This window comes from Spinacia oleracea, chromosome 4 (assembly GCF_020520425.1).
Source record: "Spinacia oleracea cultivar Varoflay chromosome 4, BTI_SOV_V1, whole genome shotgun sequence".
Lineage (NCBI taxonomy): Eukaryota > Viridiplantae > Streptophyta > Magnoliopsida > Caryophyllales > Amaranthaceae > Spinacia > Spinacia oleracea.
This window is the reverse complement of record NC_079490.1, coordinates 47,671,882-47,743,970: the sequence shown is the minus strand read 5'-3', so window position 1 is coordinate 47,743,970 and position 72,089 is coordinate 47,671,882. Positions and strand designations below refer to the sequence as shown.

General features: G+C 38.3%; 1 protein-coding gene and 1 pseudogene across 1 annotated transcript; both read left to right on the top strand.

The window, feature by feature from the left end:
- The first annotated feature begins 14,586 nt into the window (after positions 1 to 14,586).
- LOC130471513 (uncharacterized) lies at positions 14,587 to 15,273 on the top strand. Its single transcript, XM_056841694.1, has 2 exons — positions 14,587 to 14,751; positions 14,842 to 15,273. Exons 1-2 carry the CDS (start codon positions 14,587 to 14,589, stop codon positions 15,271 to 15,273), a joined length of 597 nt encoding a protein of 198 aa, XP_056697672.1.
- A 19,141-nt stretch (positions 15,274 to 34,414) lies between these two features.
- Positions 34,415 to 45,375, top strand: LOC110802516 (caltractin-like; annotated as a pseudogene).
- The last annotated feature ends 26,714 nt before the right edge of the window (positions 45,376 to 72,089 follow it).

The window sequence follows — 72,089 nt, the reverse complement described above, 5'->3', positions numbered from 1 at the left end:
TGCAATAAAAAGGATTGTTCTACGGCATCGCCCCATCGTTCCTTCGAACTCAGGGCACCCGTTCATGGTAATTCAAATGCTTGCTAATCCCCTTTGAAAAAAATATCAGACATTGTCAATAAGACTTGGCACTTAACCAAGGCTCACCCTACTCAGACATATGACACGGGCATCTAAAATCGAAATCTGAAAGCATCATTAATGGGAAGACATAACAGCAACTGGGAGCTAAAAAATTGAAATGAAAGAGCTAGGAAAAGAACTAAGTATACCTTGACCTTTTGTGCAGACATACACCAAGTAAATATAAGTCAATTTGAAAACGGTTTATATTCCCGCAATTCTGGAAAAGATGGCCTTAAAAGCCTAAAGCATATGCCAAACGGGCACAAGTATATCTTGACGCCTGCACCCTGGCTTCCAGCAAATCCTTAGACAGCATTCCAAAAATCTTAACAGTATTTTTGATTCACTCGTGTAATCATGTACAAACCCTTCTATAAGTCAACTTACTTAGGACACCTCGGATTGTACACAGTAGGATTCGGATTTTAAATAATTTTCAAATAATTTTCAAAGACTTTTTCGAGCATAATAAAGTGTCGTTGGTTTAATCTAAGTATGCGTTCATCCCGATGTTGCAAGTGAGTCAAAAAGATTTCTAAATATGATTATGGGTAAAGAAAGGCACCTAGCTTTTGGCCAAGGCATACTACAACAGGTGACTACCTTGACCATGGCAATGTCGCACAATACGACATTTACAAGAGAAGTAGCAAAATCACTACTCGAACATACCTCGCACTAAACGAGTCTGGTTCAAACTATTCATGATCCGTGTCACCATGAATGCACAAAAACGTATGCAAGGCATTATAACACCAAGCCAATCCCGTAGCTACAATTGGGGGCTTGAGAAAAACACTCTAAAAATGCTCGAAATGACGATTTTATTGCAAATTCTCGACGCTAATGCTATACATACATCATAGGGGCACAATCCTAAGCTTTAATCGCGTAAAACGAACATTAGAATGGCTTCAACCCCTCCCAAATTCTAAGCGCTACTTAGAATATATAAAGTCACCCCACTAACAAGGGTAACTGAAAATCGCAAGTCACCAAAACTCCGATCAAACTACTGCACATAACGCTCGCCCTACAAGCGCCCGTTACACAGTCTACCTCGTTCCAAAGCAAAAGCGAAAGAAAAAATCAAGGATAAGAACTGTCAAAATATACTCAAAAATGATTTTCAACGCCCAGAGCTGGGCGTCGATATCTTTAACGCCCCAGCCTGGGCGCCGAATCTTTCTGCTAGCCAAGTTTTGCCCAGATAAAAAAATATAGAGGAAGAAACACCTATGAATCCTCGCATCGAACAAAGTAATAAGCCGTGCAAACCCACGCAGAAGGTGCTACACTTGTTCGAGCACCTGAACGATTCAGCGCGATGAAGTACTCCAATGCAAAAAATAATAATGATATCCCAACACTTGGAGGAATGTTCTAAGACACGCCGTTAGGCCACACAAGCCTACGTTGCACCATAAGTTCAACCATCCCACAGTACAAGTCTAAAAAAAAGTAAGGCACATTGCACTAATGCAAGCACGACCAAGAGTAAGAGGAAAAGACTACTTATCGCCCAAATGCAAGCCACACGACTTCTACATTAAGGATTAAAGGTAGCAAGACATTACCTACCACGGAAGGGATAGCTTGCACCTACACGAGCGGAACCTACAAAAATCGTACGCCAAAAGGAAGCATCCCAACATGCATACTTAGGGGGCTCCAAGCTACGAAACAACCATAGCAAAATAAAAAAAAATCGAAGCAAATGTTTGAACAGTCGAAAGGGTACGATGTTTGAGCCCACTTCATGAATGGGCTTGAACCCTATCAAGCTTCTAAGAAAACTATTCAAAGTCAGTCATTGCTAAAAAAAAATGATTCAAGCAAACTGATTAATGGACCGCACACAACGGCAATTCTGTGAACGCTCATTCGCACATTCATATCATCATTCTAAGTATCGAACATTTACGAACGCGTTCAAAAGAAGAAAAAAAAGATAGAGAAAAACGAACGAACAAGAGGCCAACTGTGTCATCAAGAAACCTCGCCAGAATTCATTTTTCAGCGCCCTGCGCCGGGCGCCGAAATCTTTAACGCCCCGGCACGGGCGCCGAAAATGAACCCAGGCTCAAAAAAGGCCCTAATTTCTAATGGGCCCTGCCGCATCCATTCGACTCAAATATTGCCGATTTCCTTACTGAAAGTCGCACCTCACGGCTTTGTTAAGAGTAGCACACCACTACAAAGGTCGCTCGCACTTACGAGCACAATCCCAAACACGATCAAGGACATTACATAATGCGTATCCTCAAGGAACCTCTTTGACAAGAAATGACCGTCAAGCATGAGCGCTTAGTGGCTCGAAAGAAAATATATATTATGCAAAGTTAAAACAATATTCCCAGACTACGCTGTACGAAGTCCCGTGTTTGGATGTCTCAAAAAAATAAAATCGGTTTACGACCTCAAGACAAAGGTCCCCATTGACACTTATACATAGTCCCTTAATCAAGGACCCAAGTAGTGGCAAAATTGAGCCGTAAAAACTAGCTCAAAACCATAAAAGATGATGACCACAAGACAATGGTCCGTCTAAGCACGTTGTCAGCCCACATTCAGGTTGTAACTAAATCCGAGCATCCCTCATAAGAATTCGCTCCTGCGAGAATGAATAAGAAAAGAAATTCTCAAAAGAAATCACGATGAACAAAAGAAATAGGAACTTGCCCATCTTCAGCGGGCAAGATCGCATCACGAACCACGCGAGTTCCAAATTGAAAAAACGAATTCAGGGACGTCCACCTTCAGCGGGCGGGGCCTGCGTCACTAGCCGCGCAGGTCCTCAGTTTTCGAAAATGAAAATAATATAAACTCTTCAAAACAAAAACAGGCTCGCCATCTTCAGCCGGCGGGGTCTACGTCACAAACCACGTAGGTCCTTATTTTCAAAAAAAGCAAACAAACTTCAAAACAGATTCGTCCACTTCTATCGGACGGGGTGTCCACCCTTAGCGGACAGGTTCGCCATCTTCAGCTGGCGGGGTCTACGTCACAAACCGCGTAGGTCCTTATTTTCAAATTTCAAAAACAGATTCGTCCACTTCTATCGGACGGGGTGTCCACCCTTAGCGGACAGGCTCGCCATCTTTAGCCGGCGGGGTCTGCGTCACTAACCGCGCAGGTCCTTAGTCGCTACAGCGATAACCTTTATCGGTTTTCCCTTTTTCCAAAAATTAAAGGATCGGTTTTCCCTTTTTCCAAAAATTAAAGGATTGGTTTTCCGTTTTTTCAAAAAAGAACGATGTGATTGGTTTTCCCTTTTTTCCAAAAATTAAAGGATTGGTTTTCCGTTTTTCCAAAAAAGAACGATGTGATTGGTTTTCCCTTTTTTCCAAAAATTAAAGGATTGGTTTTCCGTTTTTCCAAAAAAGAACGATGTGCTGGATTTTCCTTCGTTTTACGTCCCATAAAAACAAGGGGGTTTTCTCGTTTAACTAGCCTTGAAAATGAGAATCTTTAAAAATATTTTTACCTCGTGGTTGGGCTTGGCCAGGCCCAATTACACTTTATAGCTTTGATTTCGAAAACATCTGTAGCTACTCCCAATGACAAAGTGAGGGAGTTTCTACACTTCTTTAGATCCTTCCGATGACAAAGTGAGGAAGTTTCTATACTATCCGTTGACAAATCCCAATGACACGTGAGGGATATGTCGACACACCAAGTGATGACCCTTAAGTCAAATATTATCGCTCGGGGGCTCGTGAGACCCTCGCAAAAACAGGTCACCATGGCTTGTGTGGCGCACTCCGTCTAGTACATTGACCATCGTCTTATTCCAAGACTCAGTCAAAGTGGGGGCTAACTGTAGACACCTACTTTTGTCCCCATTCCCGAAAGGGAAGGTTCGATGATGAAAACGTAAATCTCCACTTGACAACGCATCTCCTATAAAATAACGAATCTCATACCCCTTTTCATTTCACCCGAAACCTGTTATTTATAGAAACCTGCTATTTATGGAAACCTGCTAAAAATAGTAACTGTCGTAATGGGTAGTTGTTAAAAGTGGCAAGTCATAAAAGATAGAAACCTGTCAGAATTAGGTGTTGCACTCCAACATAAATCCTAAATGAGATAGAAATTGCGAGAGAATCCTATTCTTAATATGATTCGAAAGTAAGAGTCATGTAATAATTAAAATCCTAACGAGCCTAGAGTTCGTAACGGGCCCAGACGCATCCCGTCACAAGGTTAGTACGCACTAAAGGACTCAATTAAATCTCAAATACTCCGGATTCTAGGAATCCGAATCTGACTAAGAAAAACAGCCCAGACCCTATTTTCAACGCCTGGCTCTGGGCGCCGAAATCTTCGGCGCCCAGGCCTGGGCGCCGAAAATACCTAGTACGTGTTTTTTCCTAATTCCTCGTGGATTAGAGTTCTGCAATTCTATCTTTCCACGAACTCTTTTCTATAAATAGGGCCTTAAGTTCGACGTGAAAAGGGACACACGACACACAATTATATTCTGAGTATTGACTCTAAACCCCTAAGCCTAAGCCTCACGCTGCAAAACTGATCACGCGTTATGTCGCAATCGATCCATAAATCGAACAGAAAATATCCCGTCCCATAATTTGAGATTCTTAATTAAAAGGAGAAATAGCAAAGTCAAAGTGGTTAGTTTTCTGAGAACCGTGACGCACCTCTCAAGGGTGCGTCGTAATGTGTCCCTCTTCCATGGTTTAATTGCTTTCCTCGCCCTTTTATGAACTGTTAAACTAACTAAAATCTGATTGTTCGATCACGCTTAATAAATATGATATTTTTGGGAAATTGGATTATCATGCTAGGTCCCTTAAAACAATTTAAATCAGATAATCGCGTTCGATCTAGTACTATATGTTGCATATTGATAAAATCAACTCAGATTAGTTTAATAGTTAACGCATGTCCCTTCAATTATTTATGGTGAGCTAGTAAGGATATCCTGCCTCTGGAGTTATCGAAGAGCGAGTACTCCTCTCGGTAGTTACAGTCCCCCGAACCCTCAATCTCTACCCTGCGGGTGTACGTTGAGCAATCCCCACCACCAGGGATCACAAGGGAACCTACGGCCGTTGTGGTCAAACATAATTGCACTCCCTTTATGTCACGATAACCGGGTTTTGTCAGTTTTTCTCATTGTCGTTAAAAATTGAATGGCGACTCCTATATTACTAGTCAATTGGGTGTAAACTCATAGGAAATCCAATTACACTTGATTTGACAAAAAGAAGCGTCACACCCACGAGGGACGAGGTCACACATTAGCCTCGTGCTTTTTCGACCCCCTCACAACTTATTCTACCGTTTCAAATAATATGTTTCCACCTCAGAACATACTTGCTTAAAATCGGCATTCTAAGAAACCATTTTCTAGGCTAAGAACTACGCAAGACCTGATTCCAAATTAAATCTATTTAAGGCAGATACGTAGGCAATCCATGATTCGGTCCAACCAATTTGCAAAAATATTAAAGCCTATAGAATAACAAGAATAAAGAATAGAGTCCTTTATTGAAATTTAATTACTTGCAATCCAAGCCGATAGGAAAATTTAAGGAAGAATCCAAGTCATCAAGATGCCAAAACGAGCACACATCGAAAAATAATAAGGGCACGTACCCTTGCCAGAAGGAGCACTCACACTCCTAGGCACTTAGCCAAGACTCAAAAGATCGCTTTGCCTCAATTGAATGGGGGCTAGCGCGAGCGTCCATGACCTCTAAAGTACTCGACTGGACCCTCCCTAAAGCGAACTAACTCACTTAAAGACCTTCTTTCACCACTAGACACAGTCATGATCGCGAACAAGTAGTAAAGGCAGTAAGCTTGCAATGAAGAAGATTGTTCTACGACATCGCCCCATCGTTCCTTCGAACTCAGGGCACCCGTTCATGGTAATTCAAAAGCTTGCTAATCCCCTTTAAAAAAATCAGACATTGTCAATAGGACTTGGCACTTAACCAAGGCTCACCCTACTCAGACATGCAGCACGGGCATCTAAAATCGAAATCTAAAAGCATCATTAATGGGAAGGCATAATAGCAACTGGGGGCTAAAAAATTGAAGTGAAAGAGCTAGGGAAAGAACTAAGTATACCTTGACCTTTTGTACGGACATACACCAAGTAAATCTAAGTCAATTTGAAAACGGTTTATATTCCCCCAATTCTGGAAAAGATGGCCCTAAAAGACTAAAGCATATGACAAACGGGCACAAGTATATCTTGACGCCTGCACCCTGGCTTCCAGCAAATCCTTAGACAGCATTCCTAAAATCGTAACAGTATTTTGATTCACTCATGTAATCCTGTACGAACCCTTCTATAAGTCAACCTACTTGGGACACCACGGATTGTACACAGTAGGACTCGGATTTCAAATTTTTTTTTAAAAAAAGAATTCTTCGAACATAATAAAGTGTCGTTGGTTTAAGCTAAGTATGCGTTTATCTCGATGTTGCAAGTGAGTCAAAAGATTTCTAAATATGATTATGGGTAAAGAAGGGCACCTAGCTTTTGGTCAAGGCACACTTCAACATGTGACTACCTTGACCATGGCGATGTCGCATAATACGACATTTACAAGAGAAGTAGCAAATCACTACTCGAACGTACCTCGCACTAAACGAGTCTGGTTCAAACTATTCATGATCCATGTCACCATGAATGCATAAAAACGTATGCCCAGCATTATAGCACCAAGCCAATCCCGTAGCTACAATTGGGGGCTTGAGAAAAACACTCTAAAAATGCTCGAAATGACTATTTTATCGCAAATTCTCGACGCTAATGCTATACACACGTCATAGGGGCACAATCCTAAAGTCAATCGTGTAAAACGAACCTTATAATGGCTACAACCCCTCCCAAATTCTAAAGCACTACTTAGAATAAATAAAGTCACCCCACTAACAAGGGTAACTGAAAATCGCGAGTCACCAAAACTCCGATCAAACTACTGCACATAACGCTCGCCCTACAAGCGCCCGTTACACAGTCTACGTCGTTCCAAAGCAAAAGCGAAAGAAAAAAATCAAGGATAAGAACTGTCAAAATATACCCAGAAATCATTTTCAACGCCCAGAGCTGGGCGCCGATATCTTTAACGCCCCAGCCTGGGCGCTGAATCTTTCTGCTAGCCATGTTTTTCCCAGATATAAAAATAAGAAAGAAACACCTATGAATCCTCGCATCGAACGAAGTAATAAGCCGTGCAAACCCACGCGGAAGGTGCTACACTTGTTCGAGCACCTGAACGAGGCGTGACGAAGTACCCCAATGAAAAAAATAATAATGATATCCCAACACCTGGAGAAATGTTCTAATACATGTTGTTAGGCCACACAAGCCTACATCGCACCATAAGTTCAACCATCCCACGGTACAAGTCTAAAAAAAAAGAGTAAGGCATATCGCACTAATGCGGGCACGACCAAGAGCATGTGTAAAAGAGGCAAAGACTACGTATCGCCCAAATTCAAAATGCAAGCCACACGACTTCTACATTAAGGATTAAAGGTAGCAAAATATTACCTACCACGAAAGGGATAGCTCGCACCTACACGAGCAGAACCCCAGGGCATCTTTCTCGAAAGAACCTACAAAAATCGTACGCCAAAAGGAAGCATCCCAACATGCATACTTGGGGGCTCCAAGCTACGAAACAACCATAGCAAAATAAAAAATCTCGAAGCAAATGTTTGAACAATCAAAAGGGCACGATGCTTGAGCCCACTTCATGAATGGACCTGAACCCTATCAAACTTCTAAGCAAACTATTCAAAATCAGTCATTGCTAAAAAAAAAAATGATTCAAACAAACTGATTAATGGACCGCACACAACGGCCATTCTATGAACGCTCGTTCGCACATACATATCATCTTTTCTAAGTATCGAACATTTACGAACGCGTTCAAAAGAAAAAAAAAAGAAAACAAACGAACAAGAGGCCAACTGTGTCATCAAGAAACCTCGCCAGAAATTATTTTCAGCGCCCAGCGCTGGGCGCCGAAATCTTTAACGCCCAGGCATGGGCGCCGAAAATGATCCTAGACCCAAAAAACAGCTCTGACTTCTATAGGGCCCTGCCATATTCATTCCACTTGAAAATTGCCGATTTCTTTACGAAAAGTCGCATCTCACGGCTTTGTTAAGAGTAGCACACCACTACAAAGATCGCTCGCACTTACGAGCACAATCCCAAACACGATCAAGGACATTACAGAATGCGTATCCCCAAGGAACCTCTTTGACAAGAAATGACAGTCAAGCACGAATGCTTGGGGGCTCGAAAGAAAATATATATTTCAAAAGAGAGTATGCAAAGTTAAAACAATATTCCCAGACTACGTTGTACGAAGTCCCGTGTTTGGATAACCTCAAAAGATAAAACCGGATTACGACCTCAAGACAAAGGTCGCCGTTGATACTTATACATAGTCCCCTAATCAAGGACCCAAGTAGTGGCAAAATTGAGCCGTAAAGACTAGCTCAAAACCATAAAAGATGATGACCACTAGACAATGGTCCGTCTAAGCAAGTTGTCAACCCACATTCAGGTTGCAACTAAATCCGAGCATCCCTCGAAAGAAAATAAATTCTTCAAAAAACAAAAACAGGCTCGCCCACCTTCAGCGGGCGGGGTCTGCGTCACTAACCGCGCAGGTTCTCAGTTTTCGAAAAATAGAATCTTCAAAAAACGAAATGAAACAGGCTCGCCATCTTCAGCCGGCGGGGTCTACGGCGCAAACCACGTAGGTCCTTAATTTCAAAAAATAAAAATAAATTTCCAAAACAGATTCGTCCACTTCTATCGGACGGGGTGTCCACCATTAGCGGACAGGCTCGCCATCTTTAGCCGGCGGGGTCTGCGTCACTAACCGCGCAGGTCCTTAGTCGCGGCAGCGATAACTTTTTCTGGTTTTCCATTTTTCCAAAAAAGAACGATGTGAGTAGCTTTCCCTTTTTCCGAAGATTGGTTTTCCGTTTTTCCAAAAAGAACGATGTGAGTAGCTTTCCCTTTCTCCAAAATTTAAAAGAATGGTTTTCCGTCTTTCCAAAAAAGAACGATGTGCTGGATTTTCCTTCGTTTTACGTCCCATAAAAACAAGGGGGTTTTCTCGTTTAGCTAACCCTGAAAATGAGAATCTTTAAAAACATTTTTACCTCGTGATTGGGCTTGGCCAGGCCCAATTACACTTTATAGCTTTGATTTCGAAAAACATATGTAGCTACTCCCAATGAAAAAGTAAGGGAGTTCCTACGCCTCTTTAGATACTTCCAATGACAAAGTGAGGGAGTATTCTATACTATCCGTTGACAAATCCCAATGACACGTGAGGGATATGTCGACACTTCAAGTGATGACCCTTAAGTTAAATGTTATCCCTCGGGGGGTTCGTGAGACCCTCGCAAAAGCAGGTCACCATGGCTTGTGCGACGCACTCCGTCTAATACTTTGACCATCGTCTTACTCCAAGACTCAGTCAAAGTGGGGGCTAACTGTAGACACCTACTTTTGTCCCCATTCCCGAAAGGGAAGGTTCGATGATGAAAGCGTAAATCTCCACTTGACAACGCATCTCCTATAAAGTAATGAATCTCATTACCCCTTTTCATTTCACCCGAAACCTGCCATTTATAGAAACCTGCTATTTATGGAAACCTGCTAAAAATAGTAACTGCCGTAATGGGTAGTTGTTAAAAGTGGCAAGTCATAAAAGATAGAAACCTGTCAGAATTAGGTGTTGCACTCCAACATAAATCCTAAATGAGATAGAGATTACGAGAGAATCCTATTCCTAATATAATTCGAAAATAAGAGTCACGTATTAATTAAAATCCTAACGAGCCTAGAGTTCGTAACGGGCCCAAACGCATCCTGTCACAAGGTTAGTACGCACTAAAGGACTCAATTAAATCTCAAATACTCCGGATTCTAGGAATCCGAATCTGACTAAGAAAAACAGCCCAGACCCTATTTTCAACGCCTGGCTCTGGGCGCCGAAATCTTCGGCGCCCAGGCCTGGGCGCCGAAAATACCTGGTACGTATTCTTTCCTAATTCCTCGTGGATTAGAGTTCTACAATTCTATCTTTTCACGAACTCTTTTCTATAAATAGGGCCCAAGTTCGACGTGAAAAAAGGACACACAACACACAATTATTATTCTGAGTATTGACTCTAAACCCCTAAGCCTAAGCCTCACGCTGCAAAACTGATCACGCGTTCTGTCGCAATCGATCCAAAAATCGAACAGAACGTATCCCGTCCCATAATTTAAGTTTCGTTAAATAAAAGGAGAAATAGCAAAGTGAAAGTGGTTAGTTTTCTAAGAACCGTGACGCACCTCTCAAGGGTGCGTCGTAATGTGTCCCTTTTCCACGGTTTAATTGCTTTCCTCGCCCTTTTATGAACTGTTAAACTAATTAAATCTGATTGTTCTATCACGCCTAATAAAGATAATATGTTGGGAAATTGGATTATCATGCTTGGTCCCTTAATACAATCTAAATCAGATAATCGCGATCGATCTAGTATTATATGTTGCATATTGTTAAAATCGACTCATATTAGTTTAATAGTTAACGCATGTCCCTTCAATTATTTATGCTGAGCTAGTAAGGATATCCTGCCTTTGGAGTTATCGAAGAGCGAGTACTCCTCTCGGTAGTCACAGTCCCCCGAACCCTCAATCTCTACCTTGCGGGTGTATGTTGAGAGATTCCCACACCAGGGATCACAAGGGAACCTACGGCCGTCGTGGTCAAACATAATTGCACTCCCTTTATGTCACGATAACCGGGTTTTGTTAGTTCTTCTCATTGTCGTTAAAAACTGAATGGCAACTCCTATATTACTAGTCAATTTGGGTGTAAACTCACAGGAAATCCAATTACACTTGATTTGACAAAAAGAAACGTCACAACCACGAGGGACAAGGTCACGCATTAGCCTCGTGCTTTTTCGACCCCCTCACACCTATCCCTCTCGCCCAACGCACCTCGCGTGTCCTCTCCCTCTCGCCCAACGCACCTCGCGTGCCCCTCTCGCCCAGCGCCCAACGCTCGTCGCCCTTGCCCACTCGCCCACACACGCAGCACTGCCGCTGTTGTGTGCGCGCTGCGCGTGCGGGTGCCATGTGCTGTTGTTGTTATTGTTGTTGCCTACGTCGCTCCCACAGACACAACACATCAATTGTTGTGTGTGTTGTTGTTGATTATTGATAACCAAATTGTATACTTTCAAACTTTTTAATTTTTCAGTTTTAAATTGTATTAATTATTCAATTGTGATTATTTAATTATTTGGATTATTTAAATTGATTGGAACGGTTTTGAAAACCGTGTTTTAATATTTAGTATTCAAATTTATGTGATTAGTTTTGATTCAAAAGAAGTATAATTTTCAGATTTAAGGGTTAATTAAAGTGTCAATTTTTAAGGTCAAAACATGATTTTATTAATGATCTATTAGTAGGATTTTAATTCCGATTGATCGATCGATTTATTCACATAATTTAAGGACGATTTAAATTATGGGAATCAACTTAAATTTTCAGATTTATTATTGAGCTTTAAAGGGTTGATTTTAATGATTTTTAAAGCTAAAAAGTCAATGTTTTATGCTAGGACTTGAGTTGACTATTTGAGACTATTAAATTGACGAATAAATATAATTTCTAATTAAACCAAGGGTTTTACTTTCTTAAATAGTTGCTGGAAATTTAGTAAACATGATTAATAATTAAGTTTCTCCTTTATGTTTATAGGAGTTGATTTCTAGTGAGTCGTGATTCGCACAGTGGCCCCCGTACATAGGTATTTCAGGTACGTACAAGACTAGGGTGACCACCCATCCCTCGAGGACTTTATGAAGTATATTGGATACGAATCATGTGAACTTATGTGTTGGGAATTCATGTTTGATGTGTAGACAAGCATGTGAGAATTGTTATTGAATCTATGTGAACGAGCATGTTATGAATTGATTTATGCTTTATAGATTCTGTTGAACTATCATGTTATGGACTTTTATAATCGTTGAATTATGTCAAGCATGTTGTTCAAGTTGGTATTCATGTATGAGTGTTGCGCATGCAAGTTATTATTATTACGCTATAGTACGGGATGTCTAGCATACAGTGAGCCTATTGAATATTGCCGCATTGCATTGTTTATTCTACCGCAAGTGTATAATACGTTTAGATAGTCTATGTGAATTGAACTAAGGACTATTCGTGCTAAGGGCACACCCCGCTTGTTAATAGGCAATGTCGGGTTATATCAAACAGTGTTTGAGAAGGAACAATGGGAGTAATTTCACTTGAGTCTTATGTTTGATCACAAGTCCTAAAGGATTAAAATAAATTGTCATGGTTGTATAATATGTTGGTGTACTTGTTGAATTAATTGTGAGTTGTGTCTTTGGGTTGTATCTTGAACATAACATACTAATTAACGTAAAGTGCAACCCGAATGAGCTTTAAAACTCTTGGAACGTATATACTCGAGTATGAACAATGGGGGAGTCTTGCCGGAAAACTTGTACTTCTTGAATGATACAAGACGTTGTTTCATTCTTCTTGTTATGCTATTATGCATTGGAATTCCGTCGGTATGGCTCGACTGTCGGCAGGAGTCTGACTGTTGGTAGGAGTCCGACTTATTATTATTTGGTGTATGGTTGGCTCCCATCACCCATTTATTTCCTTTTGAGGATACTTTATTTTACCCGTTCGAAGCTAATTCTTTATTAAACTGTGAGTCAAGAGTTGTGTCAAGTGTTGAGTCTTGCCTCCATTTTACTTGTCTATTAATTTGCTTTTGCATGTGGATTACTAATTCGTTGAGTGAAGCATGTTAGGATAGAATGTTATTCTAGCTTGTTCGTACTCAGCTTTTGCTGACTTCGTGCTTCATGTCTTTTGGTCATGGCCTTCGCCTTAATGACCCTATGATAATCCATCATTGCATTTGGGTTGTTGGGGAGTAGATTTTAATAAAGCATGTTTGTAGAGATAACTTGCGGGAGAAGTTATCATGGGAATCGTGTTTGAGAGTTTATTTCTCTTCCATACTTTATAAACTCTACTTTTATTTTCTAGTTATGACTACTTAATTTATTTAGACTATAGTTAATGGATTTTAAACTATTTAATACTTTGGTTTTTGGGCCTTAGTGGTTCCAGGTTGTTAATTGACCATTAACTATTTTAATATGTTTTGAAAGTTAGTTATTTCCGCTGCGTAATTCTGGTAAATAGCCTTAACCGTTATCACGGTGGCGGTAATATCTTGGTAATTCCTTTGTTTTAAGTTGGAAAATATTTTATAAAATGCAAGGAATTATTAGGGTGTTACAGTGGTCTTGGGACATTTGATATCTGATAAGGGCATTCAGGTGGATCGAGCTAAGGTCCAAGTGATTGAACAATTGCCCCCTCCAGTTAATGTGAAAGGGCTTAGATTTTTTCTTGTTCATGCGGGATTTTATCGCCCCTTATCAAGGACTTTTCTAAAATTGTTAAACCACTGATCCAACTCCTCCTCAAGGATGCCCCATTTTTATTTACTGATGCTTGTCTTGAGCCTTTTGACATGATAAAACAGGCATTGATTTCGGCTCCTATCATCCGTTCTCCCGAGTGGGATCTCATGTTCGAGATAATGTGTGATGCAAGTGACTATGTAGTTGGGGAAGTTTTGGGTCAGAGAAAGGAAAATGTCTTGCATGCTATCTACTTTCCCAGTAAGACCTTAGATGAAGCTCAGGTTAATTATGCTACTACTGAGAAGGAGCTTCTAACCACAGTCTATGCCTTGGACAAGTTTCGTACCTATCTGATTGTGTCCAAGGTGATAGTCTACACTAATCATGCAGCCTTAAGTATCTGCTCTCTAAGAAAGAAGCCAAGCCCATGCTTAATCAATGGATACTATTGATATAGGAATTTGATCTGGAGATTCGCGACAAGAAAGGGGCTGAGAATGTGATTGTAGACCACTTCTCTAGAATGAAATATGATGATGGTAATATGCCTACACCGATCGATGATTCATTTACGGATGATCGTCTACTTGTGATTGCCAGTCAGACACCATGGTTCGCAGACTATGCGAACTACATTGTGGGGGGTATTCTTCTGCCCGATCTTACATATCAACAAAAGAAGAAGTTCCTGCACGATGTTCGATTCTACTTTTGGGATAATCCACATTTGTTCCGTGAGACTGTTGAATGGTTGTAAAGACGTGTGTCCCGGAATGGGAGGTCCATGACATAATCAACAGAATTCATTCTTCGCCTTATGGAGGGCACCATGGACCCTTGAAGACTCATGCTAAACTGTCACAGTGCGGGTTTTACTGGCCTACTATGTTCAAGAATGCACAAGATTTTATTATGGCTTGTGATGCATGCTAGAAGGCCGACACTATCTCGAGGAGGCACGAGATGCCACGTAATGGAATACTTGAGGTTGAGGTCTTTGATGTGTGGGGGATAGACTACATGGGACCATTCCCATCGTCCAAGGGTAATCCGGATATCCTTCTTACTGTAGATTATGTGTCTAAGTGGGTGGAAGCCATTTCCTCACCCACTAACGATGCTAAGACAGTCATCTCCTTGTTCAAGAAGATCATCTTCCCCAGAATTTGAGTACCGAGAGCGTTGATCAGTGATGGGGGGTCACAATTCCATGAGAAGCATTTAGATGCGCTCCTGCGCAAATATGAGGTCTATCATCGCACCAGACTAGCCTACCACCCTCAAACGAGTGGGCAAGTTGAGGTCTTTAACCGGGAGATCAAATCTATACATAAGAAGGTGGTGGCGAAATCTAGCAAGGATTGGAGCGACAAGCTTGATGATACTCTATGGGCGTATAGAATTGCTTTCAAGACACCTATCGGTACTTCCCTGTATTATTTGGTGTATGGTAAGGCATGTCATTTGCCGGTAGAAATGGAGTATAAGGCTTTTTGGGCAATCAAACAGCTCAACATGGATGCTAAGCTATCTGGTGAGAAGCGGCTACTACAGTTGAATGAGATAGATGAGTTTAGGTTGCAAGCCTATGATAGTGCCCGCATCTACAAGGAAAAGACTAAACGATGGCACGATAGTCACATCCTTTAGAGGGAATTTGCAGTGGGAGACAAGGTCCTGTTGTTCAATTCTAGGCTTAAGTTAATCCCCGGAAAACTAAAGTCTAGGTGGTTTGGGCCGTTTATTGTGACCATAGTTAGTAAGTTTGGATCTGTGGAAGTAGAGAATAACATGGGCGAAAGATTCAAAGTTAATGGGAAACGTCTGAAGTTGTACCACGAGGGGGCTACTGTGGGAGTGGCTGAGGTCCAACACCTTCACCCTTCCGCCCCATGATATGCATATTGAGGTAAAAAGAGGTCGAGCGGGACATGAAAATAAACCAGCGCTTTGCGGGAGGCAACCCGTATTTTATTGCTTATAGTAGTGTAATTTTGATTTTTATTGATTTTTTTTTTTGTGTTTTTAGCATTGGAGGGGTGAGAAGAGGGAATTTTATTTTTTGGACGTGTAGTGGTGTGCAAGTTTACGGCTCCAAGTTCAAAAAAGGCAAAAAAGTAGCTGAAACGGAGTACTGAGAAATCCGCCCGATGGAGACCGGGCGAATTTCGCTCGATCGGGCGCGTGTTGAAAGATAAAATTCTTCTTGTTTTCGCCCAACGGGAAAAAGAGGCCCGATCGACCTGTTTTGCGAGCAAAAAGCCCGATCAGGCGAATGTCCGCCCGATGGTGATGATGTTATTATGAATTTGAGGCGTGAAAATTGACTAAGGGAAGGATAAGAGAGCTTGAGCCAGCCGCCCTATGCGGACTGGGAGAATTGCCCTTGATCGGGCGCGTGCTGATGAAAAAACAATTGTTTTACGTTTGTTAGATCGGGCGAGCGTCTGCCCGATCGGGCGGTTGGAGATTTTACGGACAAAAGCACGGGCTCCCCTAATTATTTTTCATTCTCCACTTCAATCTTCTTCTTCAACCTCTCTCTCTTTCTCTCTCACCATTAAACCCCAAACCCTCATACCTTCAATCTCCCATATCTCACTCATTCCTCCACCAAATTCAACAAAATTTACATCAAATTCATCCTCTCACCATCCTCTACAACCTCCACCAAATTAGTTCCACCAACTCCCACTCTCCATAAAATTCCAAAAAATTCCCAAAACCCTCAAAAACTCAAATTCCTCTATTCTAATGGCTTCTAGACCAAAGAGGAATTTCACCAGAGCTCGAAGGACACAACAAGAGGCGTCCGACCCGGATTTTCCGGAGATCGTTCTCACTAGCGAGGGTCAACGTGATCGGCTCGCCCACCTCAAAAAGAGGGAGGTAATTCCCACTAGATTTATTTGTCAGAATCTTTGAAAGATACGGGAATTTAGAATGACGTGAAACGCTTGTTTTATGTTGTTGGTATGAAATCCATGTATAGTATGTTGAGGTTGACGTTTAGGAGGTTGACACTTAAATTTTTGAGCTCTTTTGAAATAAAAAGAAATGGTTATAAGGACATAACTCATGTGTTTTTTTGATTGATGAATCAAGATGTCCAATTGAGTATTAGGGACTTTAGTAGGATTTTTGGATTATCAACTGAGCCTAGGAGACAGCCCGAGGCTGCTCATAATAATTCTAGCATGTGGGGTAAATTGACTGGGAATTATGAGCCCCCTAGTTTGCAGAATTTAAAGAGTCGAATGTTCAACACCCCATCCCCATTGTTTTCTTCTAGTTCTTAGGATTCACTATGTTTGGGAGGGATGAACCTCAAAATGTCCGGAGTACAGAATTGGAGTTTATTGGTGGGTATGTTCTTGAGGGGGAGGAAAGTTACATGATGAATTTAGCCCACCATATGGCTTCGCACTTCAAATCGGTGGCCATAAGCCTATACACTACTCGTATTACCCTTGGTGGGTTGGTCACCCACATTGCTATGGACACTGTTAACTTTGTTGAGGCTAATCAGGTCCCGGTCTTAAGGAGTAACTTGCTTGATTTAACATACTTTACATCACTTTGCCCACTACAAGGCGAGCATCAGTTACCTCGCCCGGGTGCTATGTATTGGATGTTTGGGAGAGACAGGCTTTTCACCTTGCCAGACCCTGAGGGTCGCACCCGCTTTCGGCCGGTCCTAGAGAATTACCTTTATGTGGGTGAGAACATTGGTCCCATGGCCCAGCCACAGGAGCCTTAGCAACCCAAGCCTGAGCCTCGTACATACTTTCATAGAGGGCGTCAGGAGAGAGTGGGGAGACAGTAGGGTAGCCCAGCTCTAGAGGGGGAGCAAAACTCTATTGAGGAGCGTTTGGATAGGCTCGATATCATATTTGATCACTTTGAGAGTGATCACCAGAGAGCTATGTTCCCCATTTATGATCATTTTGCTAGGCAGGGTGTTGTGCCTCAGACGGCTCAGCATACCTTGTTGTTTGGCTATCCCCCAGAGGGATATAGAGTTCCTGGCGCTATGGGTACCTTCACGCCCACTCACTACTACGGAGGGTATGGAGAGGGAACTAGCGGTCATGGTGGCCGAGAAGATGATATGGATGATGATGGCCAGGGCCATCGGTGATGAATGATGATGATGGTAGTTCCATACCCCTTTGAGCCAATTGAGGACATTGTCTGATTAGCTTGGGGGGTGTTCGTTTCCTTATATATATTAGGTATGATTTCTCCTCTTCCCTTCTATTTTCTATTTATTACTTTTGTGTGTGTGTGTTTATTTTCTTTCTAGGATAATTTTATTGCATTGAAAAAAATGAACAAAAATACGTTCCGATGAATACAAAAACCATGCTACCCTATGCCCCTTGATTGAAAATTGTTTTGATTCTTGGTTCATGATGACGAGCACTGTTGATTTGTTGACCATGATTTGAGATTTGACTGTCTTGATGCCTTAACATGAGTCAATTTTGACTAACTGTTTGTGGACTTGGTGCTTGGCTAGTTGATTGGGTTAGGAATGTGTGTTAGCTTCTTGGTATGTCATTGATTTTGAGTATTGATTTACAACTGTTAGTAGTGTTTTATGGCTCATATATATGCACATGCATTGAGGAGGACGAAGGAATTTTTTCTATTTAGGTGGCCTTTAGATGATTGTAGATACATTTATTCCTTTCTTGCTACCCATGTTGTTATCTATGCCCTTTTATTCGGTGACTAACCATATTACAAGCCCATTAATTCCCATTAGTTACTAGTCTCAAGCATGGCTTGGCGGAGCTATTAGTGAGTGAGGCGAGGGAGTTGTAGTGTGCTTCATTTGACCATAATTTGGGTATTGGAAAAAGAAAGGGAGTTCTTCTTGTTCTTGTGTGGTGATTAGAAAAAATTATGAGCAAAATTATGAGCAAAATTATGAGAAAAAAAGAAAATGTGAAGGTTTCCAAAAGAAAAAAAAGAAAGAAATTGAGCGGAAAAAGAAAAATATTCACTACTTTCGGAAAAACTCAAAGCATAGCTTCACTCAAGTGATGTAATTTCATATTTTTTTACTAGTGATTGGTTATATAGATAAAAAAAGGTGAAAAAGTATGGTGTGATTCGTTTGTTACATTATCATGTGTTGAGTGGGAAAGTTGTGGTCATCATTTATGTTTGATAAGGGGTTTTGCTAGGATTTATGCTCCCCAAAGATAATGCTTTAAGCTCACATTTGCCCAAATTTACCACGCCTTTACCTAAGCCTAACATTACAAGCTTTGAAGACCTTCCGACCTTTGTGCATAGAGTCATGTTAATGTAAAAGTAGTTGTTTATCAATGCAAGTGATGACATGATATATTCCGAGTCGGCTGTTAGGTTGAGTGCATGTCTTTTATAACACGCGAGTGTTGTGAGTTTAGGAGGGAATTGTTCACATGCATTGTTGGGAGCAGAGCAAACGGGTACATCTTTTACCCGCCAACTAAATGAGTGAAGAGTGTGTAATCACTAGTCTTTAATTCCACGTGCACTTGTGGTTCGCTCTGCGTGATGATTGCTAGGGAGGATTCGTGGTCGAATGGATTTGATTGGTTGGCATTGATGCATGCTTGTTGGATTTTACCTTGAATTGTGTCCATTGTTTTGAGATGTGTTTGGGGTGAAGTTGATTTATGTATTCATCAATAATTTTTTAGCTTAGGGACAAGCAAAGACCTAGCTTGGGAGAGTTTGATATGCTCATATTTTATAGTGTTTTTACCCCCGTCCCTTAGTACTTTTCGATCTCAAATGAGCTATTCGGAGCCATTTTTAGTACTGATGTGCTCCTTGTAGATTGTTTGTAGTTTCAGGTTTATCATTGTCGGAATTAGCATATATGTGTGCATTTCCTACTCATTTGAATCAATACAAGAGATTATGTATTTTCTAGAGCGCAAACATTGAGTTGGAAGAGTTTTCAAGCAAAGTGAATAGTGAAAGAGTAGAAACTGACACTCGTCTACTCTTTTGATCATAACTCAAGTTCTACAACTTCATATGAAGTGAATCTAATTGGGTTGGATTTTAGACTTCAAGAGTTTTCCCACGAGTGGTCACTCACCTAATTTCGACAAATAATGAAGGAGATATGGAGTTTTGAAGATAGAGGATGGTGCAGTTCGTACGCGCGCACGATCGGGCGGATGGCTGCCCGATCGACTCGTTTGCGAGCTAGATGCCCGATCGGGTGAGCGTCTTCCAGACCGGGTGACGACAACCTGGACGCACATTTTACTTTGTTTATTTATGTTTTCTCCTTTGTTTTTGGGCAAGACTAAAAATATAAGCCCTTAGTTTTTATTTCATTACCTTATTTTCTAGTATTGAGCACCTAGTTTATTTTACTACTTAGTTTTTCTTCTCTCAATTATTGTAAACATTTAGTTTTATTTTCAATCAAAGATTCAAGCTTTCATTATTCGTTCTTCGTCCCCTTAGGTATTTTTTCTTTCTTTGCTTTATTATTTTGTTTGAACTATATATGTTTTCAATGAATATGTTTGAATTAGTTTTCAATTATGTGTGAATAGTCTTATTCTAGGGTTTTGGGAATCCATGGACTAATATGAAGGGATGATTGAATATTGTTGATTGTTGGTTAATTCCTATTGATTGTTTTCATTTACTATGCGATTGGATTTGCGCAGGTCTAATTGTATTAGTCTAGCAATATCAAGTTAAGATTCAAGAGATGCAATTTGATGTTTAGGCTTGCGTCAATATATAATTGGGGTTAATACATAGCGAGAGCCTGTTAATTCCAAGTCTATGGTTAGTATCGATTCAAGAGAGCATGCTAGTCTAATTAACCGCTTTATTGATTATTATTTATTGTTTATCATCCTGGATTGTTGTTCATTGGTGAACGTATGCCCTAGACCTTTTAATATCTGAATTCTTCCTTGTTTAATTATTGTCTTAGTTTAACATTCAAACTCAAACTATTTTCTTGTTTCCAATAGTCTAGACCTTAGTTTTAGTAATAGAAAAAACGCTTGTTTCCCTATGGATACGATCCCTACTTCCCTTACTATCTTGATAGTAGACTTAGTTTATCTTCGATTAGATGATACGACTTTAGCTTGTCAACAAGTCCATCATGGATCAAGTCCATGATTATGAGAACATCGTCACCGATATCTTGGGTGAAGGTATGAAGATGTGTGAAATTCTCCAAGCCAATGTACTCTTGGAGAAATTTCCACCATCATGGAATGATTACCACAATTATTTGAAGCATAAAAAGAAGGACATGAACCTTCAAAAACTCATTGGTCATATGAGTACCGAAGAGGCTAACCGCCTCAAGGATAAGTTTGAATATCTTTCTTTGAATTCTTTTAAAGCTAACTTGGTTGAATCTAGTGCTCATGTGGCTAAAAAAAGGTTCAAAGGGAAGAAGAATAATCATTCAACCAAAGGAAACTTCACTAACAACCACAAGATTCAAAAGACCAAATGACCTTCCTATTTGTGTGGAAATAGAGGACACAAAGCCTATCAATGTGACCACCGCCACAAGAGCAACTCTAATGGTGCCTCCTAATCCAACCTTGTTGAAAAGAATGAGGTGATAGCCGCGGTGATGGTTGAAGACAACTTGGTGGAGAACAAGGTGGAATGGATCTTGGATACGGGAGCATCAAGACACTTTTGTGCTAACAAGGCTATCATGACGGACTTTGAGGATGTTACTGATGAAGACCATGTTTACATGGGAAATAGTAGAACCGCCGAGTTCTTGGCAAAAGGAAGGTCCACCTCAAACTCACTTCCGGAAAAACTTTGTTTTTGAATAATGTCTTGTATGTTCTCTCTCTTAGAAGGAATCTTGTTTCGGGTTCCCTTCTCAACAGATCCGGCCTAAAACTTGTCTTTGAGGCGGACAAGATTGTTATCTATAATAATGGATACTTTGTTGGAAAAGGCTACCTTAGTGAAGGCTTGTTTATGTTGAACGTTTTGAATAATAATGAAAGTACTTCTTCTTTTGCTTACATCGTTGAGTCTATGGATGTTTGGCACAATCGATTAGGACATTAAAATGTTTCTTACATGAAAAAGTTAAAAGACATGAACTTGATTTTTTTTGATAAAATTGACTAAGCGTCTAAATGTCCTATTTGTGTTGAGGCCAAACATACTAAGAAACCATTTAAGCAAGTGACAACGAGAAGTACTAAATTGTTATAGTTGATTCACTCGGATTTAGGGGACTTTAAAAATTGCACTACTAGTAGAGGTGGGAAAAATTACTACATAACTTTTGTTGATGATTTTTCAAGGTTTACTAAATTTTATCTTTTGAAAACTAAGGATGAGGCCGAAAGTGCATTTTAAAAGTATAAAGCCGAGGTTGAAAATCAACCTGACCTTAAAATTAAAAGAGTTAGAACCGATAGAGGTGGTGAATATGGAATATGGTCTTTAAACCAATGGAATTATCCATGAGCTAAGTTCTCCCTACACTCCACAACAAAATGGTATTGCCAAAAGGAAAAATATATCTTTAAAAGAGACTATGAATTCCATGCTTCTAAGTTCCGGATTATCTAACAACATGTGGGGGGGAGGCGATTTTATCCGCTTGTTATATACTCAATAGAGTGCCCCATAAGAAGTTGGATAAGACACCCTATGAGCTTTGGAAGGGTTATAGTCCTAACATGAGTATTTTGAAAGTGTGGGGGTGCTTAGCCAAGGTTGCTTTTCCAGATTTGAAGAAAACTACCATTGGGTATAAAACTTTTGATTGTGTGTTCATTGGTTATGCTCATAATAGTTCCTCATATAGATTCATTCTTTTGAGTGATCATTCTACTTGTGAATCTAGGGATGCAGTTTTCTTTGAGCATACTTTCTCGTTGAAGTCCTCTTTATCTTCTCATATGCATGATTCAAGTTTTGATGTGCCTTTAGATGTTTCTTTTCCTAGTCCTAGTGTTCCTCCTCCTCCCACCATAGTGGAAGAAGTCCAACCTAAGAAGAGTAAGAAGCTTAGAGTAAAGACTACTTTTGGACCAGATTTCTTGACCGTTTTTCTTGTTGAAGACGTTGGTGTGGATTATTTGAATGAAATTGTTGTTTCTGTGTTTCTCTTAGAAGAAGACCCAAATACTTATAGTGAAGCCATGAAATCCATATATGTTAGTTTTTGGAAAGAGGCCATTAAAAGTGGATTAGATTCAATCATGTCTAATCATACTTGGGACTTATGTGATTTTCCTAAGGGGTCTAAACCCATAAGTTGTAAATGGATCTGTACTAAGAAAAAGAAACTCAATGGTTCTAATGATAAGTTTAAGGCTAGACTTGTTATTAGAGGTTTCATTCAAAAAGAGGAAATTAACCTTTTTGATACCTACTCACCCGTGACTAAGATTTCCATCATTAGAACCTTGGTTGCTTTAGCGGAAATTCATGACTTAGTGGTCCATTAAGTGGATGTTAAAACATCCTTTCTTAATGGTGATCTTGATGAGGAAATTTACATGACTCAACTGGAAGGGTTTGTGTTTAAGGGTCAAGAGCATAAGGTGTGTAGGCTTAAGAAGTCTTTGTATGGTTTGAAACAAGCTCCTAAGCAATGGTATAAAAAGTTTGATAGTAATCTTAGGGGTGATGGCTTTGTGACTAATTCTTCGGATTCTTGTGTTTATTATAAAGTGTTTGATTCCTATTGTGTTATTAATTTTCTATATGTTGATGACATGCTTATTATGGGCACTAACCTTGAGGTTGTCAATTACATTTAAAATTTTATGTCTACTAAGTTTGAAATGAAGGAGTTAGGTGAAGCCGATGTGATCCTTGGTATCCGTTTGACCAAATCCAAGGATGGGTTTTCAATTAGTCAATCTCATTATGTGGAGGAAATCTTGAAGAAGTTTGATTGCTATGATATGAATCCATGTAAGACTCATTATGATGCAAGTGTAAATCTTACAAAGAATAAGGGTCCAAGCATGTCTCAAGAACAATATTCGAAGGTAATAAAAGTGTGATGTTTTTGATGAATTGCACACGTCCCGACATTGCCTATGCAGTAAGTATATTAAGTCGATATACTCATAATCCTAGTAGTGAACATTTTAATGCACTTCATCATTTTCTTAGGTACCTAAGGGGTACCATGGAGAATGTTTGCATTTTAATCGCTTTCCTAATGTTTTGGAAGGTTATTGTGATGCTAATTGGGTGTCCTATAATGATGAAGTTGTTTCTACTAGTGGCTATTGAAGGAAATAATGCCCTTGGTCCAAGTATGTATTCAATGTTAAGTCTAATAAATGCGGTTCAGTATTAATTAACAAGTTAATAATTCAGGGAGATCAAGTGAGCTGAATGCCTAGCTAGAGGCCGCTTCAGTTCAAGTGGAATTAATGATATTAATCCACAGCTTACTCTTGACTGAACTCGTAGGGTCACACAAATAGTACGTAAACGGATCAAGTATTTAATGGCATTAAATACTCCATCTATGGATATTCGGAATCGACGGATCTTGGTTTCAGTGGGAGCTGAGATCGTCACAGGCAAGAAATGAATACTCCGGAAACGATGATATTGCCGGAAACGAAAATATGGATCGTATCGGAAATATAAATATTATCCAAGTCGTAGATGTTGCCGGAAACGGAAACATGGTACGTATCGGAAAATATTATCGGAAATGGAAATATTGCCGGAATCGGAAATATTGCCGGAAACGGAAATATTGTCAGAATCGGAAATATTATCGGAATCGGAAAATAATTCCGGAAACGGAAATATTAAATATTTGTTCGAAACGGAAATTGATTCCGGAATCGGAAATATTAAATATTGTTCGTATCGGAAATGAATTCCGGAACCGGGAATTTAATCGGAAGCGTATCGTACGAATAAACATCGGACGAGCCTGCTAGACGGAAGGCCTAGCACGAAGCTAGGCCCAACGCCTAGCAAAGCCCGCGCGCGACCAAAGCAAGCAAAGCCCAAACGCGAGAGCAAGGCCAGCAGGCGCGCGCCCCTCGTGGGCTGCGAGCACTTGCTGGGCTTGGGCTCAGCGCGCGCGCACGCAAGGCGCCCCTCGTGGGCTGCTGCGCCTGCGTGTGTGTTTGTGCTTGCGTACGAAACCTTGATCGGTTAGGATTCGTATAAGATTGATTTCTAAGTCTACTAAATAAATAAAGTGATTGAATTTTAGATTAATTCAGATTCACTAAATCGTTTCCTATTAGGATTCTAATATCCGATACCCATGCCCTATAAATAGGTGATCAATGCTCACAATTTATATCGAGTATTCAATTATTCAAAGTGATTTTTGAGAGCAAAAATTCAGTCATACAATTGCCTATAAGTGCCGAAAATTCTAAGTACCTTAAGGGCGATCCTAGTTGGTCAAGCTTAAGGCGGATCCGGACGTGCTGTGGACTATCTACGGAGGGACGACACTTGGAGTCCTAAAGACTTGTTCTTGTTCGGTTCGGGCGCAGCTAGGGAAGGCACGCAACAAAGAGTATGCATCTAAACTATGCTAAATGATTATGTGTAAATAATATGCTTTCCTGGCTTTATGGTTTTTCCGCATGATTTATGAATTGTCATATGTATCATAACCTAACAGTGGTATCAGAGTCTCTTATTATTTTCATAATTTAAATTGCATGAACATGGTTAAATATTACAAATTTGCAAGAATTAAAAGGGGTGATTAATTTTCGTAATTGTTAATTAATTGCAAATTGCGTTTATTTAATTATACGTACGCAGTTTTTCGGCAGTTTCTTCGTTACTCATCCAAATCGAGTGATTTTTGTGTCAATTCCGCATGTAAAAGACATCCTAAAATTTTGACAAAAATATTTTTTTCGGCCGAACCCAGAATTCTCAAATTCGAAGCCTAACTATGACTTTTCGGAGGTTTTAGTTTTTCGAATGCAAAATTTCGTAAATTTAAGATGTTAAATTAAATATTTGCGATTCTTGTTGATAAATCTTGAATTTTTGATTGACCTACTGTATATGTTTAACAAGTTTGAATGCCTAGCCTTGTTAATTATGCAATCTAATTTGTAATTATAATTAATTTGTTGAAAATTGGAATAATTTAGAATTAATTTGATTTTCATAATTAGTTATAATTTATTTAGATACCTATGATTAAAAACCACCATAAAAATTGTAAATTTATGTTAAATTTTAAATTTTTATGACCTAGACTTGAATCCATGTTAATCGGAAATCAATTGAATAATAAATTTTCGATTTTCGCCCTAAAATTATGAAATTAATATTATTTATTAATTTGTCATTAATTTTGAATATAAATTTTAAATTTTTATGCGATTCGCTCATATAACTTGCACGCACAAAGCAATGGACGCTACGTGTCACCCTTAAGGGGTGTTGTATAGTGCGGGCATGTGACGACGAGCAAGGGAGCTCGTCGCCCATGCGGTACGAATGCAATGAGCAAGGCCATGGTGCACGAGCACAAGGCAGCAGCCCTGCCTTGTGTCGTGGGCTGTGTGCAATGGGCGAATGGGCGAGGGCGAGAGCGAGAGCAAGGCACGAGCAGTCGCGTGTGGGCAGCAAGCGAGCTGCGCCGCAGCGCGCACTTCCTCGCGCAAGCGTGCGGAGCCTCGCGCGCAGCGAGCTTAAGCTCGCGTGCCACGAGTGCTGCGCCAAGCATCGATCGCTCGCGCGCAGCGAGCGCTATTGTGCGTGCGACGAGCTCTGCGCCCAGCGATGGCGTGTGAGTGCTTGTTGTGCGTACGACGAGCGCTGCGCCCAGCGATGGCGTGCGAGTGCTTGTTGTGCGTGCGACGAGCGCTGCGCCCAGCGATGGCGTGCGGGTGCGTGTTGCGACGTGTGACGAGCGTTGCGCCCAGCGATGGGCTGCGGCAGCATGCTCGTGCATCGAGCGCTGGCGCGCGCAGCGAGCACCAGCTCGCGTGATGCCTTGCGATGGTGAGCAGCAGGGATGCGAGGCAGCGCATGGGCTGCGCGCACATGGCCAGCGATGGCTGTGTGCGTGTGGCCCATGGGCGTGCGATGCGTGGGATTGTTGCGTTGCGATTAGATCGTTTTGAAATTTTAATTTGAAATTTTCAGTTTACGTAATTTTAATTAATTTTAAAATTAATAATTTAAATTATTTTCTTGGATTTTAATTTTGAATATTGTAATTATAATAAATTTTATTTATTCTAATTATTTTACTAAAATTAAAATCATGAATTAATTTAAATACGACTGAAATTAAATTAAATTTATGGATTCAATTATAAATTTATATGAGCTTTAAATTTTAATTAAATTTGTATGTTTCCGGTTAGACTAGAAATACATTTTTATGTTTAAAATTAGTAAAGCATATGAATTTATTGGTTTAAGTGGGAGCCCCTTTTTAGTCATAAACTCTTGATTAGGTCTACAAATCCTTAAGGTTAAAACAACTTGATTAGAATTAATGAGGACTGAATAATTTGTAGATTATTGGTGCCCTTGATTAATTGCTGCAAATGTTTATGTGATGCATAATGTGTTTTACTAACCAGCTATGTGGGCCATTCATGATAATGAATGGGTGAATGGTATATATTGTATATGTAGTGTTTTGCAGGTTATGAAGTGACTAGTATGGCCCAAATAGGATAGAAAATATGGTCTGCGTACCATTAATTTGAATGTAATTGGTCTAAAGTACCAAAGTTATTTTTCAATTCAAATATGGTCTGCGTACCATCAAATAGTTGTAATTAGTTTTAATTATAGCTTATCCTATTTGAAGAAAATGGTGCCTCCCACGGAGATTTTCAAGACGGACTTTGAAGTTGAAGCTTCAAGATGAAGTCGGGCCATACTAGATCACATTTATCTTATGCATGTTTTAAGTTATTTATTGCTTTTAAATATGTCTTAAAATGCATGAGATCAAAGCTTGATTATGTTGCATGATTAAGGATTTTAGTTCACTTAAAATCTAACCAACATAGTAAGAGCCTTAAGTTCCAAACTTAAAAATTGAGTTAAAAGGTGCCATGCCAAAATATACACTTGCTTTGATATCCTTTACATCAATCTAGTAATAGTTTTCGCTCAGCGAGGTGTTACTTATTGGTCCTAAAGGGGCAAGGTACACAAATAATTGTGAGTACATGTTAGTTTTGGTGAAACTCAACGATATAAGTAAGGAGTCCTTTTATGTCGTGGCAAAATCGATAGGTTTACCTAATAAGTTCTTAGACGTACCTATCAACCAAGAGTAGTTTCTAGACTATTAGCAAAAAGGCTTTTGCTTACCTAAAATGTTTTAGAATTGAGTCGACAAACTGTGCTTAATTCTTCAACGGTTTTAGGGTCTTGGAATCATTTTATTCACACCTGCCGGAACACATAATTCGAATAAAATGCTAATGACTTGTTTAAATTGCATGATTGCTTTCATTTTCAAGTTATTATTCATGATAAATGTTTAGACTTTGCATGCTTCAATGTATGTTTTAATTATTGTTTATAATTAAATATCTTGCACTGCAATAAATCCTTTTAGAAAGGTAACAGTAAATTTCCTTGATTGGTAATGAATCCTAGAACGATTCACGGAAATGAGAGAAAATGAGCAATTTAAATGTACGTTTCTTTTAGCGACTTTTATGGTTGTTTTCGAATATCAAAGTCGAATGGCAAACCGATTGGTGCTTGTGAATTCAAAATACAATGTAGTTTTGAGATCATAAAGCATTGAGTTTAAACGCTCAGCTTTACCAATGGTTAACGACCTAATATCTTTGTCCATTTAATTCTCGAATGAGTCTAGTCCCTAGACATTCGAATAGATCAATGCTTAGAGAACTTTAGAAGCTTCTGGTAAGATCATCTAGTTGAAACAAAATATTCAACATAAATTAAATGGTAAGAACTTTGTTGGAGTGACATTGGACATGTCTAACAAAGTATAAAAGTCAACACTAGAGAATTCAATTCTTAAAACTGTAAGAAAGGGTACAAGAAATAGGAAAACAAGGAACAAATGAAAGGAATTTACAATTCCGTTTCTACCTAAAAGTAAATGTTTAAAGAACAGTGACCTAGAAATCAAACTTCCTTGGTATCATATACCGCTTGAGGTTCTTACTTCGGTAATAACTCAAACAATGGAAGCTAGGATACACTAATGACCTACAAGTGGGAAATGAAGCATGGCAATGCTACATTAGTTGTAGGGTCATCTAGTTTGTTTTAAGTCCTTTCAAAGGCTGGAACTTAATGGCTATTTTGTTCCATAATCAACATACCTAAATTTCTGTTTTCAAACACAGAAAGACTCACATTCAAGAAAAACAAAAACAATTTTTGTTTGTTTATTTGAATGAAATGGTCAATTATAGGTTGAGTCAATATGCTTGATTAAAACAAACAACTCTTTAAAGAACTTTACTAGGTTCAAATCAATCTCTTGATTTGAGTTCCACTAACCTTTAGCATTGTTGCTTAGACCATATCAACAAGTTAAAATTCATAAGCTCTATTTTGATGGACTTTTGAAAGTTGATTGATTTCTAGATCAATTCAAGACAAGCTAGTCTTACTTGTTGAAAGTAACAAAAGATATGAACTATTGTTAGAACGCCTAAACAATAGAGTTAAAAGCTAAAGAAAGATTTTATGACTTTATTATTTCACATGGATTTGAGTGAATATAGGTTTATTTACTCAAATGTGATATAAGTTGAATCTGTTTGGCTAGTTTAAAGATTCAGAAGTATAAAATCCACTTGGCAAGAATCATAAAGATCTATGTTAGATCATGTTGATGATTACTTGAGATCAAATATGATCATCAATGATTGTGTGTTGTAATTTCACAATCTAGGTCCATAAGATATGACATATCTTAGTTGGAATAATCGAAGTCAATTAGTACTTGATTCGATTAATGATGAATCATAAAGACTTTTCCTATAATTTATAAAACAAAATGCTCAACTACCACCAAACTAAACCAAATTCGTCAAAGCTAATGAAAAGTAACTTCAGAATAACTTTTCATAAAATATATCTAGAGAGTTGCAAAACTCAGTGGGAGTTTAGTGTTTGTCATTCGACAAACTAAGGCCCAAGTATAGATATATGTTTCATTTATTCAAATGAGACACAAGGGTATTGTTTCTACCACGAATTTTTGAGAACATAATGTTTGTTTGCTCGAAATAATGTCCTTTTGGAGATTCGTTTCCAAAATGACAAGTGGGAGAAAATAAACCTCGAAAGTATTCAAGGCGAACAACAAACATAAACGGACATTCCGGAGGCTTTTCGAAGTGCTTCAGAAAATCCGAACTTATTCTGTAAGGACTTTACAAGTGGCTTTAAAGAATAGACATCTCTTAGAAGACTTTACAAGTGCTTCAAGGAGAACAGAATATTCAAAGGACCTTCAAGTGGCTATTGGACTTTCAAGTGGCTATTGATATTCTATTGTTTGATGTTCTATACCCAAGTAGGCATAGAATTCAAGTCAGTGAAACTATGAGATTCTTCTATTAGATAGTGAAGAAACATAGAGATCAGGTCAATGAAACTATGAGATTCTTCTATTAAATAGTGAAGAAACCTACAACTTGCAGTCAAACTATTATCATGTAGATTAATGAGTTTGTGACCTGTAAGAAAGCTATGACGAAACCCAGATTTCCGAAAATGGTTAGAGGCCATATATAGACTCAAATGTTTTAAATGGTTAGAGGTCATAAAACATACTCAATGTTTTGATGACAAAATTGAAATTTTGTTGATTTGCAAGAATAGTTTCACACCTATTGGTTGCAAGTTTGTTTTAAGGATAAAAACCATCAAACATGAAATTGTGTTCACACACAAAGCTAGATTAGTTGCTAAAGGTTACAAGCAAATTCATGACATGGATTGTGTTGAAACCTCATGCATAATCGTAATGCTCAAGTCTATATTCAAGCAATGATTGCATATTGGTACATATAGCAATTGGATGACAAAACGTATTCCTCAATCAAATGTTGGAATAAAATATGTACATGGTATGTCATAGAATTTGTGGATCCAAATAAATGCTTGAAAAGGAAAGCTAGCTTATAAAATCTAAGTACAGATTTAAGCAAGCAATTGGGAATTGGAACTGTATTTTAAGTGAAGCTAATAAGCATTTTAGTTTCATAAAATATACATGATTCTTATAGATATATAACAAGTTTAGTGGGAGTACGTAAAACTTAATTTGTCCTATGTATATCACACACATATCTCTCTATTGTGAAATAACATTCAAATGCTAATGACTTAGATTTGAAATTATTCATCAATGATGGACCATGGCGAAACTTAGTACATACTGGGTATTAAGATCTATTTACAAAGATATTATGATTTTGTTTTGGATTAAGTAATGGCATTTACTAAATCAAACACGAAAGACTCCATTGGAGATATTCGACCCATATGAATAAATCTAAGTAAAGGATGTTTGAACTATGTATAAGCATTTACTAAGTTAAACATCAAAGAATCTAAGTAAGATTCTTAAACCTATATTATATGTCAAAGAATTTAGCTGGATTTAGTATCTACTGAAACTAGATGAGCTAAAGTTACATGAATAGAATTCAATTGGGAATTATTCTGCAAAAGAATTTATCATGTATGATATAATATGAGGATCGCCAAAAACGTATCGTATGACTTTAGCCATGACGAACATATACCAATCTCTATTGATCTAAGTAAAGATCAACTAGATTGAGATCAAGAATACTTATGGTACTTGAAAAGGTACATAGGAATAGTTCTTGATTCAAGGAAATAAAGATATGCTAAATATTGATGCTACACGCATAAACACTGGCAAAGGATCAAGCAAGACCCTTTGGAGTTAACCATTGATAAGGACGAGCTATAGAGCATCGTGTTTTGAAATGGCAACATGGATTGGAGACCATGAGTTGTTGCGTGGGAAATTAAAATAATAATTTCTATGTTCTAAGATATAGTTGGAGAGTCTTCCACATATCTATGAACTGCTTGGATAGGTAAATCCAAACAAAGCATCACTAGCAACCTATATAGTTGAAGTAAAAGTAATTATTGCCTAAGAAGCAATAAAACAGGGGTAGATCACCTATCTGCTGGCTTGATAGTTCTTCATTGAAAAATGCGTAGAACCACTCTTGAAGCAAGAAAAACGTCTGCTAACTTGATGGTTCTTCATTGCAAAATGAGTAAAACCACCATCAAAGTAAGAAAGACTAGATCACATAATAAACAAACTCGAAAAGATCTTATCATCATATCTCGAAGAACATTCGATGAAAAGGATATTAAGATTGGCAAAGCATGATAACTAAACCTATGCAACAAGTGAGAAGCAACACTCACGTTGTAGCACTGGAAATCAAGCATAGCTTTGAATTCCATGAACTGTTTTAAAGATGGGTTTGAGGCCCATGGTTGTAAAACAATGGGGTTGAACATTTATCATATATGAAATGTATTTTCATATTCCATTTAATCTTGGTTTAGTATTAAATGATGAGTCCCTTCAATTTGACGATATATTCAAGATAGACTGTCAGGACCAGTCCTGTGACTAAGAAATGTCTATCAAGTGAACTTGAATGTCAAAGGTTGAAAATGGTCCCTAGTCGGAGTTTTCTATAAAATTGGACGCATAGAAAACGTTAGACGACTAGAATGCAAGATGACTAGTAGTTCTGTTTCTTGAACTATGTGGACATGGCAATGTCATAATCATTTGCATAGATACTTACTTTGGGAAGACTAGTATCGGACAAGACCTATGAAACTTTACTGTAAGAGATGAAAATCTGTCATAAGTAAATTTCATTAAAATTATTAGACACTAAATCCTCAATACCTGAGTGATTTGAGATTACTTGTTTGAGAACTGGTTGCTTTGACGTTGACCAACCGTCGCACCGTAAAAGGAGGCTATAAAGGCAACGCTCAGGTAATCACCTATCAAACGAAGTCTAATCTCAAGATCGCAAGATTGGGATTGTCCTCCCATAAATCGGGATAAGATGCTTAAAAGTTGTACAAGGCCACTCGGAGAGCTAGAAACTGTGAAATGCATGGCCATGCTCGGATGAATCATAGGCTATGATTATCTGTTTATTTGATCAGTTGAACTCTGAAACCGAGGAACACCTCTGGACATAATAAGGATGACAACTCTTACCTTATGTTCAAGAGCAAGCATCGAGAGACAAAGGAATTAGGAAATGCACACTTGTCCCTAAGGACAAGTGGGAGACTGGAGGAAATAATGCCCTTGGTCCAAGTATGCATTCAATGTTAAGTCTAATAAATGCGGTTCAGTATTAATTAACAAGTTAATAATTCAGTGAGATCAAGTGAGCTGAATGCCTAGCTAGAGGCCGCTTCAGTTCAAGTGGAATTAGTGATATTAATCCACAGCTTACTCTTGACTGAACCCGTAGGGTCACACAAATAGTACGTAAACGGATCAAGTATTTAATGGCATTAAATACTCCATCTATGGATATTCGGAATCGACGGATCTTGGTTTCAGTGGGAGCTGAGATCGTCACAGGCAAGAAATGAATACTCCGGAAACGATGATATTGCCGGAAACGGAAATATGGATCGTATCGGAAATATAAATATTATCCAAGTCGTAGATGTTGCCGGAAACGGAAACATGGTATGTATCGGAAAATATTATCGGAAATGGAAATATTGCAGGAATCGGAAATATTGCCAGAAACGGAAATATTGTCAGAATCGGAAATATTATCGGAATCGGAAAATAATTCCGGAAACGGAAATATTAAATATTTGTTCGAAACGGAAATTGATTCCGGAATCGGAAATATTAAATATTGTTCGTATCGGAAATGAATTCCGGAACCGGGAATTTAATCGGAAGCGTATCGTACGAATAAACATCGGACGAGCCTGCTAGACGGAAGGCCTAGCACGAAGCTAGGCCCAACGCCTAGCAAAGCCCGCGCGCGACCAAAGCAAGCAAAGCCCAAACGCGAGAGCAAGGCCAGCAGGCGCGCGCCCCTCGTGGGCTGCGAGCACTTGCTGGGCTTGGGCTCAGCGCGCGCGCACGCAAGGCGCCCCTCGTGGGCTGCTGCGCCTGCGTGTGTGTTTGTGCTTGCGTACGAAACCTTGATCGGTTAGGATTCGTATAAGATTGATTTCTAAGTCTACTAAATAAATAAAGTGATTGAATTTTAGATTAATTCAGATTCACTAAATCGTTTCCTATTAGGATTCTAATATCCGATACCCATGCCCTATAAATAGGTGATCAATGCTCACAATTTATATCGAGTATTCAAGTATTCAAAGTGATTTTTGAGAGCAAAAATTCAGTCATACAATTGCCTATAAGTGCCGAAAATTCTAAGTACCTTAAGGGCGATCCTAGTTGGTCAAGCTTAAGGCGGATCCGGACGTGCTGTGGACTATCTACGGAGGGACGACACTTGGAGTCCTAAAGACTTGTTCTTGTTCGGTTCGGGCGCAGCTAGGGAAGGAACGCAACAAAGAGTATGCATCTAAACTATGCTAAATGATTATGTGTAAATAATATGCTTTCCTGGCTTTATGGTTTTTCCGCATGATTTATGAATTGTCATATGTATCATAACCTAACAGCTATGTGTTTATGTTGGGTGGAGGTTCTATTTCATAGATGTCCGTAAAACAACCATGTCTAGCTCGCTCCACCATGGAATTTGAATTCATTGCTCTTGAGTTGGCAGGTCAAGAAGCGGATTGGATAAAGAGTCTCCTAGCCGATATCCAATTGTGGGGGGAGAGAACTTCCCCAGTATCCCTGCATTGTGACTCTCAAGCGGCGATTGGTGTGGCTAATAATAGCAACTATTATCGCATGAAGAGACACATACGCCATAGACATAGTTCGGTGAGGCAACTACTCAAAAATGGAGTGATTGCTTTAACTATGTAAGTGTAATACCTCGTATTTTTCTGTATTTTATAAATATATTTTATTATATTTATAAAGCATTTTTATGATTTTTAGAGCTTAAATCGCATTTAAATATTATTCAAATGTATTTTTTATTAATTAGAATATTTATTATTTTAATTAATTACAAAAAGAATTTATTAATTCATATTGGGAATTAAATTGGGTTTCAAAATTAAAATTATTTTTAATTAATCTAGCCCAATTCAATTCTAAGTTCAAGTCCAAACAAATTAAGCAAGCCCATCTTATGTTTAATGAAGTCCGAAAGGGAATCTAAAGCCTAGCCCATCTTGGAGTTTCCTAAGCCTATAAATATAGGTGCTCACCCTCAAAATCCCTCACTTTTATTCATTAAACCTAAAAGTAAAACCCTAACCCTAAAATTCCTCTTTCTTTCGTCGAACTTCTGTTTGGCCGTTTTTCTCCTACTTCCGTTCGTGTTCAGAAAATAGTTCCTTCTTCAAAGTTGTAGATCTCGAAAGTTCTTGATCTTTTCTTTAAGAATCGATGGATTCAGAGTTATAGATTAGAAGTTATGAGCGTTCTAAAATCCACCTGCAGTCCTCCACTTCCCTCTCTCTTTTGCCCGCAAGCACGAGCACCCTCGTGCCTTGCTGCTGCCTTGCTCCTTTATTCTCGCACAACACACGTCCCTTGCTGCCCTTGCTTCCCTTGCTGCCCTTGCTGCGTGCTCGTGCATTGCTGTGCATAGCACCACTCGCACACTCCCTCTCCTCTCGCTCGCATCCCCTCTTCGCACAGCCCGCAAACTCGTGTGTTGTTGCTGCTGCGCTGCGTGTTGTTCTTGTTGTGGTCGAGTGTGCTGCACCCACACACACTCGTCTCTCTTTCTTGTCTCGTGCCTGCCGTGCACCAAAGCCTTGCTGCTGCCTTCTCGTTGCTGTCCGCGCACACACACACGGTTGTCGTGTGTTGTGTGTTGTTCGTTGTTCCGTATACTCCGTATACTTTTATCCCTATTTTAATTCCGTTTTAAATTATTAAATTATTATTGTTTTGGATTATTTAAACTGCTGGGAACTGTTATGAACACCGTATTTTAATGTTTTCGTATTTGAATTGATTAGATTGATTTTAATTATACGAACTATTATTTTCAGATTTAATAAAATATTAAAGTGACAATTTTTATTATCAAAACATGCTTTTTATGATGGTTTATTGCTAGAGTTTAAATCCCAACTGTATAGGCAATTGATTTACATAATTTAATGACGATTTAAATTGTGGGAATTAACCTTAATTTTCAAATTTATTATAAGGCCGTAAAGTGTTGATTTTTAATGATTTTAAAGGCCAAAAGTTAATATTTTGTACTAGGACTTTAATTGACCAATTGAGACTATCAATTTTTTAAAGAACGATTAATTTCTAATTAAAACAAAGGTTTTAGAATCTTAAATAGTTGCTGGAAATTTAGTAAACATGGATAATAATTAAGTTTCTCCATTGTATTTATAAGAGGTGATTTCTAGCTTTAAGTCGTGATTCGCACAGTGGCCCCCGTACTTAGGTATTCCAGGCACGTACATGACTAGGGTGACCAACTATCCCATGAGGACTTTATAATGTGTATTGATTGTGAATCATGTGAAATTAAAGCATTGAGAATTCAGGTTTGGTGTGTGAACAAGCATGTTGGGAATTATCATTCAATCTATGCATTCTACGTGAACGAGCATGTTATGGATTGATTAATGCTTTATAGATTTTATTGAACAATCATCTTATGGACTTTTATAATCGTTGAATTATGTCAATCATGTTGTTCGAATTGATATGCATGTATGAGTGTTTCGCATGCAAGTTATTATGATTATGCCATTGTACGGGATGTCTTGCATAAATTGAGCATATTGAATATTGCCTCAGTGCGTCGTTTATTCTACCGCCGTGTAGAATACGTTTAAGAAGTTTATGTGAATTGAACTAAGGACTATCCATGCTAAGGGCACACCCCGCTTGTTAATAGGCAATGTCGGGTTATCTCAAACAATGTTTTTGAGAAGGAACAATAGGAGTAATTTCACTTGAGTCCTATGTTTGATCACAAGTCCTAAAAGGGTAAAATGAAGTTTCATTGTTTAATTGTTTAATTGTTTGCATGTTATGTTTATGTGGAGTCTTGGGTCGCCTTGAACATAACATACTAATTAATGTAAAGTGTAACCCGAATGAGCTTCAAAGTTCTTGGAATGTATATACCTTGAGTATAAACAATGGGGGGAGTCGCGTCGGAGAAACTCGTACTCCTTGAATGATACAAGACGTTGTTTCATTCATTTGGTTTTATCGCTTGTAATTCGGAGGAATTTCGTCGGTATGGTCCGACTGTCGGTAGAAAGCCCAACGTTAATTATTTGGTTCTTGGTTGGCTTCCAACACCCTCAGTTTCCCTCAGTGGTTTTTGTTATTATATTTTACCCGTTCGAAGCTAATTCTTATTAATCTATAAGTTAAGAGTCGTGTCAAGTATCGAGTCTGTCTCCAAGATTAATTGTTTATTAAATGGCTTTTGCATGTGGATTATTTTATTGTTTAGTGAAGCATGTTAGACTAGGTTTTCATTCTAGCTTGTTCGTACTCAGCTTTTGCTGACTTCGTGCTTCATGTCTTTCGGTCATGGCCTTCGCCTTAATGACCCTATGATGATCCACCATTGCACTTGCATTGTTGGGGAGTAGTTTTCAATAAGAAGGTTCGTAGAGATAACTTGCGGGAGAAGTTATCATGAGAATAGTGTTGAGAGACTATTTATTCTTTCGTATTTATAAACTCTATTTTGATTTTGTTAATGACTACTTTAATGATTAAACTATAGTTAATGAGTTTTAAACTAATTAATGCTTTGGTTTTGGGCCTTAATGGTTTCAGTTAGTTAAATGACCATTAACTATTTATTTTGTTTTGAAAGTTAGTTATTTCCGCTGCGTAATTCTGGTAAATAGCCTTAGCCGTAATCACGGTGGCGGTAATATCTTGGTAATTCTTTTATATTAGTCGAAAAAATGAATTATAAATATAAGGAATTATCAGGGTGTTACAAAGTGGTATACTAGAGCTTAGTTCAGTCCTTCTTTGTAGTAAGTAATACTACAAAGTGGTATTTGCAGAACTCTAGCAATTTAATAGCCTCTTTGCATTAATTAAACCCTAAAAATTATTTATCTAAAATCAAAACGTTATTTTTGAGTACTCAATATTTTGAAAAGACAAATACCCTTTAAGTTATTTGAAAATTTATTGATTTTATTTTAATTTGTCGGAATTTATTAAATTCGAATAAATTCGAATTTTTTTGAAATTTTTTTTCTCTCTTGGGATTTTCTGAATTTTCCAAAAAAAAATAAAAAATTTAAAATCCCGAATTATTTATTTATTTATTTATTTATTTTATTTATTTAATTATTTAATGATTTATTCATTTATTTAATTATTTATTCATTTATTTATTTATTTTCGGAAAATAATCGGATTAATTAATTAAATTATTCTATTAATTCCTTTAATTTTTGATTTTAATTTTAATTATTTCGCTTATATTTGAAGTTATTTATTAAATTAATTTTGAAAATTATTATTTGTAAGTGAGAAAGGGTAGATTAAGAAGGGCATATTAGACTAAGTATGCATTTAAGATTCAGTATGCATTCAATTAATTGCTAAGTGTTAAATATTGATTGTATGCTTCTGTATTTAAGTTAGATCATTGATAAAGGGAAAAACTAGGTCGTTGCTAGTTTTACATATAAATCAATGCAAATACCTAAACCAACCACTAGAAACGAATCTGAGTTGATTTTAGCAATATGCAACAAATAATACTAGATCGATCGCGATTATCTGATTTAAATAGCATTAAGGGACCTAGCATGATAATCCAATTTCCCAACATATTATCTTTATTAGGCGTGATAGAACAATCAGATTTAGTTAGTTTAACAGTTCATAAAAAGGCGAGGAAAGCAATTAAATCATAGAAAAGGGACACATTACGACGCACCCTTGAGAGGCGCGTCACGGTTCTCAGAAAACTAACCACTTTGACTTTGCTATTTCTCCTTTTTATTTAACGAATCTCAAATTATGGGACAGGATACGTTCTGTTCGATTTATGGATCGATTGCGACAGAACGCGTGATCAGTTTTGCAGCGTGAGGCTTAGGCTTAGGGGTTTAGAGTCAATACTCAGAATATGAATTGTGTGTTGTTGTGTTGTTTTCACGTCGAACTTAAGGCCCTATTTATAGAAAAGAGTTCGTGGAAAGATAGAATTGTAGAACTCTAATCCACGAGGAATTATGAAAAAACACGTACCAGGTATTTTCAGCGCCCAGCTCTGGGCGTCAAAGATTTCGGCGCCCAGGGCTGGGCGTTGAAAATAGAGATCCATGCAATTTCGACGACCAGGGCTAGGCGTTAAGGATTTCGGCGCCCAGCTCTGGGCGTTGAAAGTGATGTCTGGGCCGAGTTCTTTGTCAGATTCAGATTCCTAGAATCCGGAGTCTTTGAGATTTAATCGAGTCTTTCATTGCGTATCAATTTTATGACGGAATGCGTCTGGGCCCGTTACGAACTCTAGGCTCGTTAGGATTTTAATTAATACGTAACTCTTATTTCCGAATCATATTAGGAATAGGATTCTCGCAGTTTTCTATCTCATTTAGGATTTATGTTGGAGTGCAACACCTAATTCTGACAGGTTTCTATCTTTTATGACTTGCCACTTTTAGAAGCTACCCTTTACGGCAGTTACTATTTTTAGCAAGTTTCCATAAATAGCAGGTTTCGGGTGAAACGAGAAGGGTGATTGAGATTCGTTATTTTATAGGAGATGCGTTGTCAAGTGGAGATTTACGCTTTCATCATCGAACCTTCCCTTTCGGGAATGGGGACAAAAGTAGGTGTCTACAGAGTAGTTTTCAATAAGCAGGTTCGTAGAGATAACTTGCTGGGGAAGTTATCATGAGAATAATGTTGAGAGACTATTTATTCTTTCGTATTTATAAACTCTATTTTGATTTTGTTAGTGACTACTTTAATGATTAAACTATAGTTAATGAGTTTTAAACTAATTAATGCTTTGGTTTTGGGCCTTAATGGTTCCAGTTAGTTAAATGACCATTAACTATTTATTATGTTTTGAAAGTTAGTTATTTCCGCTGCGTAATTATGGTAAATAGCCTTAGCCGTAATCACGGTGGCGGTAATATCTTGGTAATTCTTTTATATTAGTCGAAAAAAAGAATTATAAATATAAGGAATTATCAGGGTGTTACAAAGTGGTATACTAGAGCTTAGTTCAGTCCTTCTTTGTAGTAAGTAATACTACAAAGTGGTATATGCAGAACTCTAGCAATTTAATAGCCTCTTTGCATTAATTAAACCCTAAAAATTATTTTCCTAAAATCAAAACGTTATTTTTGAGTACTCAATATTTTGAAAAGACAAATACCCTTTAAGTTATTTGAAAATTTATTGATTTTATTTTAATTTGTCGGAATTTATTAAATTCGAATAAATTCGAATTTTTTTTGAAATTTTTTTTCTCTCTTCGGATTTTCTGAATTTTCCAAAAAAAAAAAAAAAATTTAAAATCCCGAATTATTTTTTTATTTATTTTTTTTATTTATTTATTTAATTATTTAATGTTTTATTCATTTATTTAAATATTTATTCATTTATTTAAATATTTATTCATTTATTTATTTATTTTCGGAAAATAATCGGATTAATTAATTAAATTATTCGATTAATTCCTTTAATTTTCGATTTTAATTTTAATTATTTCGCTTATATTTGAAGTTATTTATTAAATTAATTTTGAAAATTATTATTTGTAAGTGAGAAAGGGTAGATTAAGAAGGGCATATTAGGCTTAGTATGCATTTAAGATTCAGTATGCATTCAATTAATTGCTAAGTGTTAAGTATTGATTGTATGCTTCTGTATTTAAGTTAGATCATTGATAAAGGGAAAAACTAGGTCTTTGCTAGTTTTACACATAAATGAATGCAAATACCTAAACCAACCACTAGAAACGAGTAGAGTGGAAAGCAAAGGGTCGACATCCACAAAAAAATTGCAAGTTTCGTAGCTAATAATGCTAATATAAGCTAGTTCGAAAAGGGGTTGGTTGTTGAAAAGGAAAATTCAAACTAAACGATTAGAACGATAAACAAGGGTTAAAAACACTAGGAAATTGCGGTTCACCAAGGGGTACATGCAATAGGGGATCAAGGATTTTGGGGATTAACTAGAATTGCAAAGACAAATTGAAAAGGGGAATCGATCTTTAATACTCTCAAAACAATGAATCGTGCTCCCGCATCAACCCAAGGGCTCAGAATCAATCAAAAAAAATCCGACCGAAATCATACAACGCTATGACTCACAATCCCTTGCCAAATCAATGCATCGTATTCCATTGACCAAACAAGGTTACGTCTAACCACACAAGCAACAAGGAACCCCCCAACTTATGCATTTAATTGCAAGAACTAATAAATCCTACCTTAAAACCCCATACATGGAATCCCTAGGCTACACCCAAACCCCTAGATAAAAGCTACTCACTCATGGAATTGACCACAAATTTCAACATGATATATTCAATAGGAGTATGCATTTCCGAAAAATCAAGGCAAAAGTCTCTAACCAAATAGTTTAACCTAATTTCATCATGGCAATCAAATCTATGGGCAAAACATCATCAACAATACAATCAAAATCACCAAATCTTAAAAGATTAGCCAAGAAGCTAATAAGTCTAATCACAAAGGATTAAGAAAAAGCTAAATAATCAAACAAGTAGGAAGGAAAAAATATAAAAGTGCCTATTTTTAGGGGTTTTTGGTTAATGAGAAAACAAGAGACAAAAGTAAGAAAAAAATCAGAAATTAATGACAATAAATGAAAAAAAGAGTTGATAATTTTTACAATGAAGCTTCGATTCCAAGATTAGGGAGAATCCCAAGCATACAATGAGCAATGAATAAAGTTCTCCTCCTTTCTCTCTCTAAAATAAATTTTAGACTACTTTTGTAAAAAACTACGTTTTCTAAAAGTTCCCAAAAAGCTTTAAATAGCCCCGAAAAAAGGGTCAGCGCTGGCAGCAGGTTCGGTCGAACAAAAAGAAAGTTCGGCAGAACCAAGAGGCAGGTTCGGCCGAACCAAGAGGCAGGTTCGTCCAAACATGAGGGGAAACAGGAACTGCTCACAGAGAGGTTCGGCCGAACTTTTTAGGGAAGTTCGGCCGAACACAAGGAAGTTCGGCCGAACATTCAGAATTTTTCGGCCGAACTTCAGGGCTTGTTTGCTTCAGAAAATTCTGCTTCGGTTCAGCCGAACACTTCTGAAGTTCGGCCGAACATCTTGAGTTCTTGATTCCTTGACTCCATTTTTCCACTTCAACCTTTAGTTGGGATGTCGTTGACTTCCATTGACTTTTCCGTCCATTTTACTTGTTTTCCTTCACATTAACAAACCCGTGAAAAGGAAAACAATGCGAAAGGACGGTAATTAGGAAAAACCGAGTCAACTAAGCATGTAAGAGCAAAGGGGACTAAAATAAGCACAAAATGGGAAGAAAACAAACAAAAACAAGAATAAAAAGAGGCAAATTACTATCCTAAAAGTGACATAAATGTCACTCATCAAACTCCCCCAAGCTAGACTTTTGCTTGCCCTCAAGCAAAACAAGAGAAGAACGAAGGAAAGACGAGATTTTATTCAAACAAAACAAAAAGGAAAAACGGGGATGAGAATATACACTAACTCATTGTCGTAGGAATCACGATTGCATTTAAGCACATGCAATAAGCTCTTTAAACCCCTAAGTCGTTCTAGAGAGCGAGTGAGATGTCACAAGGGTTTTCCTCGAGTTTTACCCATAACTCAAATAAAAAGAGAAATAAAGAAAATTAAACTACACGGTCATGCCCACTAGTAGAAAAAACCCCTGTTGCAACCCCCTTGTTGCAGCGTACATGTAATAATACGCTTCAACAACCAGTAGGTCAACGCGGGTCAAACTTTATAAAGGGTTGTTGCAGCGTACAAATTAATTGCCCGCAGCAAGAGAGTTTTTTGCAGCGTACAAAGTAAAAGCCCCCTGCAATAGCCCATTTATTTTGCAGCGTACAGATAAAAGCCCCCTGCAATAAAAAAAATTCGCTGCAAAGCTAATTAATTAAGAAAAACATTTCATCTCAAACCTAAGGACCATTTCCACGCTCAGTACTCCCTCTTCTTCCCTCAGCTTTCCCTGCGTACTCTCTCACCTCCTCATTCTTCTTCTTCTTCATCTGCTCTCTTTCTCTCTCTAATTCTTGGTTTTTTTGGGTTTTTTGCAAGTAATTGTTGAAATTGGGTGACAATTCGTCTTGGTTTTTGTGAAAATTTTCTCGACTCCTTCTCTCCAAGCATCTGGCCTTCGACCTCAGCCTTCGAACTCAGCCGTCGAACTCAGCAACTCAGGCGTTGCTCGGCCCTGCGTCGCTGTCTTCGCCGATGGGTCTGTGTTCTCGCCTCATCTCCCCCTAATTTCGTATTTTTAGGGTTTGCTTTCAGTCAATTCTTGATTTTTCCCCTAATTTCGTATTTTTAGGGTTTGATTATATAAATTATTCTTATTTTTTGTGTTAATTGATACATTTTTTCCGATTTTGATTGTTAGGGTTTTATTTTTTTCCGATTTTTTTCCGATTTTGAATGTCAACCCTAAAGTGGATAATATTTGGTACCCTATGAATTACTATATCACTTTGATGATTTTCTATTTAGTATATGCTTTTACTATGGTTCTGCTTTATTTGTGTTTTGTTTATGTATCTGTTTCTATTCTTACTGGCACGATATATAGCTGGTTAATTTCCTGTTAGTGTGTAAGAATTAATTGAGTTATTAGACCGTCTTGAGTTCGAACTGTTTAGATAGGAACTGAGACACCGGCCAATAGTGTGCTCTAAGTAGTGAAATATCTGTTAGATGTTGGTGTGTATTTTTCTAGTGAATTTTGTTGACTTTGATTTTCTTGATTTGGTAAATACTATCAGTCAAGTGCTAGGACGGTGAGGAAAGATAAGCCACGTGGGCGTCATCATGGTCTCACTCAACAGAAGAGGCAAGAGATAAAGGAAGCTTTTGAACTGTTTGACACTGATGGCTCAGGTTTTGAATCTGTTTAGTGTTTCGAATTTTATATGTCAAACCATTTAGTTTGTTCTCGCAATCTCGCCTGTTTGATTCAAATTGTTATTTTCAGGAACTATTGATGCTAAGGAGTTGAATGTTGCTATGAGGTATTATTCTTTGTAAATCCTAAGGTTTTGATATACCACTACACACTTAACACAGTTACCTGACCTAAAACTGCATCGTTGCAGGGCTCTGGGTTTTTAGATGACCGAAGAGGTATAAAATCTGTCATTTTGTTGGTTTTTTGTTGATTATGATTGAAATATTTCTTCTCTGAATACTTGCAAAAAGATAACCTATGTTCCTTCCACTATTCTTTTTCTTCTCTGGGTTCTAAGACACTCAGACAAGGGTGTGGCCTCCTTAACTGACACTTCAATATTTACCCAGAGTCTCATAATACCTCAACGGCTCAACCATCTCGAACCACATATTCATAGAGAAAATTAGAAAAATAAAACAAGAGAGGGATAATGAAGAGAAAGTTGTGCATATGTATACTCACAAATGAGCTTGAAATGAGAATTCATACAAGAATTAGCAAACAAGTCAACCTGAATTGTGTTGTGTATTTATGTATCTACAATTACAACCGGATCTGAAAAAGAAAAGGTATTTTAGAGTGAGGATATGTTTCTTATACTTGTTATGTCATGTCCCCATCCCCGTGTTTAATTTTATGACACCTATCTTGCCCTGGCACTTGGACATGTACACTTGTACTCGACACTCGTACCCATGTCCAAGTAACATAGATGATTATACTCTTATAAAATGTTCATGTTTTACTTGAGATTCAAATGCATCATTTAAGTTTTTAGGCCACCTCCTGAAACTATCTTGAGTGCAGTAACTGCTAGTGCCAGCCCCTTTCTCTGAGCTTATTTAATTATGTCAGCGACAAACTACAGTACATCCAGCCTCTCTCATAGTTCCCATATATCATATATGGGCCACCTGAAATTTATTTTAAGGTATCCTTTTTATAGATTATATTTACTCACCATTTTTGCTCTGGTTGCAATAAAGGAAGGGAAAGGTAATTGATTAAGGGGACTGCGGTTTGTTATAACAGCTACTGTGCTTGACTTTTTGTGTTATTTCAGCAAATCAATCAAATGATTGCGGATGTTGACAAGGATGGAAGTGGTGCCATTAATTTCGATGAATTTTGTCACATGATGACTGCTAAAATCGGAGAAAGAGACACTAAGGAAGAATTAATGAAAGCATTTCGTATAATCGACCAAGATAATAATGTAAACCTCTGTTTATTCTTGTTTTAGTGTCTTATTTCAGTCATCAGTGATTTGTTTTGTCTATTTGACCAATCTAGATTTTCCAGGTTTACGTACTAATCTTCTTTTGTGATATAAAAGTACAATCTCTGCATCTGTTTCCAGATTCTTTACTTGTAGATTTCCAATATGTAGTTCAAAATCCCCATATATATATATTGCAGGCCATTTTGGTAATTCCAGCTGTTATCTTAACTAAATATTGTATTGTTATCTGCTACAGGAACACTAATGTCCCTGTCTTCCCTGAAGAAGTATGTGTCACCTAGTTGGGGGCAGCCATTTGTAGGAGCTAGTATTTTGGCAGTTTCAGGGAATGGAGCTAGCATTTGGAGAGAGGCTGAACTTGAATCTTGGGACGACAAACTCAATAAAGGCCTGGTTGTATTTCGTGACGATGGAAGCTCAGAGACGGTGGGGGCAGAAGCAATGTCATTATCATTCGAGTGACAGATCGAAGTAGACTGATCATAAGGTTAGAAGTTGTTCACTCTTCTCTTTTCATGCTATTTGACATCTTGTAGCTTCATTTTTGTAACATCTTTAAAGATTTATTATTATAGACTCTACGAAGGCTTGCTCAGAACCGTGAGGCAGCAAGGAAAAGCCGGTTGAGGAAAAAAGTAAGACATCTAATTTTGTTTCTTGCATGTACTTTGGTGTTGGTTAATTATTTAATTTGTTTTCTCATTTAATTAATTAATGGAATTAGCTGAAGAAGGATTCCATGTGGGGAAAAAATAAGTCATAAAGCTAATATGAAAATCGGCTAAGTTTCTACTTGTTTTTATTTTTTGGTCTTTAACATGCTCTAGTATTATCTTTCTTTTTCTTTCCCTCCCTTTTTCTTTTTTGGAAATAGGCATAGGTTGTTCTTGGATTTGGGTGGAAATAGGCATATGATTAGTTGTAACTTTCCAAGACTCAATCCAATCTATTTATGTACATTTGAGACTTGTTTGGCTATATAGGTCATATTTAGGCTAAAATGACATTTTCGCTCCCAACTTTGAACTAATGAACCTAAGAACTCATTTCAAACTTACTATATGATTTATATGATTAGCTTTAACTTTCCAAGACTCAATCCAATCTATTTATGCACATTTGAGACTTGTTTGGCCATTATAGGTCATAATTAGGCTAAAATGACATTTTTCGCTCCCAACTTTGAACTAACGAACCTAATGACTCATTTTATTCTTATTACATGATTAATATGCATAGTATTAACTTTATAAAACTCATTCTAATCTATGTATGCACATTTGAGACTTTGGTCGTTATAGGTCATAGTTAGGCTAAAATAAGTCATTTTCGCTCCCAATTCATAACTAGATAACCTAAGGATTCATTTCAAACTTATTACATGATTAATATGATTAGTTTTAAATTTCCAACACTCGTTCCAATCTATCTCTGCACATTCGAGACTTCTTTTGCCGTTATAGGTCATATATAGGCTAAAATGTCACTTTCGTTCCCAACTTTGAACTAACGAACCTAAAAACTCATGTCAAACTTAAATACATGATACATATGATTAGTTTCAACTTTCCAAGACTTAATCCAATCTATTTGGTTTAGCATATTTTGGAATTAGTATGTGTTTAAAATTATCCAACCCCAGGCTAAAATGACATTTTCGCTCCCAACTTTGAACTTAAGAACCTAATAGCTCATTTTAAACTTATTATATGATAAATATGCTTAGTTTTAAGTTTCTTAGACTTATTATAATCTATTTATGCACATTTAATGCTTGTTTTATCGTTGTAGGTCATATTTAGGATAAAATAAGGTATTTTCGCTCCCAACTTTAAAATAAAGAACCTAAGGACTTATTTTAAACTTATTACATGTTTAATATGCTTAGTTTTAAGTTTCTAAGACTTATTCTAACTACTTATACACATTTAAGGCTTGTTTCGTCGTTATAAGACATATTTAGGCTAAAATGACATTTTCGCTCCCAACTATGAACCAAAGAACCTAAGGACTCATTTTAAACTTACTAAATGTTTTATATGCTTATTTTTAACTTTCTAGGACTCATTCCAATCCATTTATGCACATTTAAGGCTCATTGTGTCGTTATAGATCATATTTAGGCTAAAATGACATTTTCGCTCCCAACTTTGAACTTAAGAACCTAATGACTCATTTTAAACTTATTATATGATAAATATGCTTAGTTTTAAGTTTCTAAGACTTATTTTAATCTATTTATGCACATTTAATGTTTGTTTTATCGTTATAGGTCATATTTAGGCTAAAATGAGGCATTTTCGCTCCCAACTTTAAAATAAAGAACCTAAGCACTCATTTTAAACTTAATACATGTTTAATATGCATAATTTTAACTTTATAAGACTCGTTCCAATCTATTTATGCACCTTTAAGGCTCATTAGGTCGTTGTAGGTCATATTTAGGCTAAAGTGCCATTTTCGCTCCCAACTTTGAACTTAAGAACCTAATGACTCATTTTAAACTTATTATATGATTAATATGCTTAGTTTTAAGTTTCTAAGACTTATTCTAATCTATTTATGCACATTTAATGCTTGTTTGATAGTTATAGGTCATATTTAGGCTAAAATGAGGCATTTTCGCTCCTAACTTTAAAATAAAGAACCTAAGCACTCATTTTAAACTTAATACATGTTTAATATGCATAATTTTAACTTTATAAGACTCGTTCCAATCTATTTATGCACCTTTAAGGCTCATTAGGTCGTTGTAGGTCATATTTAGGCTAAAATGACATTTTCGCTCCCAACTATGAACTAAAGAACCTAAGGACTCATTTTAAACCTACTAAATGTTTTATATTCTAGTTTTAACTTTCTAGGACTCATTCCAATCCATTTATGCCCATTTAAGGCTCATTGTGTCGTTTTAGGTCATATTTAGGCTAAAATGACATTTTCGCTCCCAACTTTGAACTTAAGAACCTAAGGACTCATTTTTTAATTATTATATGATTAATAAGCTTAGTTTTGAGTTTCTAGGACTTATTCTAATCTACTTATACCCATTTAATGCTTGTTTGATCGTTATAGGTCATATCTAGGCTAAAATAAGGCATTTTCGCTCCCAACTTTAAAATAAAGAACCTAAGCACTCATTTTAAACTTAATACATGTTTAATATGCATAATTTTAACTTTATAAGACTCGTTCCAATCTATTTATGCACCTTTAAGGCTCATTAGGTCGTTGTACGTCATATTTAGGCTAAAATGACATTTTCGCTCCCAACTATGAACTAAAGAACCTAAGGACTCATTTTAAACCTACTAAATGTTTTATATTCTAGTTTTAACTTTCTAGGACTCATTCCAATCCATTTATGCCCATTTAAGGCTCATTGTGTCGTTTTAGGTCATATTTAGGCTAAAATGACATTTTCGCTCCCAACTTTGAACTTCAGAACCTAAGGACTCATTTTTAAATTATTATATGATTAATAAGCTTAGTTTTGAGTTTCTAGGACTTATTCTAATCTACTTATACCCATTTAATGCTTGTTTGATCGTTATAGGTCATATCTAGGCTAAAATAAGGCATTTTCGCTCCCAACTTTAAAATAAAGAACCTAAGGACTCATTTAAAACTTATTACATGTTTAATATGCATAATTTTAACGATCTAAGACTCGTTCCAATCTATTTATGCACCTATAGGCTCATTGGGTCATTATAGGTCATATTTAGGCTAAAATGACATTTTCGCTCCTAACTTTGAACTAAAGAACCTAAGGACTCATTTTAGACTATTAGGACATTGTCATTAGTTTCTTGAATGTTAAAATGTGATATTTAATTTGTATTTAATCTAATGTTTAATTTAAATTTCTTTTTTTGTAAAGGTCTACAGTCCGAGGATTGCGCCTTATGCGAGGAATTTGATGTGGTTCGTGAGCAATGGGCCAAGTTTTTTACCAGCAAGTATTTATTATTGGCTTTAGCGCGCTTGATCGAGTTGGTTTAGTTGTTATAGAATAAATTTTATATTAAAATGTATGTTTATGTTGAAATTGGAACATATATTTAAATGTAATATGTGCACTTAATTTGGTTTTGGGATATATAGTATACAAAACTCCAGTTGTTGTTTTTATATTTGTTATACAGGTTGCGTTATTCTATTATTGTTTTGACAGGTTTCTATATTTGGTGCAAGGCACTCTAGGTATCCCTAAACAAAATTAGAATTTTCCCGCCAAAAGTGCTTTGTTGCAGCGTACATATATATTGTACGCTGCAACAAGGGAAAAAAATTTCGCAAAAATTCAGACTTGTTGCAGCGTACAAATAAATGTACGCTGCAAAAAGTTCAGTCTTTTGCAGCGTACATATATATGTACGCTGCAACAAGTCCAAATTTTTGCCAATTTTTTGGCACTTGTTGCAGCGTACATCTAAAAGCCCGCTGCAACAAATCACTTTTTGCAGCGAACTTGTACGCTGCAACAAGTTCAGACTTGTTGCAGGCCCCCCAGTTGCAGCATACGATGTACGCTGCAACAGGGGTCTAAAAGCCCGCTGCAATAAGGGTTTTTTCTACTAGTGGCCCAAGTCAACCCATCACGGAAATGGTCCACAAATTAAGACAATTGAGTGACTTCTCGGAAAAGCTTCTTCCAAATGTATGTCAAGGTTAGGGGGTAAAGGTGAGGACTAATCTAAATTGTTAGATGACACTTCTATTAGCGCTTTTACTTGGTACATTAGAGCACATCTAGCTATTCTAAAGATTTCATAAGCTCTACTTGGCTAAAAGAATCCAAGAATAATGGTCCACCTCCCCCAAATGCACTATTAGACCCCCTTTTGCTTCCCTCTACTCAAGACATGAACGATTGAAAACTAAGCGTGGGAGGCATCCACAAATTGACCACTTATTAGACTTCTTTTTTTTTTCTTTTTTTTCTTTCTTCACGCCTTTTTAAACTGTTTTTGGCTTTTTCTTTTTCCCTTATTATGGGAGTTTCTCTTTACAAGAATAAACTTTATTTGAACAAAGAAAATGAAAAATACACTTGTGGCTTATGATGCCACTTATTGAATGATACGAGGGTAAAACTAAGTCTTTTGCAGAGTTTCACTTTGGAGGGAATAAGGGTACACTTAAGGCTCAAGGGACCACAATTTGGGCTACTTTTATTCAATGATGAGGGAATTAGACAATTTTTCAAGCTAGATGGCAATTGCACGGTTGAAGACTAACTTTAGTGGTACAAGGAGCAATAGAGATTAAGCAACTCCTAGAACACCCTAAGTCTAGCATACATTTTTCCAAGAACAACTCCTACAAATTCCCACAAAGGCCTAAAAAGGAAACCACATTAGATTTCATCATTTGGGTATCGTCCTTGGGCATTTTGACCGTTTATTAAGTAATAAAGAAAGACGTTTTTTATTAATTTTTTATTTACAAAAACGTATTGTGAATGTTAAATAAAAAGGGAAAACAAAAATAACAAATTAAAATCTGTTAGTCACTTTGGATTTTGAGAATTGGGTGCGATCATCCACCACGGATACCAATCAAGCATAAACCAATCACCATAAACATACACCAACCATACTCATGACAAGCAAACGACAAGCAAAATCAATCAATCAAGCAAGACCGACCAACAAACAACTCCAAACGAGCAACACCAACAGGCAATAGCAACAACCAACAACCATCACCAACAAGCAACAACCATCACCAACATGCAACAACTCACAAAAGCTACCCCTACCCCTTCCAACCCACCACTTGCTCCCAAATTAACATCCCCCCAAGCTAGCTAAAAGCTTCCCCCCAAGCTAACCTGTTTCTCGTCCTCGAGCAACATAATCTAATCAAGGCACAAATAGGGAGGAAAAGGATCAAGCATCGTCCATACGATCATCACCTTCCTCTTGAGGAGGTTGGTAGGGATAATATATGGCCGATGGATCATATGGACTAACATAATCGGACGGGGTCGGGGAGAAGTTGTATTGGCCATCCACATCGGGCCCGGAGGTGGTGGTGTAGGGTGGCCAATCATATCTTGAGGGCGGTGGGACAAACTGACATGGATGGTGCTTGGTATGTCCCCTAACATGCCCCCCAATTTTCAGAACGGGGAGGGTAAACATCGGGGCAAGCCGGGTCATACGCAAAGTCCGCCCCGCCCAGCCTAGTCCAATCATAGGGAGGGGGCCGGGGCAATTCTCTCCTAGGGGGGAACATGGCCACTATAGTATGGATAGGAGAGTGGTGCGCCATCTCCCCCCCCCCCCCCATCGAGGAATTGTCCCTTCTTGGGGCGGGTGGTTAGGGTAGTTCGCCCGTGCATAGTACCCCTAATGATCTTGTCCGTGAAGGATATCACTAAGGGTACTTTGAATACCCTCAAAACTAAATGGGGAGGGGATAGAGGAAGATGACGTACCTTGCTCCCCTTGGGGATCTTGTTGGCGAGTTACTCTCACCCTTTGTTGCGGTGGGTCAGTTACCACCAAGCTTAGACCATCCGGGATATCTTGTGGCTCGATGGCCCATGGGTGGGGCTTGTTGCGGTCCATCTTTTTGAGGTTGCGGTTGGGGAGGACATACCATTCTTGCTCCTTGTATACCACGAAAATTCACCTAGCATCCTTCCTTTTGGTGTAGTTGATGAACCTTTGGCTTTGGAGGGCCGTGATGTTGAGAAACTTGTCGTCCGGTGTGCCAATGCTAGCAAGACCATTCAACCTTCCCGCAAGTTTCCCTTTGTTCATTCTCTTGGCAATGAGGGTGACCATGGCTCCCATGTGGATTTCTCGTTTCAAGGTCCCATCCCTAGTGCCCAAGCATCAGTTGATGAAAGATGCTACACAATTGTAGCGGAATTATGGCCATGGTTTGTCGGCCAACCATAGACTAGCAACCTCATCCTTAATCATGGCTCCTAGACTTGCCTTGAAGAAGATGGAATAGGCAAGCATGCTGGAGAAATACCGGAGGGCTAGGTGAATGATTTCCGATGCCTTTGATTGATTTGTTTAGAAGTGGGCATGTTCGGTGATTTGGCTCCACCAATCGCTCTCATTGTAGGCAAACCCATTGGATACTAAAGTGGTGGCTAAGTTGGTGTGGGATTCACCATCTTGGGGGAAACAAAATAGTGCACCCAACTCGGTGGAGCTCATCTCATGAGATTAATTGAATAGCCCAAAATGCACTTGCAACCCATCATCCGATGAAGTTTTCTCTATGGAGGAGAGGAACTCTAAAGTAAGCCTAGGATAGGTCTCACAATTGAGTTTTATGAACTCCTTCAAGCCAAAGTTCTCAACCAATAGCAACACTTCCTCTTTAAGCCTAAGTGTAACGAGAGTAGGCTCATGATTGAATTTGGTGGGTCGGATTTTTCGAGAGGAGAGCCGCTCATAGTTGTCCCAATGCTTTTGGGAATCAAATTGGATGCCATAGGTTGGAATAGTGGTGGGTGGGGTGATTTGTGAGGAAGAACCAACATCTCCTCCCCTTCTCTTCTTTGATGGCTTAGGAGGCATAATGTGTTTAGGGGTTCGGTAGAGGTTTCAAAGATTACTCCAAAAGGTCCTAATGGTTTACCAATAACAACAACAACAAATCTCCAATGAGAGAGCCAACTATCAACTTTAAGAACACAACCACAACAAGTTCAACTCAACCTCCAAATACTACAAGCACACCTGTAGAAACACAATCCACACACAAAACAAACCACCAACAAAGCATAATCCATCAATAAAGCAAGTAAAAATCAATAATTTCTGAATTCATAATCTACAATATCTCAAACCCCAACATAGGAATGTCGGAAATTAAAGCATGAGAACAAGCAATATGATGCAAATTAGACTACTCAAAATCATTAGGGAGATGAATAAGACAATAAAACACCCTTACTTGCAACCAATTTGAAGGATTTGAGCACGTTGATGAATTCCCCCAAACTTGCAATGTTGGGAAAAAATCAGATTTTTTTGAAGTTTTTTGGGATTTGAATGTGGATTTTGTTGTTGTGGAGTGGATTTGTGAGTGAAAGGAGTAAGGATTTGTGATGGAGTATGGGAAAGAGTTAGATTTGGGTTGCAATGGAGGAAGAGGATGAGAGCCAGTGAGAGAAAAGGGGTCGAAATTATTATGGGAAAGGAGAGAGAATCGGGCACAAAAGAAATAAAGAGGCCGAAATTCGCAGCCGGTTCGGCCGAACCTTAAGAGAGTTCGTCCGAACTCCTTAAGGTTCGGCCGAACTCTTTAAGGTTCGGACGAACCTTCTGTCAAGTTCGGTCGAACTGGGAAAATAAGGGCTTCTGATTCCCGACAAGTTCGGCCGAACAATTGACGTAGTTTGGTCGAACTTTTCTCAAAGTTCGGTCGAACCTTGGGCAAAGTTTGGCCGAACCTACAATTGTTGAGTTCCTGATTCCCTTGAAAGTTCGGCCGAACACAAGAAAGTTCGGTCGAACTTTTCTTCAAGTTCGAACACAAGAAAGTTCGGTCGAACCTAAAGAAAAGTTCGGCCGAACCCACTTTTTTGGAGTTTCTGATTCTCTTGAAAGTTCGGTAGAACAAGATGAAGTTCGCCCGGACTTTTCTTCAAGTTCGGTCGAACCTAAAGAAAAGTTCGGTCGAACCCATTTTTTTGGGGTTCCTGATTACCACCTAGTTCGGCCGAACATTAAGGTGGTCCGGCCGAACATTTTGACAGGTACGGCCGAACTACTCCATGGTTTGGCCGAACTTGACCTGAATCAAAACAAATTCCCCCATCCCTTCTTAATTCATGCCATGCATCATGTACTCAAAAACCGATGACTAACAACAGCTCACCAAACACCAATAATGCCAAAAAATGAGAAAAGAAAGAAAAATTGAAGGAAAAGGGTTAGAGATCACCGGGTTGCCTCCCGAAAAGTGCTCTTTTAACGTCACTAGCTTGACGCATCTTCACGGAGAAGATCAAGTGATTGCTCGGAGATGTGTTGTGCAAACCGTCCCAATGTGGGCTCCTTCGAAATAATTTTCACTCTATGACCGTTAACCTTGAAGAAATCGCATTTGTCTTTGTTCCAAAGCTCCAATGAACCATAAGGAAACACTTTCTTTACCTCAAAGGGGCCGCTCCACCGGGATTTAAGTTTTCCTGGAAAAAGGTTCAACTTCGAGTTGAAGAATAGGACTTTCTCACCTTCTTGAAAGTCCTTCTTTGTGATTTTTCGGTCATGATATTCCTTAGACTTGGCCTTGTAGATGCTTGCCGAATCATATGCGTTCATGCGCAATTCCTCTAGCTCATGCAATTCTAGGAGCCTCTTCTCCCCCGCACTCTTTAGATCAAAGTTTATATGCTTGATGGCACTTGAGGCCTTGTATTCCATCTCTACCGGAAGGTAGCAACTCTTCCCATACACAAGCTTATAGGGCGTTGTTCCAATGGGAGTCTTGTAGGACGTTCTATAGGCCCATAGGGCATCATCAAGCTTCAAAGCCCAATCCTCGCGGTTCGAGGCCACCGTTTTCTCAAGAATGAGTTTAATCTCGCGGTTGGAGACCTCCACAAGACCACTTGTCATAGGATGGTAATATAAGCCTCGCCTTTGGATGACACCATATTTGGAGAGAAGGGTTGAGAAGGCACCCTTGAAATGAGACCCACCTTCACTAATTATTGCCTTCGGCATCCCGAACCTAGGAAATATCACCTTCTTGAAGAATTGGATGACCACTTTAGCATCATTTTTAGGGGTGACAATGGCTTCAATCCACTTGGACACGTAATCAACCGCTAGAAGTATGTAGGTGTTCCCTTGCGAAGAGATGAAAGGCCCCATGAAGTCAATAGCCCATACATCAAAATTTTCAAGCTCAAGGATGGGATTTTGAGGAAATTCATCCATCTTGGAGATATTCCCAACTCGTTGACACCTATCACAAGTCTTCACAAAAAGCCAAGCATCCTTGAAAAGAGATGGCCACCATAGAAGAGATTGCAAAACCTTTGCCGCGCTTGTGGAGGCACCAATGTGACCACCACTAGGTGACGAATGACACACATGAAGAACACCTTGAATTTCATCATCCGGAATACACTTCCTCAAGAGATCATCAACACCTTGTTTCAATAGACACGGATCATCCCAAATATAGTGCTTGCAATCATGCCTCAACTTCCTCCGTTGTTGGGGGGTGAAGTCCGTAGGAATCTCCCACAAGCTAGGAAATTCACAATATCGGCATACCAAGGAGTGGCCTTGGTTTGAATAGCATAGAGGTGATCATCCGAAAAAATCTCATAAATGGGGAGATTTTCACCACTTCCCTTCACTTCTATCCTAGATAAGTTATCCGCCACTAGATTCTCTGTTCCCTTCTTATCACGGATCTCGATATCAAATTCTTGAAGGAGAAGGATCCAACGAATAAGCCTTGGCTTGGCGTCCTTCTTGGCAAGAAGGTACTTCAAGGCCGAATGATCCGTGTAAATGACAATTTTGGAATCGAGAAGATAAGGACGGAACTTTTCCAAGGCATAGACAACCGCAAGAACCTCTTTTTCCGTAGTGGCATAGTTCGCTTGCGCTTCATCAAGAGTCTTGCTTGCATAAGAAATTGCATGAAGGTCCCTACCATCTCTTTGCCCAAGCACCGTCGAAATGGCAAAATCGCTATCGTCACACATGATCTCGAAGGGTAGCTCCCAATTAGGGGGTTGAATAATGGGTGCCGTGACGAGAGCTTGTTTGATCCTATTGAAAGACTCAAGGCATTCATTAGTAAAAAAAGGGAAATCCTTGACAAGCAAACTAGATAGTGGTTTAGCAATCTTTGAGAAATCCTTGATAAAACGCCGGTAGAAACTGGCGTGACCAAGGAAGCTACGAATCCCCTTAACATTGATTGGGGGAGGCAATTTCTCAATCACTTCTATTTTGGCCTTGTCAACCTGGATTCCCTTGCTCGAAATCACATGACCAAGGAAAATGCTAGAAATCTCAATAGTTATATATGCCTCAGATGATTGTATATTGTTTATCCCCTATGACACCTTATATAGAGCTTAATCATAAGTTTAGTGATATGCATTTTGAGGATAATACACCTAACTAGAGGAAATATGATACTATAGATGGTAGATGGAGGTATGATACTGAGGTTATGGCTACTATCATTGCATTAGCAGAAGGGTGTTATGAAGATGGTATGCTTGCTGTGGGATTAGGTCTAGGTGACATAGATGAGGATGATGAGTATGAGATAGTGATGATGATGATGATGAGCATGAAATGGAAGAAAATGAGGAATTGAATGATGATGAAGAAGTTGTTGAGGTTGAGAATCCGAATCCAGTGGTTCGTGAACCTATTATTGAGTTGTCTAGCTGATCTAAAATGGAACCCAAAGCTAATAATTAGGTTAATAGTGTGCCACAACAGGATGATGAGGTTATGGATGAATATTCTGATCCGGAAGATAACATGGATGATCCAGATGATTAAGATTTCACTCCCGAGTATTACAGAGAAAGAGATGATAGGAGTGATGCCGCCAGCATTTGAGTATTGTTTGTCCTAGTTAATTCTTCCAGTTAATGTTGAACAATGAATGAGCGAAGCTACTATTTATGGTTTTAGTTGAACAAGTCATTCATTGATTAAAGGATGTAGAATTCTCATTGAAGTTATAAACGTACTTAGTTTTCTTTCGATACTCTTCTCTAATTTTCCAAGCTTGTTTTAATTCAAGTGAGTTCGAGAAATCAACGCAAAGGGATTACGTGTTTTATTTCCCGAATTAATTTTTAAATTAAGTGCATCGTGGTTTGTTGCCGCCGAACTATGTGGTTCGAACAGGTCAAGGGGGTGGCCAGTAGGTGGCACCACTGTCCCCATCATGTTCGAAATTTTATGCATTGTTGCAAAGTAATTTGATTGATTTTTTGGTCTGTAACCTTAGTGTTGTCCATGTCAAACCCAGTCATTAAAGTGAGTCTTGGATGAACAAGGAGTAACCAAGATTGTTAGGCAACTAGCCGAAGTACTTTATAACCTAGCAGAGATTAGGCAAAATTCAATCATTGACCCTGGTGGGGGAATGTTCAAGAAGGTAGCCCAAAGTAGCCTCCACTTACCAAGGGGAGTCTGACCCAAGTGTACTAGAGAACTGGCTTAGAAAGTTTGGTAAATTGATAGTTGTTGTGAACTGTCCAGAGAACCTTAGGGTGAATAGTGTTGTGTATTGCCTTAGGGGAGAAGCTGATTTATGGTGGCAAAAGTGTGAGAAAGCCTTGAAAGCTACACCTGGATTTGGATGGGAATCATCCAAAGATGCCTTAAGAACCAAATTTTACCCAAAGTACTTGAGAAAGGCAGAAATCCCAAGAGTTCATTGAGCTGAAGATGGATAGGATGGGTGTGAATAAGTACTATTCCAAGTTATAGAATTGACTAGATTTGCACCTGAAGTGGTCGCAACGGAAGAGCTTAAGACTCAAAGGTTTAAAAATGGATTGTCAAATGGATTTGCAGTTGTTCCTATTTGGAGAGATCTTTGATTCTCTAGATACCCTATATATATGGAAATTCCGCTCATCTGTATGGACTACAGGTGAGGAAGAACAAGTTTGAAAGTGGAACTGGCTAAAAGAGAAAGGATGTTGGAAACCAGAGTCATTGAGGTACCCATAGTTATACCAACTGGTAGCATAGTAAAATGTACCGAGATTCATAGGAATGTGCCTTTGACCATCGCCAAAACCATTTTCCTCTTTAACCTGATTGAGTTTGAATTAGGGGAGTTGGATGTAATTTTAAGTATGGATTGGTTGGCTATGTTCAAAGCCAAGACTGACCGTGAGGAACAAAAATGTTCATTTGAGATCTAGCTTAAATAAAGTAGTATCCTACCGTCGTTTTGGTAAGCCTAGAAACATATGAACCATCACGGCAATGGAACTCATGAAGTTACTCCATAAGGGAAATCCAGTATTCTTATGCAATGTGAGAAACCTCGATAATCAAATTAAAGATAAACCTTAGAACATTGCAGTAGTGAATGAGTTTTAGATGTGTTTCTGGAAGAGATTCCGATAATACCTCTCAATCGACCTATTGACTTTACTATGAATTTAGCACCGGGAACCACACCTATTTCAAAAGCCCCATAGAGAATGACTCCAACACAAATGAGTGAGTTGAAAAGTCAATTTGAGGAATTGTTGGAGAAAAGTTATATTAGGCCAAGTACTAGTCAAGGGGAGCACAAGTTGTGTTTGTGAAAAGAAGGACAAGAGTATGAGACCTTGTATAGCCTGTAGGGAACCCATTGAGGTTAAAATTGAGAGTAAAGTATCCTTACCTAGGATAGACACCTATTTTGACCAATTTAAAGAAGTAGGGATTTTCTTGAAAATTGAATTATGATCAGGTTATCATCAATTGAGAATTACAGATAACGATATACCAAAGGAAGCATTTAGGACACGATAAGGTTATTATGAGATCATTGTGATGCCATTTGGGTTGGCCAATGCACCTACAATATTCATGGACTTGAAGAATTTGTGTTCCATGCATTTATGGATAAGTTTGTAGTGTTTTTTATAGATGAAATCTTGTTGTATTCGAAGATAAATAAAGAGCATGTCGGACATTTTGGGTCTATGTTAAGTACACTAATGGATAACCAGTACTATGCCAAATTATCAATGTGTAAATTTTGGATGGAGAATGTCACATTTTTTGGTATCTAGTGTCTAAAGAAGAAGTTGTAGTGAATCCTGCCAAGTTTAAAGTTTATAGCGAATGGCCTACACCAAAGAGTGTCACTAAAGTTTGAAGTTTTCTTAGTTTAGCGGGATATTATAGCCGCTTGTTGAAGATTTCTCTAAGATAGCCAAACCATGACTACTTTGATTAAAAAGGAAACTAAGTTTGAGTGGAATGAGAATTGTGAGGAAGCATTCCAAGCTTTAAAGATGCGTCTGACAACCGTGCCAGTGTTAACTCTACCAGATGGAAATGATACTTATGATGTGTATAGTGATGCGTTAAAGAATGGTTTAGGGTGTGTATTGATGTTGAACGGGAAGGTTATTGCATATTCATCCAAGGCAATGGAAACCTTATGAAATCTAATTACCATACCCATGACTTAGAGCTAGCATCCATAGTGTTTGCATTGAAGATATGGAGACACTATCCGTATGGTGTGAAATGTAAAATATTCACGGATGATAAGAGTTTGAAGTACACCTTCACACAACAGGATTTGAATGTGTGTCAAAAGAGATGGTTGGAGTTAATTAATGACTATGATCTAGACATCCAATATCGCGAAGGAAAAATGAATGTAGTTACAGATGCCTTGAGTAGGAAATCAAGTCATATTGTAAATGTAATACCTCGTATTTTTCGTAATTTATAAATATATTTTTATTATATTTATAAGTATTTTTATGAATTTAATTGCATTTAATGGGAATTAAATGTATTTTATTTATAATTAATGTAATTATTAATTAATTATGAAAACCGTATTTTGGGTCGTATTTTGAAAACGAATTTAATTTAATCAAAGCCCAGTTAAATTCCATGATCAAACCCAACAAGGCTTGCAAGGAATTAATATTAAACAAGCCCGTAAGCAAGCCCAACCTTAAACCCTAAAACCTAGCCCATGAAGGGATTAGAACCTATAAATACCCCACCCCTTCATGAGATCCCCAAACTTTTATTCCTGAATTTTCTCTCTCTTCTCTCCCTCTTTTTCGTCTGGCCTTTCCTTCAGCCACGAGGCACGAGCATTGTGCTTGAGTGCCCAGCCGAGTGCCCCTCTCCCTCGCCTCACCTCGCTGCCCGCAGCGCAGCATTCGTGCCTGCTGCTGCCTTGCGCACCTCGCGTGCCCCCGTCTCCCTCTCTTGCCCAGCGCACTCGCGTGCCTCGCCCAGCGCCCAGGCCCTCGCTTCCCACTCACCCACACGCTGCTTGTGTGCGCGATGCCGTGTGCTGTGCGGTGTGTTGTTGTTGTCGTTTCTCCGACGCTCCCACACACACAACACATCAATTGTTGTGTGTGTGTGTTGTTGATTGGTGATAATCAAATTGTATAACTTTAAACTTTTCAATTTTCAGTTTTTAAATTGTTTTAATTATTTAATTTTGATTATTTAATTATTTGGGTTATTTAAATTGATTGGAACGGTTATGAACACCGTGTTTTAATATTTAGTATTCGAATTGATGAGATTGGTTTTTTATTCAAAGAATTATAATTTTCAGATTTCAAGGTTAATTAAAGTGTCAATTTTTAAGGTCAAAACATGGTTTTATTAATAATCTATTAGTAGGATTTAATTCCGAGTGTTCAATAGATTGATTCACATAATTTAATGACGATTTAAATTATGGGAATTTACTTAAATTTTCAGATTGTTTATAAGCTTTAAAGAGTTGATTTTAATGATTTTAAAGCCAAAAAGTCAATGTTTTTTATGCTAGGACTTGAGTTGACTATTTGAGACTATTAATTTAACGAATAACGATTAATTTCTAATTCCAAGGGTTTTAGTTTCTTGAATAGTTGCTGGAAATTAAGTAAACATGATTAATAATTAAGTTTCTCCTTTGTGTTTATAGGAGTTGATTTCTAGTGAGTCGTGATTCGCACAGTGGCCCCCGTACTTAGGTATTCCAGGTACGTACAAGTCTAGGGTGACCACCCATCCCTTGAGGACTCTATTAAGTGTATTGAATGCGAATCATGTGAACTTATGTCTTAGGAATTCATGTTTGATGTGTAGACAAGCATGTGAGAATTATTATTGAGTCTATGTGAACGAGCATGTTATGAATTGAATTATACTTTATAGATTCTGTTGAACTATCATGTTATGGACGTTTATAATCGTATAATTATGTCAAGTATGTTGTTTAAGTTGGTATGCATGTATGAGTATTGCGCATGCAAGTTATTATGGTTATGCTATAGTACGAGATGTCTAACATACTTTTGAGCCGATTCAATATTGCCGGAGTGCATTGTTTATTCTACCACAGGGGTAGAATATGTTTAGAGAGTCTATGTGAATTGAACTAAGGACTATTCGTGCAAAGGGCACGCCCCGCTTGTTAATAGGCAATGTCGGGTTATCTCAAACAGTGTTTTGGAGAAGGAACAATGGGAGTAATTTCACTTGAGTCTATGTTTGATCACAAGTCCTAAAGGATTAAAATGAAGTTTCATTGTTGAGTTGTTTAATTGTTTAATTGGTTGCATGTTATGTTTTATGTAGAGTCTTGAGTCGCCTTGAACATAACATACTAATTAACGTAAAGTTTAACCCGAATGAGCTTCAAAACTCTCGGAACGTATATACCTTGAGTATGAACAATGGGGGGAGTCTGGTCGGAGAACTTGTACTCCTTGAATGATACAAGACGTTGTTTCATTCTTTCGGTTTAGGTCGTTGTGCATTGGAATTCCGTCGGTATGGTCCGACTGTCGGTAGGAGACCGACTTGTTATTATTTGGTGTATGTTGGGCTCCCATCACCCTTTTCTTTCCTTTTGAGGATACTTTATTTTACCCGTTCGAAGCTACTTTCTTTATTAAACTGTGAGTCAAGAGTCGTGTCAAGAGTCGTGTCTTGTCTCCATGTTTACTTGTTTATTAAATGGCTTTTGCACGTGGACTATTAATTCGTTGACTGAAGCATGTTAGGATAGAATGTTATTCTAGCTTGTTCGTACTCAGCTTTCGCTGACTTCGTGCTTCATGTCTTTTGTTCATGGCCTTCGCCTTAATGACCCTATGATGATCCATCAATTGCATTTGCGTTGTTGGGGAGTAGATTTTTAATAAAGCAGGTTTGTAGAGATAACTTGCGGGAGAAGTTATCATGGGATTGTGTTGAGAGACTATTTAATCTTCCGTATTTTATAAACTCTGTTTATAGTCATGACTACAACTATTGCTATTATGGTCTAAAACTTAGTTAATGGATTTTATAAACTATTTATTACTTTGGTTTGGGCCTAGACGGTTCCAAGTTGTTTTAATGACCATTAACTATTTAATACGTTTTGAAAGTTAGTTAAATTCTGCTGCGTAATTCTGGTAAATAGCCTTAGCCTTTATCACGGTGGCGGTAATATCTTGGTAATTCCTTTGTTTTAAGTTGGAAAATGTTTTATAAAAAGTAAGGAACTATTAGGGTGTTACAGTGAATGTGTTGGTAGTTACTAATGAGTTGTGCAAGGATATGCAACGATTAAACCTGGAGATAGTGAATGGTGAATGTCTAGAAGGAATGATGAATGCGTTACCAATTCAACCATAAGTATTTGATGAGATTAAGGAGAATCAAACTTTAGATGTAAAGTTAGAACGAATCAAGAAAAATATTTTGCAAGGACAGGAACAAATTTTAAGATCCAAGATGGTGGAAGTTTAAGGTACAAAGGAAGGAGGTGTTTTCCTCAAATGTGCAAAGATTTAAAGAAAATCTTATGAGAGAAGGCCATAATACACCATATTATGTTCACCCAGGTGGTGACAAGTTGTATAAGAACTGAAGAAGGTCTATTGGTGGCCAAGAATGAAGAATGAAGTAGCTGAGTTGTAGCTAGATATTTGACTTGTCAGAAGGTCAAAATAGAGCATAGAGACCTCAAGGAAAGGTACAACCATTAGAATTTCCAAGTTGGAAATGAGACTGTATTTCAATGGACTTTGTCACTTGTTTGCCCAAGTTAAAGTTAGGAAATGACACCAATTGGGTTGTGGTAGATAGACTGACCAAGCCAGCAGTGTTTATACCAATGAAGAAGACCTAGAAAGATGGAGCAACTTTCTAAGGCTTACATTAAGTATGTTATGAGACTAAATGGAGTTCCTAAGGATATCGTGTCAGATAGGGATTCAAGGTTTCTTTCAATCTTCTGGGAAAGTGCACATGCAGACACCAAAATTGTGTCTCCCCTAGAGTCAAATGACGATATCGCCAATAGATTTAGGCGATTGATTTCCATGTACAAGTGACCAGTTACAAAGGACATATTTTAATTCAATTCTAAACTTTCGTTCAAATTTCAAGTACGAATCTCAAAGCAAACACAATTCCAATCCAATAAAATTCTAATTTCAAATATCCAACTAAAATTCATAATTCCAATCCATACAAGTTCAATTCCAAAGTTCAATTTCTATTCCAAACTTCCAATTCGAAGATACAAACCTTGTGCCCAAATCCTAACCTCGGCTTCCAATTCAAGCCCAAACACATTTCCAAAATACAATTTCAAAATACAAGTTCAAAATCATGAAACGGATTCCACCATCATTCTTTGTGGCACTTTTCCACTCAAAATCATATAAGGAAAGTCAAATTCGGGCGCCGGCCCCAAAACCGAGCATTTCGGGCGCCAACCCGTAAAACCGAGCGAAACCCGTACAAATCAGCAATATCAAGAAGCTTACTAAAAAATATATCTCACAAATACATAAATATCCATTCCTTTACCTCCAAGAAAAAGGACGGAGAAGGTACGAAGAGCATCTTTTGCAAACCGCCAAAACGCCCAAAAGGACAAAACTTGTCCTGTGCCACGTCAGCTGTAGGGGAATACAGTTAAACATAATAACATGTGCGGAATAATCCCCAAAGCCAGGAAACATGTATAAAGCACAGATTCAGCAAACTTACATTCGAAGCGTGTTTTCCACAATAATCTGTCAACGAACACGAACAAAGAACTCCACTTGTCGTTCCTCTACTTGGTTAACCGACACGACCAGATCCGTCTTGATAATCGTAGCTTAGACAATTAATCAGGATACTTTGCTTTTGGGAAGAACTCACTTTGGAGGCACAGAGAGAATTAGGGTTCTCTGTGTCATAGGGTTTGAGTGTATGAATTGTGTATGTGTTGGAAACAAGGTTGTAAGGTTATATTATTAACCTTACTAACCGACCAAGCAAGAAGCAAGGCCGGCTAGCAAGCCGTGCACGCCAAGCAACATGGACACACGCCCGCGCCCAGCGACACACTGCAGGCCGAAGCCCACAGCGCGCGCGCCGAGCAGCTGGGCCGTGGGCCTTGCTCGCTCGTCATGTTGTGCGCTATTGCTTGCTGCTGCGTGCTCGCGCCCAATGGGCTTGCCTTGCTTGCCTTGGCTCGCGAGCTTGCTGGCTCGTTTGGCCTTGCACGCTTACGTGCTTGGCTCGACGGGCCGGTAACTCCGATGCCCTTCGTATTCGCGATTTAATATATTTCCGATATATTATTTATCGTTTCGTATACGACGAATCATCGTCGTACGATACGATTTATTCGTGTCGCGCAGCTTACGAATATTCGCGATACGATATACGATTCCGATAAAGGTCGTATCGTATAATACGTTTCCAAATAATTCCCGAAAAGCTATTAAATGAATTTCCGATTCATTTAATCCGGTGATCTGTTACGTGTCATTGGTGTGACCTTGTAGGTTCAGTCAAGAGTAAGTTGTGAGTTCAATATCCATTAGAACTCACTGATCGGAAGCATTGCTCCAGCTAGCTGTTCCGATCACTTGATCTCACTGAATTAATTGTTGCAATTAATCTGAACCTTGGTATTAGACTTAATGCACCTTGGGTGAAGGACATATTTCCTTCAATCTCCCACTTGTCATTCAGACAAGTGTGCATCCACATTCCTTTGTCGCTTAGTGTTACTTACTGAACATAAGGTAAGATCCAAGCCATCCTTATTCGGTGTTTCTCGGATTACAGAGTTCAACTGTCAAACTTTTGCAGAAGGTTAAGCCTAACCATTCTGAGCACGGCCATGCATTTTATAGTATCTAACTCTCCGAGAGGCCTTGTTACACAACAACACCATATCCTATCAAAGATAGGAGGACAATACATTCTTGCAATCTATGAACACTCACTTTGATTCATAGTACGCCCAATAACTGCTTTTATAGCCTCCTTTTACGGTGCGACGTTTAGCTAGTATCAAAGCGAACTAATTCTCAAACGAGCAGACATAATCGCTCATGTTCTGAGGAACGGTTTCTAATCACCATTAATGAGAACTACCTATGACATGACTTTAATCTCTTAAAGCGTTCTCATGGTCAATCCGATACAAGATCCAATAAGTATCTATGCAAAAGATTCTGACATCCAGTCACTCTAGTTCAAGAAACAGAACTAAGTAATCTACTTGCAATCTAATCTTCAATAGTCATTGGTCGTCCACCTTTCAATGACCTGGATTAGGGATCCTTTGTGACTTCAATATTCAAGTTCACTTATGGGTGTTTCTTTGTCAAAGAATCCATCTTGACATCCCATTTGAATGATTTGAATCACATGGACTTATCATTTAATTCTAAACCACAATTAAATGAATATGAAATAAATAAATTTCATAAATATGAAATGGTTAAACCAATTATTTTAAACATAGATCTAACAGATGTTCTAAAACAATACTTAGAAAATCAAAGCCATTCTCCAACATGCTTGATTCCCATGGTTGCTACATGTGCGTTGTGTTTCACTTGTGGAAACGGTTTAGTAAATGGATCCGCGACGTTGTCGTCAGTTCCAACCTTGCAAATCTCGATTTCCTTTCTTTCAACGATCTCTCGAAGTATATGAAATCGCCGCAGTACGTGCTTGGACTTTTGGTGGCTCCTAGGCTCCTTTGCCTGGGCAATGGCTCCGCTATTGTCGCAATACAAAGCCACTGGTCCTTTAGTGGAGGGGACAACACCAAGTTCTTCGATGAACTTCCGAATCCAAACAGCTTCCTTTGCTGCTTCTGAGGCAGCAATGTACTCGGCTTCAGTTGTAGAATCCGCAATAGTGCTTTGCTTAGCACTTTTCCAGCTTACTGCTCTGCCGTTGAGGCAGAACACAAACCCAGACTGTGATCTAAAATCATCTCTATCGGTTTGAAAGCTTGCGTCCGTATAGCCCTTAACAATCAACTCATCTGTACCACCGTAAGCCAGAAACTGATCCTTAGTCCTTTTCAGGTACTTTAGGATGTTCTTGGCAGCAGTCCAATGCGCCTCACCTGGTTCTGACTGGTACCTGCTCCTTGCACTGAGTGCGAACGAAACATCCGGCCTTGTCCAAATCATAGCATACATGATGGATCCAATAGCCGAAGCATATGGAATTCCACTCATCTTTCTACGCTCATCAGATGTTTTGGGACACTGATTCTTGCTTAGATATACGCCATGTGACATGGGTAGATGGCCTCTCTTGGCTTCCATCATATTGAACCTAGCTAGCACTTTATCAATGTAAGTGCTTTGGCTTAGTCCAATCATCCTCTTAGATCTATCCCTATAGATCTTGATGCCTAATATGTACTGTGCCTCTCCTAAGTCCTTCATTGAGAAACACTTCCCGAGCCAAGTCTTTACAGACTCCAACATAGGAATGTCGTTTCCAATAAGCAGTATGTCGTCAACATACAAGACTAGGAATGAAATTTTACTCCCACTGACCTTCTTGTATACACAAGATTCGTCCTGATTCTTGATGAAGCCAAACTTATTGAATTCTTCATCAAATCGTTTATTCCAACTCCTTGATGCCTGCTTCAGCCCGTAGATGGACTTCTTAAGCTTGCATACCTTTCCTTGGTTCTTTTGATCGACAAAACCCTCCGGTTGTGTCATGAAGACAGTCTCTTCAAGAACACCGTTCAAGAAGGCAGTTTTGACATCCATTTGCCATATTTCATAGTCATGAAAAGCGGCAATCGCAAGGATTATCCGAATAGACTTAAGCATCGCGACTGGAGAAAAGGTTTCATCGTAGTCAACGTCGTGAAGTTGCCTGTAACCTTTTGCTACCAATCTAGCCTTGTATATGTATACAATTCCATCTTTGTCTCTCTTCAACTTGAAGACCCATTTGCATCCGATAGGTGTGAACCCATCCGGCAAATCAACCAAATCCCAGATTTGATTTTCAGACATGGAGTCTATTTCAGATTGCATGGCCTCTAATCATTTAATGGAGCTTGGGCTCGTCATAGCTTGCTTGTAAGTCAAAGGTTCATCACTATCCAATATGAGAACGTCTAAATTTTCAGTCAAGAGGACGCCTATCCATCTGTCTGGCTAAAAAATAGTTCTATTTGACCTACGAGGGGCAACAACGTTTTGAGGAACTACTCCCACTGGCTCTTCTAAAGACCTTGGAGCTTCATCAACTTGAACTGCTTCTAAAGAGTTCTGAGTTCGTTGTTCGTCTCGAATCTCTCCGAGGTCTATTATTCTCCCACTTGTCAATTTGGAAATATAATTTCTTTCCAAAAAGACACCGTCACGAGCAACGAATACCTTGTTGTCTGACTTGTTGTAGAAATAATACCCCATAGTTTCTTTTGGATACCCAACAAAGAAACATTTGTCAGATTTAGGTTGTAGCTTGTCCGAAATTAATCGCTTGGCATATGCTTCGCAACCCCAAATCTTCAGAAAAGACAACTTTGGAAGTTTCCCAGTCCATAATTCGTATGGAGTCTTTTCAACAGCTTTTAACGGAGCACGATTCAGTGTGAGTGCTGCAGTTTGCAACGCATGTCCCCAGAACTGTAAAGGAAGTTCGGCCTGACCCATCATTGACCTGACCATATCGAGTAAGGTCCTATTTCTCCGTTCCGACACTCCATTCCATTGAGGTGTCCCCCGAGCAGTCAATTCAGAAAGAATACCGCATTCTTTTAGATGCTCATCAAACTCGTGGTTAAGATATTCACCTCCTCGATCCGATCTTAGAGCTTTGATTTTCTTTCCATGTTGATTCTCTACTTCATTTTGAAACTCTCGGAATTTCTCAAACGATTCAGACTTGTGCTTCTTTAGGTAAATATAGCCATATCTACTGAAGTCGTCCGTAAACGTTATGAAATAGCTGAACTCACCTTTAGCTTTCGTACTCATAGGCCCACAAACGTCCGTATGTATTAGCCCTAGTAGTTCGCTTGCTCTTTCTCCCACCTTTGAGAAAGGTTGCTTTGTCATTTTGCCAAGTAAACAAGATTCGCATTGGTCAATCTTCTCTAAGTCGAATGATTCTAGAATTCCTTTCCGTTGAAGTAATTCCATGCGCTTTATGTTTTTATGGCCTAATCGACAATGCCACAGAAATGTGAGATCCGAATCACCAGTTTTAGCCTTTTTGGTATTTTTGTTATAAATGTGTTTGCTCGTATCTAGCACATAAAGACCGTTTTCTTGTTGTGCTGAACCATAAAACATTCCATTCAAAGAAAAAGAACAACTATTGTCTTTAAATTGAAAACTAAAACCTTTAGAATCTAAACTTGAAACAGAAATGATGTTTCTGGTGATACTAGGAACGTACTAACAGTTTTCTAGTTCCAAAACAAACCCACTAGGCAAAGAAATAAAATAAGATCCTACGGCTAATGCAGCAATCCGTGCTCCATTTCCCACGCGTAGATCCATCTCGCCTTTATCAAGCTTTCTACTTCTCCTTAGTCCCTGTGAATTGGAACATAAGTGTGAGCCACAACCAGTATCTAATACCCAAGACGTAGAATTAGCAGGATTACAATGTATAACATACATACCTGAAGGAGAAGCAACGTTTCCGTCCTTCTTCTCTTCCTTTAGTTTGGGGCAATCTCGCTTGTAATGACCAATTTCATTACAATTGAAGCATTGTGATGTAGAAGGAGAAGCATTCCTCTTCATCTTGCTCTTGGAAGGCGCCAGATGCCCTCCGGGAGTGGACGAAGATGCAGCCTTGCTTTTCTTCCCATTGCCTACTTTCTTGAATTTAGTGCACCTCACATTCAAAGGGTCTTGATTGAACTTAAGGATTTTCTCGCATTTCATGAGTAATTCCACAAGTTCACAGAATGTGCTCTCTTTCTGATGAAAGAGATAGTGCATCTTAAAACCTTCATAATCCTTATGAAGAGAATTCAGCACTAGTGCAATAGCTACCGACTCTTTGATGGAACCACCAAGTCTCTCAACTGTGAAAAATAATCCAGACATCATATCCACATGAGACCGAATTGATGTGTTTTTGTCCATCTTGACAGAGTAGATGCGCCTTTGTGCCTCCAGAAGTTCGATTTCTAGGCACGACTTGCGTGGGGTTATGAGCTTGAGATTGCTCATCGAATTAGTCAATTCGTCAACCCCATTGCCACCAGTTTGGCACAAGGGTCGAAAACCCGCACACTTATCCTCGAGGCTACTTAGGAGAGCTTGAGGTTCAAAAGTAATGAACCTCCCTCTTCAACTCTCAGGGATAGACTTAAGGATGAACTCCGTGACAAGGTACTTGTGAAGTGCCCAACTTCTGTACCTTTCAGGAGTCATGCCTCGCGCATCATAGCTAGGGAAAGGTTGTTCAATGACATAGTGTATGCCATTAACTTTCAAAACTTCAAAAAGTTTCTCTTTCCATTCAAGAAAATTAGTCAAGTCTAACCCGACATCCAGAATTTCAGCTGATATGATTGTTGTTATGTTCGCGACCATTTTGATTACTACAATCGAAAAGAATTTGCAATAAATAACCATTCATACAATTCAATAACTTTGAAATAAAAGCAAAACATGCAATCATTAAAGCTATTAAAACATTTCATTCATGCAAAAAGAAAAAACATGGTCCAAAATGAATGAAACGATACCAGGACCCCAAAAGTCCTAAATCCTTAAGCAGCTTTAGCATGTCTTAAGTAGTTTAAGATTTTAGGTAAGAAAAACCTATTTCTAGTAATCTCCAAATTACTCTTGGTTAATAAATGCCATAATTTATCCCATTGCCACAACATAATGCCATTGTTGTTTGAGTTGCAACCACAATCAACGTTCTCCTTTAGGACGCCTTACCACCTAAGTCAACTAAAATAGCACCTCGCTTTAGCGTAAACCTACTATCTTAGATCCCTAGATTTTTGTAAGTGTTGATTTGGAACGCAATTTTTAAACTCAATATTACTTGGACCTAGTTGTTTCTATATTGGTTCGATTATTTAGTGAACTTAAAACTAATCGATTCATAGGAAACAGCTCATGCAAAGCATACATACATTCATACATTCACGCATAATATATATATAGAAGTGCATAAATAAATGGTGATCTAGTATGGCCCAAAACATCTTGTCTTGAAGCATCCAATCTTCATCACCTCCTTGTTAGCTTGACATCGTCTTGAATCTTCGTTCAAATGCTAACTTAAAGTTCTAAACTGAGAAATACTTGAAAATAATAAAATTTATCAAAATTTCCATGGTACGCAGACCATATTTAAAACTTTACATTCAAAGATAGAACGGTACGCAGACCGTACTTAACTATCCTAAATTGGCCATACTAGTCACTTGGAGTACCTGCATTACATAAAATAGATATTCTATGCATTCACCCATTCGTATGCTAAAACGAATGGCCCATATTAATATGCAAGTATTTACGTGAATTAATTAAAATTCACGTTCACATAAACGCGTCCTAAAAGATTAATCAATTTCCAAATTATTAATCCTTCGACTTTATTCTAATTAAAATTGAATTTAATTAAAATAATGCGACCTACGAAAATAATTAAAAAATAATTATTTCATTTTAATTTCATTTAGTGGCTCCCACTCAAACCAATAATTATTCCGGATAATTAATTATGAAATATTAAATTAAAACTCGCGGCCCGGCCCAAGCAAATAAAATATTAAATTAAATATCCCGTACGTTAGCCCAAATTAATGCAAATATACGAAGCCCAACGAATTAAACGATTTTTAAAAAAAAGTCCAATTGCTAAATCGGGCTAGGCTTGTGCCCAGCCCCGCCTAGCGTGAGGCCCAAGAGCACACGAGCAAAGCTCGCGCACTCCCATCCCCATCTCGCGCGCGCGCGCACCGCGTCCCCGCAGCCATGCTGCCCCTGCGCTGCGTGTTGTGCATCGTGTGTGATTGTGCCTCGCTTCGTCGCAGCCCCGCAAGCTACCTCGCCTAGCGCGCAGGAGGCACGCAGCATAGCTGCTGCTGCCCGTGTCGCATGGCTCGGTCGAGCACAATGGCCTCGTATAGCTCGACGAGCCATACTTCCATCATGCTCATGTTCGTGTTTTTGGTTCGTAAAACGGACAAACTTAATTAAAATTAAATTTAATTCACGAACTTGCATTAATTTTATTTTTCAAAAAAAAGTTACGATTTAATTTTCGAAAAACAACGATTTTTAACGATTTAATAAACTTTAACGACAATCCAATTTCGTAAAATTAATAAATCAAGGGCTAACAATATTCAAACTTTCAAGAACGATTGAATCAACTTTAAAGTTTGAACTTTTAATTAATAAAATCCGAAACTTTATATCGTTCATAAACAATTAAATTTCAGATTGTTAATAATTTGGTTTAAGTGCGATTAAAATTAACGAAACCATTCAATATTTTAATCCAATAATTTTTGAAATTAGCCACTGACCCATGAATTTATACCCCCTTCCCCAATTAACCGAATTATTAAACCAAAATTAATTAAAATTCAATTAGGGTTGCAAATTTTACGAATTGGGGAAAGGAAAAATTAGGGTTTATACTTATCGGAAAAATCTGAAATTTTTACCATAGATCAAGCATGTACCCAGCAACATTGCGTCAAATTTTCAAGCAATTCCGAGTAGTTTAGGTCGACCTTTTAATTGAATTACTGTCCGACACTTTTAATTTTTAATGAAAAATTAACAAAAACGCCCAAAAAACGATACTTCGAGGCCTGTTTTCGCAATTTTATTCTCATTAATTGATCTTAGAAAATCGTTTTCCATAGATTAGGGTTTTAAAAATCGAAAAAGC

Bases quoted from the DNA above. Each gene is read 5' to 3' on its own strand.
- LOC130471513 (XM_056841694.1), top strand. From the start codon at position 14,587: ATGCCACGTAATGGAATACTTGAGGTTGAGGTCTTTGATGTGTGGGGG. The intron at 14,752-14,841 runs GTCATCTCCTTG...TTCCATGAGAAG, and splicing joins CCACTAACGATGCTAAGACA to CATTTAGATGCGCTCCTGCG.